This window comes from Miniopterus schreibersii, assembly GCF_964146895.1.
Source record: "Miniopterus schreibersii genome assembly, chromosome: 6".
Classification (NCBI taxonomy): Eukaryota; Metazoa; Chordata; class Mammalia; order Chiroptera; family Miniopteridae; genus Miniopterus; species Miniopterus schreibersii.
Genome location: NC_138107.1, coordinates 60,002,412 through 60,074,500, shown reverse-complemented (window position 1 = coordinate 60,074,500; position 72,089 = coordinate 60,002,412). Strand labels below are relative to the sequence as shown.

General features: G+C 37.7%; 1 protein-coding gene across 1 annotated transcript; it reads right to left on the bottom strand.

Moving 5' to 3' along the window:
- Positions 1-21,768: 21,768 nt before the first annotated feature.
- RFX6 (regulatory factor X6) lies at positions 21,769-69,619 on the bottom strand (the record flags this gene model as incomplete). Its single annotated transcript, XM_081140397.1, has 19 exons — positions 21,769-21,944; positions 24,346-24,558; positions 25,402-25,914; positions 26,998-27,204; positions 27,864-27,986; positions 29,399-29,516; positions 31,114-31,223; positions 32,915-33,059; positions 34,019-34,178; positions 36,379-36,428; positions 38,102-38,215; positions 38,324-38,401; positions 40,579-40,686; positions 51,522-51,549; positions 52,647-52,724; positions 64,196-64,257; positions 65,987-66,110; positions 68,976-69,132; positions 69,439-69,619. 19 exons carry the CDS (start codon positions 69,617-69,619, stop codon positions 21,769-21,771), a joined length of 2,745 nt encoding a protein of 914 aa, XP_080996523.1.
- Positions 69,620-72,089: the final 2,470 nt, after the last annotated feature.

The window sequence follows — 72,089 nt, the reverse complement described above, 5'->3', positions numbered from 1 at the left end:
GCCTCCAAGAAATGGGTCAGGAAACTGAGACCCAGGGAGAGGAAGTAATTTAGGTTTGGCAACAGCAGCACCAGGATTCAAAGCCACATCTGAGACCAAATCCTGGGAGGTGTCCAAGTTATTTAACTTCAACAAAGTGAGACCCTGTTGCAAGGAGCATCTGGAACAATTCAGAGTAGACTTCAACTCCTTAAAGTGATGATGATTCTTCTTAAAGCAACTACACTCCCAAGATGCCAACAGACAAGGAAGCCAGGTTCCCTTGCAGGGTGAAAAAGAATGTTTTTATAGCTTGCAGACCATATTTTATACAGCTCCTCAAAGGCCACAACAAAGGCTCCCAAACTATCCTGCCTGCTTACCTTTCTCTGTCACAGAGCCTTTTCTGACCTGAAGCTCATTCCCCTGGGCCCCTGTCCTCTGTATCTAGCAACCTGGAGGCTGAATAATCATATACATGAACCAGAGATGAGTGGTCTTAAATCAGGAAACCCAACTGTCCTTTTCCTAGAGAACTTTCTATACCTTTATTTGGACTCTGTAAATCTGATGAGACTTCAGAATAAACACTTGTTCACATGCTTTTTCCAGTAAAGAACAGTCAGTTTAGGCTTAACATTCAGGGAATATGGAACCTTTTTTTTTTTTTAGATCGTACTTTATTTAGCTCCCTGTCCATGATAAATCTGGTGTTGTACTTGATAATAACCTTACAGAAGCGATAGAGGAAGGAGCTAAAATTCTCTCACCTGGATAACATGATTATACAAACTGTGGCTGCCTTCACCTTCATTTGCTGTTTTAAGGACTTCCTCTCACACAGACAGTAACACAGCCAGTTTCAGATGCTAAGTGATGTTTAACCCTTGGCATTTTCTTATTGGCATTTGATTTTTGCCGTAAGTAGGTCTTTTTTCTCTTAATGAGAACTGATTGATGCTTATGTTCTACCTAATGCAGTAGTAAAAGATTTAATAGAAGTGGAACATGATTGCTACAGTATATTTTCAGGTACTAAAGTTCGAGCAAAATGGAATAAGGGCCAGCTGGCGGTATCTACAAATCGTACTAATAGCTCCATCGACAGATGTTTAATGTACTTAGAGTTATTCTCCACATCCTACTGTTGCTAATACATTTCCTCCCATACCTCCTCTCAACACAAAAATTTTGAGAGGAATGGAAACATTAATAACCCCAAAGTGTTTAATTTTAAAGGATATTTAAATCTTAATATTGGTCATAGGTGACCTATTTGACCACTGGATGGCTTATTGCAGGCTCCAATAATTTTGTTGCCATCATTAGCAAAAGTTGTTAATCAAGAGAAGCCCTAAAAATATATTAAGTTTTCTTCTTTATTTTTCCTTGGGTTGCACACTACCTTAAAGTTATTTTTCAATGGATCAAAAATATAGGAGTGCTATACAGGGATGTGTAGCTTTGGGTGTAGGTAAGGCTTCCAGCTGCCTCACCGTGTGTGAGAAGGGCGCTGGTCGGCCAGGGGGAGCCCCTGCTTTCTGTCCAGTTTTCAGTTCTAGTTGGTCCAGCAAGTCAGACTACCAAGGTGAATTAGACAATTCTAGAGAGTCACAAGTCAACCCCAGGGCATGTCTTTTACTACAGTGGCAAAAATAATGAAAAGGTGATTCCCACCTGGTACAGTACCTTCAGCTGGGAGATTTGTTTATATAATTATCCAGCTTCCATGTCACTAGGTACACACAACAGGGGCCTGGGGAGACGAGGAGAGGGCAGAAAAGTCTCTTGACAGAGAGGGGTAAACAGGCAGGATAGCTGGGAGCATGGTGGTTGTGGCCTTCTAGAGGCTCCCTAGAGTGATTCCAAGAGGGTGTGGCAAGGGACAGGATGAATACAGGTGGGCCAGCCCAGGAGAGGAGCCTTCTGCCTTTCCAGCTACATGGAAAGATCACTCTTGTCATATCCCTTGCCCTGGTTTTCCCATTTCTTCTCCTTTATCAAGGGCTGCCCCCTGGAGACAGAGGGCTGTGCTGACTTCCAGTTGGCCTTCCTAATGAAGAAAAGTGCAGAATAGGGGAAATTACTCGAGAGGAAAGACAAAAATATTAAAAGAAGGTAGTATTCGAGGTGATGACGATAATGATTTGCACAAACTGCAAATTACAATGATGAAAACAATGATGTGAAAACAACTAATCAAGATGTAAAAATGTAAGCATGTTTTCTAACACTTCATGCAAAGGCAGTACTCATAGGTTGTATATTTTCTTTTTTTACTTACCTTTTTCTGGTTGTAATATCCTTGGAAAATACAGAAAAATACAAAGAAACAAAAAAGTACCATAAATCTTTTGCCATAGTAAAGGTTATATCTGGTATACTTCCTTTCAGATATACACATTTAAAAAATAAAGTTTGGATCATACTTTATAAAATTGTATATCCTTCTTTTCCCAAAATATCAATTTTATGACTATTTCCCACAGAATCAAGTAGGCTTTATAGACTTGGTTTCAAGTGGGCCTATGGTCCTTGCTGTCTGGATGAAACTTCCCCCACGTTGTCATAAAGATGTCGCCATCCATCATGCAGCAATGTGCGGTCAGACGTAACAAGCTCCGTGTCCACGTAGAGGCATGATTGCACCTGAAATCCATAATCCTGAGTGGGAAGAAAGTAGAAAATAGAATGGGATGGATAACATAAAACCATTTATAATGAATCACAAAACGTGCATGCAAAACCGCAATTTACATTGTACAAGAACATAGAAGCAAAGTATAGACACTCCCTTTGTGATACAGCTTTGACCATATTGACTAAGAGTGAACGTCCTATATACTCCGTCACTTACAGCTCCATGCTTAGGTGTAGGCCTGCAAGAACTATGGACGTGTGCTCACCAAAGGATGAACCAGAAGGTTCTTAGCAACCCTATGAGCAAGAACAAAACTGGGACCTGCCCAAATGACCATCAACAAGAGAGTGAAAATGAACAGTGGTAGAGTCACAGCAGTAAGAATGAACAGTCTTCAACTGTACACAAAAACACTGACGATTCTTAAAAACAATGTTGAACTAAAGAAGCCAGACACATACAAGTGCAAATGGTATGGTTCTGTTTATTTAACGTACAAAATCAGCAAAATTAATCTCCTCTGCTGAAAGCCAGGATAGCGGTGCCCCTGAGCTGACAGTGACTAGAAAAGGGCACAAGAAGGCTTGTGGGGGGCTAGCAGTGTCTGCTTCTTGATCCTGGGACTGGTTGCACCAAGTTGTACACTTATGATAAGTGGAATTGTCTATATTTCTGATATCGCAGTACAAAGGGTTTTCTTAAAGCTATATGTTAAATATATTAGAATGGTTGCCTGTCAAAGGGGAAATGAAAGAGAGTGAATGAATGAATTTCAAATGTATGATTTTTCAAAAATTTACCACTAAAGGACACCAAAGGATTTCTTAATTTTATTATGAGTTTTGGAAGAGTAAAATGCTTCCTTTTGCTTCAGGGCTCTTTACAAAACCCGTGGCAGAGAATGAAATTAGGTAAGCACCTAGATATGTCTTGTTATTATGAATTTGGGTAATTAATTTTAATAACCTCTCCAAACATGAAATTGATGTGTGGTAGTTATGGTTCAGAGGTTACTTACTTTGCCTTAAAATGTAATGTGTTGAAAATTGCACCTTTTTAGTCATTTTTATTTTTAGAACATAGCATTTATTTCGCTTTACTTTTTCTTTTTCTACATTTTAACCTTGACACCAACCTTTCCAAATGTTGTTAAATGTAATCCCAGGCACTTCCTGCTAGAATGAGGCATTTTTTCTTCCAGAGAAACCTAAACAGACTAGAAATGCTTCTGATTTTAATTCTCTACAGAGAGCTGCTAGAAGAGTCATTTTAGGTTCTCCCGGCGACATTTATTAAGATCAGAAGGTGCAGAGATAAGACCATCAGAAATGTTTATTTTACTTAACTATTTAGACCCTCCCACACCTGCTTAGCTCAGTGATCCTGTCTTGTAATTGCCTATATTAAATGTTTAGGGGATATGAGGCAAAAACACACCAGCATAAGGAAAATGCATGTGGTTTTCTCTTACATCAGTTTTCATGGATGGTTTTAATTCCATTTAATGGATAAAATGGAAAGAATTTCACTGAGTCATTTGTTGATGAGTGTATTGCTAGGCATATAGGAAAGCTTTCAAGCTTTCATCGGGCACCCTAATTTTATATTTTAGTATTATAACTTTAATTAGAATCAGGATTTAATCCATGAATAATTTTTTTGTATCTTCCAATTCTTTCTGTTTTGGAAAGAACATGATAAGTTTTTCAAAGGAAGTCAACTTGCCTTCTTATGTGATTAAAAAACAACTTTACAAATATCTAGGAATTGAATCATTTCTTAGTATGTCATTGCTTTTCCTTTCAGTTTTAAGCCAAAACTGACCATTTAATGTTTGGAAACAAGATTTACTAACATATAATTTCAGAATGTTCCCTTGTTTAATGAACAGCAAACTCATTCCTGTAACAAACGCCCCCTGTGTATCCTTAACTTTCCCTCATTGCTCATTTTTGCTGAAACTGAACCCCATCTCACAGTATTGGGTTCCAGCAGACCTCATCAGGCTTCTTTGTGTGCATGTATAAATATTGCACAGTGAAATGGATACGCATGCATATAGCTCATCGTGCTCCGAGAACATTCAGTGAATAGGATCCCAGAGTCAGGTGCTCTGCCGTTTACCAAAGCCCCATGGAAAACCCTATGGCAGTAGCTATGCAAAGTTCTGGTTAAACATTGTCCTAGCGTTTGCACTACTCCGTCTGTTGTTTTTACGCTCAAGACTCAGCCCAGGTTGGAGGCAGTATTGACTTTGTAATTAAACCATTTTACCCTCAGAATTTTGTAATCACTGCATTTAAAACCATCTGTTGTGCTGAGAGGGTAAACTCTTTTTCCTTTCAAGGTAAAGAAAAAATCTACAGTGGCTTTTTTTTTTTTTTACTTTCACAGTCCTGATTTTTGGGCCTTGATTTGCTAACAAATGAGTAGAAGAAAATTCTCTCTGAGTGATGGGAAAGGAAGCCTGTCACAGAATTTAAAATCAATGCAGATGAAAGTATTGCTCTTTTTCAAAGGTATATTGTTTCCTCTCGTACCTGCAGAGTTATTACTAATTTATTAGAGGATGAGCAGGGTGACACTAAAGATTTTAGTGTCCTACTAAAGGTTTTAGTAGGTTTCATAGTATTGGGAACTTTCTTGTTAGCTCACCGTGATATTTTTAGGACTCTAATGTGTGCACTTGTTATGGGTAGCTTGGTGCTTATGGTGAATCAAGAGGGGCCATGAACACAAACAGAATGTTCAGGGAAGGGGAAAATAATTTTTAAATAAGTAGCTTATGAAACGCATTAGCTTTGTAGTGAGGTGGAATCTGTAGCCCTGCCTTCATGTTCCCAGAAAGAAAAAGCAGAGAATGGCCTGATTTCCACATGGTAGGCATGAGTAATGTCTGAACTGCCATAGGTCACACCTTTTGGAACAAAATAAATTGACAAACAAGATAAAACCGCAGGCATGGAAGCATGAAAAAAACTGACAGATCTCAGAGGGAAGGCGGGAAGGAGGGCAGGAAGAGATGAACCAAAGAACTTAGAAACATATATGCATAGCCCTTGGGCAAGGGCAATAGACAGGTGAAGGCCTGGGGCGGGTGGGAGATGGGTGGAGGGGGGTAAAGGGGGGAAATGGGGAATGTCTGTAATACCCTTAACAATAAAATAAACTTTAAAAAATAAAAACTAAAATAAACCACACCTTTTGCACTTGGGAGATGTAGCAAAAAGAGTTTGAAAATACAAAGTCATGGCCCTGTCACTTTTAAGCTCATGGGCTTGGAGAAGTTGCTTGACCTCCCTAAGTGGAGGTACCCTCACCTATGAAATAGTGAAAATAAAAGCACTTTGGTCACAGGCTTGCTGTGGGCTTTTATGAGATAATGTGGTGCAGTACCTGGTCCAGTGCCCAGCGTGTAGGAAGCGTAAAGAAACTTATCTCTATCTCAATCGCTTGATCTAATTGAAACCAAGTCCTTGAGGCATTTCACTTTTAAGTTTTAGTATAACTCATCCATAAAAATAACTGGGTATAAGGTTTAATGGTGTACTTCTAAAGCAATTTCATAGATCTCTTTGGCTGCATCTATTTTATATGGTCATTTGGGGAGAGAAACAAAACAAGAAAATTGTTGCCAACTACCATAAAGTTTATTATTAATTGAAAGCTTTTTGTAAATAATTTGGAGACTTGGGACCCAATTCAAAGATTCTTCCTAAACAGCTCATGTCAGGCCAGTAACAGCTGCCTAGAACATGGGACAGGGGTGCAGTGGGGGCGAGGAGAAGGGAGGGTGGGTAGGGCAGGGCCCAGAGCCACTCCTGGACAGAATTGTAATATCTCAAAATGCAAGCTTTAACTTTATGGCGTCTAGCTTTCACTCTTAATTCTGAGGCTTACTCGATGTGTAACTTTGGGGAACCCATCTAACGTCTTCAGTACACAGTGTATTCGTCTGAAAAATAAAGTTAGTAATAGTACCTGTCCCATAGGGCTGACTTACTAAGGTAATGCACGTAACCCACATAGCACAGTCCTGGCACATAAAGGATACTCAGTAGATTTTTTTTTAATACCAGAGCACCATAATTATGTGATGACTGCCTATTGAACATTGCAATTCAAAATAAGAGAGTTGCCACTAACATCATGAAGGTTCAGAAATAGCTAAGAGCATCCAGTTTCTCTTATAAATTTAACTTATCCTCTGCCAAACTCAAGGGTTATTTTTCTGTCATGATGTTATTGTGACCATATGCACAGGAGCTGTTATAAAAACCATGCTTATGCCAGATAACTAATAGGTCTATGATCCTTTTTGCCCTGAAGTAGAACATAAAGAGTAATTTACTGTTAGCAGCACTCTGTGCTAGGCACAGAAAAATCACTTAAGGAGTGTGCATTCAGCTGAGTCGTATGAGTGATCGATTGATCCTTGAAACCATGGATGTTAGAGAATGTTTCCATGGTGGTTCTTATTTTAAAATGATATGAAAAGACAAACAACACTTTCATAAAATGTTGTCCTATTTATGTTTAGAGAAACAAGATATATATAATTTTATTTTTAATTTGTTATGATGTGCTCTTGGTAAGTGTTTATGATAATAATTTCAAAAAAAGTCTGGTACCTTTAAAAAGTATTGTGTAAACTCAATCCAGAGCATTTTAGCATATGTGACTGTTCTAGAAAATTAATAGAAAATATATGAAAAAAAATGTAAAACCATATAGCTAGAAAAGGAACTGAAGCTAACATGAGGAAAAGAATTTCAAAGAAATGGAATTATTCTGACAACTACAGGAATTTTTAACTGTTTGGATAATTCTCTAGAATGAAAAAAAAAATCCCATTTCACACTCAATAATCAGTTCAGAAAGCAATACTCTCTAGAGCCCTGAATATTTTAGGGCAATTTCTATCTTCCTTAAAACTTAACCTGGCTTACAATCCCCATGAGGTAGGAAATCCCTCTCGGTTGAGAGCTCGGCGCTTTATGAGCCAGCGTCCAGCGCCCTCCATGGCTCAGCAACACATCAGTGCCTCCTGGAGCTACGGGCAAACTCCTCCTTGAGCATGGGAGGTGGGACAGGGAGGATGGAAAGCTTTAAAATCCCCGTACAGGGAAAACTGTGACCAGTACAAATTACAGCTAAAAGATCAACCTGACACTGCTTGGGAGTTTTAAGTATCCCTTTGGATTGTTATGTGAATATATTAATAATGTTATCATTAGGCTCTGTCCAGCTCACGTACTTTTCTTGTTCTTATCAGTGTAGATAAAATGAGGTGCACCAGATATGAGAGAAAGCACGGGACCCATCAGCTGCCCATCAGCCGCCCAATTGTTTTTCCAAGGCCCTGCTCGTCTGTCTTGCCAGTCGACCAGTCACTAAGGCCTCAGCTTTGATCTCAGTCTGACTCTGTTTGACAAAGCCCGTTACAGATGCTCCTCATGGAGACAGCAGATTGTAGACAATGCCATGCTAAAGAAATGCTATCTTGCCGTGGAGACGCTGAAAGCTCTCTCTTTATCCTGGGGTATGCTTGTTCCAAGGAGTCCCAGAAAGAGTCAACCGTGGAATGGAAGGCATCTATTTATCAGAGTTACAGCATCTCCCTGACAAAGACCAAATTTAGCAGCAACAACTAAGCAACAATTGTATATGCCATAAAATCATATAGATTCAGTAGCTACAAAGACTGGTGATACACTCAGGCAGCGAAATATGCACTACTTTTTCCCAAACCATGTCCATCTGCACCTGTTGAAAGTGAGCAACAAAAATAGAATCAGATGATGGAGAGTTAACCCCCAGGCATGTGATGCAAATCTTAAAAACCCATTTTGACCTTTGCTATCTCCAGGACTTAAGAGATCCTGATTCCATTTTGGCCAATAACTATGGAAGGCAAAATGCCATTTTAACAATTAATTCAAAGCAATCTTTACTCCAAGATCTATGTGGCTTCAAGTTGCCAAAAAGTGAAAAGCCCTACCCTTTGTATTTTGAAATTATACCATCAGAATTGAGCAAATGCCTTTGTTGATGCCGGAAGAATGGACTGGGAGTCTTATCCTCGTGTTTAGCTCTGTGCGTTGGACAGTGGTCAAGTCTTCCCTGTCTTGGCAGCCCTAGAAATGTGAAATAAAATGGCATTGCATTCCAACCACATTTCTTTTGTGTTAGACTTTAAAATCATGATCTTTAATCTTTTAAAGTTAATGAATAAAACTGAAGCCCTTTCTCAGCTTCACTTCCCCATTAAAATTGAAAGAAGATATACTTGTCTTCAAGACACACAGTCTCATGTTTGGAGTGATGTCATTCTAGGGCTGGCTCGATGCATCTCACCCCTTCTCATCAATCCACTCAGTCCTCTTGCCATTCAGTTTGAGAGCTTCTCACAGTCTAAGTTCATTTATTTACCTCCACCAGACACTTTCTCCAAAACACTTTTTCTTGTCTAAATTAAACAGCTGTTGTTTTAATTGCAGAGGTACAAATGGCCTGCTAGATTTGGGTTTTCATCTTGCTTTGGGCAATTGCAACAATATATCTGCCAATAGAATACCTGTCATTTCCCCTTGATTTGGGACCAATAAAATGGGATAATGCAAAGACATCCCTTTAAAATAAGGCAATAAAATAAGGCAAGTATTCAGGGTTTTTCTGTCAATGAATCTGGTTCGTCAGGTTCAAACAGGGTCTGCTCCGTAGCAGAACTCTCAAGAAAACATACATTAGCCCTTGGTGGGTACAAAATATTCAACACTTTAATTACCAACTCCTAAACCTTAATACAAAATGTTTTATATTTTTTCTAATTGCAACAGTAACAAAAAAAATAATTATTATAGGAAATCGTTAAACAGAAACTCCTCTGTTATTTTCCCCACCCTGGAAAATCACTATCAACAATTCAAGACCGAATCCCTTCCCCAAGAATTGTTTTGTTTATATTTATACCAAAATATACATGTATGTTTTCAAGGAAAACATGCCATGTATAACAATTTGTAATCTGCTTTCCCACACTCTACCATACTGAGATGTTTCTATGTGTTTCAAAGAGCACTAGGGGGGAAAATTCATTTTGTAGTGTTTGCTTTCAGAAATACCTGACATAAATCCAAATAGCTACCCAATGTCATGAGCTCAAATGGAAAGCTCAAAGAAGATGGAGAAATCCATGAACCTGATCGCTGTGCAAATGGGCAGAGGGCAGAGGTGGGTGCACGGATCCCCGCATGTCTGTATTCTCCTGATGTAGAGTCGGGAGGAGTCATTGCTCTCTGGCTCTCTTTCCATATCCCTTCTTTTCACTCCTTACCCCTCTTGTCTTCACTTCTACGCATTCAGATTTGTTTGTTCGTTTTACATAACATTTCTAATTTTAAAAGTTTGAATTTATTGGGAGAAATTATTGTTTCCATTACAGCAAGAGTAAATTATTTATTGTGAGCCATTTTCATCGCATTTAAATGTTCTTTTTTTAAAGAAAAATGAAGTATTTGAGTGCTTGAAACATGCCTGTATCCAGATGATATGCAAATTTACATAAACTATCTATCTTGTCTTAAGTCTTCCTTCTATCTCTCTTCTTTCTCTCCTTTCTTTCTCTCACTGTGGTAACCGGGGCATCAGGGCAGCTGGAACATGTGGCCCTTTATTTGATCAAGGGTAATGATTAACCAAGCCCAGGGGAAGGTAAGTCAGCTTTCCCAGTTCACCTGCAAAAGATAATCTTTTTGACGTGCCCTCCAATTGTCAGTCCATCTGTGCCACCATTAAGAAGGAAAATCTACAGAAATAAAGGGGCTGAATCCAACAAGAACTGAATAGTTAAAGTTGATTTGAATATGCATAGGTAGGGTCTGCCACTCTCTGAATGGAAATGTGTCTCAATTATTCATTTCTGTGAATCCAAAAGAGCCATAGATTGGTTACTATTATTGTTTGCTTGCTTATGTTAATTGTTTCTCTTGCCTCATCATTTTTGTCTTTGCATTTCTTTTTTTCTTTAAATGTTAAGCAGAGGGCAGAACTCTCAGGATTATACCAAGAAATGCCAAAATAACAAAACGTACATATGTACTCTGCAATATATGTATGTTTGCTATTTTATAGTTTCCAGACAAATGGACTTCATTTGTTAAGAACAACAAGGGGGTAAGGAGGTGATTCATTCCAGGTCTCCCTAGGTATTTGCTAAACTAATACATTTCTTCCAGCACTTGAGGAAAATTTATACAGTATCTTGGAGTTTCTATGAATTCTGACTATTTTTTATGTAAGTCATTCAAACGGTGACAATGCATCCGATTTCCCAAGTTTCTGATGTAACAACTTATTAAAAACACCATTGGCCTCCAGGGTCATTCTGATGCTACATGTACCGTTCTTGCCTGTATCTGATTCTTTACACTGTTCTTGCGGCTTAGGACTCAGATTTTAATGATTAATAGTGCTCTCTACAGACAAGCACCAAAAAATAAAATGCAGTATACCTGCCAATGACTGTTGGCTCTGGACACCCTATATTCCCACCTCTCAGGCTAATAGTCCTGGTGCTTAACAATTCTTATTGATTGATATATTGACTGATTGCTTCAGAAAAGGCTCCTAGAACTGCTGTTGGAAGGTAGTAGTTGTTGGCTGTGGGGTGAGGGCAATGGATAAAGAATTGTCATGTCAGCTATGAACTTCTGAAGGGAAAGGTGGGAAAAGGGAAGCAGGAGATGGTCACTGATAGAACATGAGATTATTGGAATGAAGAGACGATAGAACAAAGGAACCTAAGGAAATCACAGGTCATTCCGACGGAGCTGTTTTGATGTTATTATTTTTACATTATGGCTTTTACATTTTATATACATTCATGAAATTAGAAAAATAAAGCATTACATTCTTAGCTTGTAAGAACTACCACATAATAAGCAGAGCAGGACACCTTCACCACATTTCTAACCCTTACGCTGTCCTGCGGGTCACACATGGGGGTAGAGGTGTGAGTCTGAGGGGTGGCCCAGGGTCAGGAATAGAGTAAGGGCTTTTCACTAGGTAATTAAAAAGCTGAAATTTGATACCTGCCTTGAGACTAGCTTAAATGTGTCTGGTTTGCTCTTGATACCAGAACTTCCTGTTTCACTCAAGGGCCCAGGGAATAATAAAGCTTTGTGTGTTCTCTGTATATGTGTGTATAATGCAGTAGTTTAAAACCAACCCCAATTCAATTCAGGCAATCAAGGAACTCTGCAAGATGTGCCCATTAACTTGGATTTTACAGAAATTTTTACCTTACCACAATGATTTTGTGGCTGTTTTGCTTTGAAATTGAGCTTGTCTTTTGGGCGAAGGAAAATGAGTCATGAGGTCATTTCATTGCTAATGTAGCAGTTAAGAAAGAATTCCACAACCAAAGAGAGAAATCTTTCACTCACCAAACACCAGGTCCATCCTATTTTTCTTTGCCAGAATTTTGCAGGATAACTTGAAAGAACACGGCTCATAATTGGATGGGTTGTTGCAGATCCTGCCAAAGTATGTGAATAGATCATGTGATCAGAGAAAGTCATGGCGGGGTAGTGAGAAGAAAAACAATAGCAGTCAGTGCATCCCACTGATGCAGCCTCGCCGGATAAAGATACCTCTTCCGGCAGGTTACCATCATCTCTCTCTCCCAGACCTTCAGTGCCTCCCTCTCTGCCAGTTGTTCCTCTGTAGTCCATAAGCATCCTTAAAATTTTCCCAGTCAAAAAGAAGAAAAGCAAACAGCTCTCTTTTAACCAGGTAGCCTCATGTTCTCAAATGCAGGGAGTCTAGAAAAGGTTTTTAATAAAATGTTCTCCGCTCATTTTCTTCCTTTTCTCATTTCCCATTTACAATTCAGTCCAAACACCCACAACCTGCCTTTTGGTCAGAACACTCCACTCAAATTGCTTTCCCAAAGCTCACCAATCTCCATGCTGCAAACCCAGTAGATAGTTTCCAAACCGTTTCCTATGGGGAATCTACGCTATGTTTGCCATTATTGCCCATCATATATTCTCAAAATCTCCCCTTCCTTATGTCAAGTCACAACTTTCTCTATTTTCTGTTCCTACTCTGACCACTGGTCTCCTTCATGTATACCTTCTCCATATCTTCTCTTTAAACACAGGATTTTCTTAGGGATTTTCCTTTGGTCTTCTGTTCAGTCTATGAACTCTCCTTGGGCAATAACTTTGACACTTATAGTTTTAATTAACACCTTACCTTAATGACCATCAAGTGCATATTTCTAGCATTTATGGTTCCCCTGAGTTTTGGGCCAAAAATCAGCCAATCCAGGCATATTCTAAAATTAATTTTTATAAATTGGTTATGTTTCTTGTCATTATTTACTCAAATATCTCTGACAGAAACATTACACTTCCTCCTACATTACTTTATCAGTTATTGCCATTATCACATATCAAGTCTCTAGATCACCTCTTTTCTCACCCATAACCCTCATTCCCCACATCCAATTAATCAAGTCTTGTCTTTTCTCATTTTTAAACTAGAATTCATCATAAGTTGAGGGCATAACCACCTTTTACCTAGAACATTGTAGTATCTTCCTCACTGTTTATACAGATTATAGTAACTCAAGGAATCCCAGGCACAGCTTTTATATCCCAGACACTTGAGGCTTCCTTCCATGAGTTACCTGTAGTCCAGCAGAAGCACGAACATACACAACTGCCTCAGAAAAACCAGTCCAAGTAGGAGTTGGCCTCCTTAACATAACAAAGTTCTTGATTGTTGGCTATTATTGTTTGCACTGACCTTGGATGGAAAATTGGATTTTATTCCTTCACAGGGATATGTGGAAGATGAGTCTGAATCATTCCTTTTATCTAAGGGAATGCAGGGTGCATCTAGCCTTGAAAGCAGAAGGCAGATGAGTTGCTAGGCTATTGAGAGGTATGTTTGCATGGAGAAATAATTTCAAGGGAGGAAGCCGTGTGTTTATAACCTCATCAATATTAACTGAACTTGAAAGAATGAGCTGTGACATTGACATTGAGAGGGGATTCGATCCTCATTGTGTTATTTGCTACACAGCATCTTGAGCAATGGGCCCAAAGGTGTTTATTCATTCTGAGTTCAGTGGTGTTCCTTACATGCAATTTCAGCAGACATGTATTTATCATGGAAATATGTCAACCTAACAACTTCCTCAGCCATCCCAGAGCTTGTAGTCTAGTTCAAGAGACAGAAAAATAACATAATAAGTGTCAAATTGGGAAAGTATAAGACCTAAAGAAAGCATATAGGAGGGACACTAACCTAGACTTTGAAGTTTTGAGAGAGACTTCACAGGGAATGCAGCATCTGTGCTGGAGGCTGCGTAAGAACCAGCCAAGCACAGGACAGACAGAATGAAGAGGAAGAGAGTTTACCGCATGTATTGAATTTCTGTGTACTAACTTTTTAAAAATCTCAACCTTAGCCTCAGCAAAGCCTCTATCCGCCTATGTCATTGATGTCTGTCAAAGTCTATTTCCTCAGTCTTTCAATATCACTTCGTCACACAGAAAGCCTGAGAATTGAGCCCAAAATTTAATTAAAGTTTCCTTCAGTGTTGTTTATGACAAATGCTAATGTCCTGAAATATTTTATAGTTATTAAAACTATTGGTCTTTATAAGCATTGCATCTCTATTGACCATTTATCATTCGTAGGCCTACACTGCCAACTCTGACCATAAAACATAAAGGAAACCCCAGTGCCTGCAAAAATATTACTTTTGACACCTAAAAATCCTATGAACCTTCCAACTGCATACAAATTTCCAAAGAGCGTATAGATTATGTTGATTAATATTAGGTCCAAGCAGGAAAATGAAAAAGCCTTAGACCCATGCCAACGAGTTTGGACCTTGTTCTGAGGTCACAGAGAAGAATCCTGAGCAGAGATGTAGGTTGTGTTTAAGGAGGATCCTCCTGCGAGTGATGGAGGAGCTGACAGTTGGGCTCATCCATAGTCCTGGCAAGAGATGAGCAGGATGAGAAAGGAGCTCGCAAAGATTATTATAGAAGGATGGCTTTAGAGTGGCTGGGAGATGGGGCAGGACGGGAGAGTTTGGGACAACCTCCAGGTTTTCACTCCCCTGGGACTATCATGATAAAAGGAAAAGCATGGAGAGGACACAGTCTGAGAAGAGAGCTCATGGCCCCAGGTCTGCAGGTGCTGAGCTTCAGGTGCCTGCAGTACATCTGGGAGGAGATGTTCAATAATTAATCATCAATAGTCAGATCTTCAGCTTAGTAGCTTGAGAGTGCTTTAGGCTTGGGTAAAGGTTTTCTTTACAATAATAATAAAGGGAACAGAAAGTACCTTGTCCTTAACCTTGCAGTTATAAAAGCATTTGAAATGTCCAACACAATAATTTCTGGTTATAAATTTAACCATTTATATTTTTAAATACTAATTTAACTGACTTTAAAGGGGAAATATAATTAATTAATAAAAATATTTTTTCTAAGTTAATATTTTCATAGAAAAAATCTCCCTTTTTTATGGCTTCTTATTATAGGTCTGTGAAAACAAAGACAATGAGACTAAAATAGGCATTGACAGTTTCCTCCCAGAATTATTGATTAATAGAGAAATAATTTATATCATTGTATGAAGCCAGTGAAATATGTATAAACAAAATTATTTTAATATATTATTTGTAATCATGTTTTTATATCTAACGATCAGACCATATTGGATCTTGTGTCACTTCCATGAAACCATATTGGAGTAGTTAATGATTGACTACCTTTTGCTTTTTTCCTTTACTTTTACATTATAAATTTTTATTTAATTATACCAGCCTAGTTATCTTGCTAGAAAACTCTAGCAATAGAGCTGCCTACTTACACACAAGAACAGCCTGCATTGCTTTCAGTAATACTACTGATTCTATGGGATTTGAATAAAAATGAAAATTAATTGCAGCTACCATTTCTTGAGCCTGTGCAATGTGTCAGAAACTATGATGCTAAATATTTTATGAGCATTACCTCAATTAACCCTCACAAAAACCTTTTGTGGTATTATTAAGTCCATTTTACAGATGAGAAAAATGAGTCTCAAAGAAGTTAACTTGTCAGACAGTTAATGTGGCTTCAAACCAGATTTGTCTGACTCTGTAGTAAGCATTTTTAATTGCTACATATTTTGTTTCTACTTTGAAATCATATTTTGTGTTGATCCTGTTTTTATATTTTAACAAAAACTTGAACAACCACTTCAATGCTGTTATACAAAGGAGAGCCTGTTGTTCTTGGGGCCATGGCTTTCCCAGAACTCCAGATGAGCTCCTGTCATCCTGGTACTTCTTCGCCCCTGCTGTAGCCCATCTGAACCTTTGATGGTCTCATGTTCTCAAATGCAGGGAGCCCAGGAAAAACTACACAGGAGTTTCTGCAGGGCAAGCCACCCAGCACTGAAGCATGTGCCAAAGACAAGCTGCTCTCTTTGGCTGCCGGGATCCACTAGTCAGTTCTTGGCCCTCCCCCCGGCCCCCCGGGGGCATCAGGATGTAGAACTGTCCGTGTGCCTCGGGGTCACCTCCCGCTGAAGGACACTGGCTCCTAGAGGGCTTTCTCTGCTCGGCTGATGTCCAAATGTCTCTATCGCCCTGGACAATGAATGCTCAGCTTTCTGTGAAAACACATCTGATACCATCTTCAGGCACATTTTCTAAGTGAAGTTTCTTTGGGGAGCAGAGAATTCAAATGAATATTATGAATTGTCGAGGAATCTGGACAGTGAGTTATGACTTAAAACCAGTATATGTGTGAGGAGAGAAGGCGACAAATAATAGAAATCGATTACCCCCCAAATTCAAGCAATCTCACCACTTTGTAATGTAAAATATGGAAACTGCTTTATTTTCCATGGAGGTCATGTGTAAAGTATTAATAAGCTAAAGTACACAGAGTTAAATGACAAATCTAGATAAACAAGCTGCCCACGGAGCTTGTATTTGCCTCGGTGTGTTTAAAGATGCTTGAAGGCTGTAAATCTGACCCTCATTCTGACTATTGATTGGTAAGAACACCACCCTTGTTTTTAACTAATAAAAACAATGGTTTCTCTTTGCTTTAGAGCAGGTATCATATTGAGTAGTTAATTTTTCACTTTTGTAAATGTGCTTCTCACCCAATTCTTACTTGGAGACTCTAAGACATCTATTTTGAGAACAGAGGTGAAGTCACCACATCACAGTGAGAAATCTTGGTTTTGACCTTCTGATCACCTTTCGTTCCCTTTAACTTTAGGGTTAAAATTAATCACACCAGCAATGTGTGATTGACACCTCTTAAAAATGCCTCTTAAAAGCATTAATGTATTTTACCTTTCCCTGTTATTTAAATGTATTTTTCAAGGGAGGAGGTCTGGGATTGAATTTCTGGAAAAATAATTGAGAATTCTATAAACTTAAGTTTATAGATACAAATTAGAGATACAAAATATAGATACAAAAAAGAGATACAAATTAAGACCCTTATTAAGAAAATGAACACCTAAAACTAATACAATGTTATATGTCAATTATATATATCTCAAAAAAAAATAATGAAAGTAATTTTCTTAATCATGTGTTGTCATTGAACTCATTAAAGGAGATTAAAGGTTGTTTTTAATAGAGAATTCTAGAAAAGCAATGCTGATGTCATTATGAAAATATTTCAGCAAAGTCAGGCTTTATAAAAATCTCAGTTTGACATTCTTACCAACCTCTTCTAATACTTTATAGATCTTCACAATCATGACTTTCTCATGTTTTACCAACAAACCATTGCACTCATCATTATAATTTAAAGCCTCAGGAGTGTTTTTCTAGGCTCATCCTGGCCACTCTTTCAAGCCCTCCAAGCTCAGCCACATCTTTTCATCTTTAACTTTGAGTCGTAGGTCCCTTACCTGCTGAATTCCTGTCCTGAACACTCATCCTGCTTGCTCCCCCCTCTCCCGCAACCCCCCTCCCCAGCATCCCCTACTTCCCACTTCCACTTTCCCTCTCAGGAGGTCATTTCTTGTGAGAAGTTACAGACCAGTTCTCCTGATCCCTCTTGTATGCATCCCCATGAGCTCAGCTCATCTTACATTATTTCTCTGAGCACCCTCCGCTTCTTTTCACTACTTCAATTAATCATTTCTTTATTGTTACCAGTTGTGTAAATGTTTAGCTTAATGTCTGCCCTACCTCATAAACTGTAAGCTCCAGGAGAGGAGGGACCTTATCTGTTCGTGTTATCACCAGTATGAGCTGACAAATTTGTTAAAATATGGGCTAAAACAGAATTATCTCTTGGAACCTTCAACACATTAACTCCTTAAGAAAACCTAACAAAACCTAAAACCACTACCAAGACATTTCATTAAGAATACTCAATAAATAAATATTAAGTCTTGAGATAAATAGGAAAAGGAACCTAGTACATTTATATATATGTCCAAAGCTTCCCATGCTATTGAATGGACAAAGAGGCTTTTACTAGAATCTTCTAATATGACAAGTAAAAGGGTCAAACTAATGAGTGGTGAATCTTATCCCCATAAACGTATACAAAAATACCATTAAAATTATAGATATTATTAGAGAAATATGGGGGAAATCAGAGGTCTTTTCAATAGAGTCTACAAAAAAAATAAATAAAATGTTTGTTCATTATGGAAATAGACTATTTTTATAATGGAAAACATTTTTACCATAGTACTATGTAGCCAAGATCAATAGAAATTAAGCATAACTTATAAGATTTTAATATTAGAAAACTAATTGAAAAACTCTTTACCAATCAGAACAGAGATAAGACCTTATTAGGTAATCAAATATATCAAAATTAGTAAATAGATTATTCACTGGAGTCTACTTACAACTACCAGTCTTTTCTACCTATTGCTAATGCTTATAATCAAGGAGTAACTGAAATTTATTTTCTTTTCATTTAATCAGTGTGCTTTTGGAGCAGACAGCTTGTGTTCTCTGCCATGTACAAACGTGGGGATTTAATTTAGATTTTAATAATTGAATGAGATAGTGTAACAACCTTTTATATAAATTCATCATTTCTTATCTTTCCCAAAGCACAAAATGTCCTGTATGCCATAACCATTATTGTTTACCTTTCAGGAAGGTTTTTGTTTAAATTTCTATAACTGACCTAGGATTGCAAATCTGTCTTCAGAATACAGCATGAGCAGCTTACTATTCCAGACCCGGTGGGCCAGGAGCTCACAGCCGTCACTGCGAGACTGTGACACAGCTACGTTCGCTCCTTGCTGTACAGAGTCTCAGGGACTGAAATATCTCTTTCCGAAGAGTTCAGATGTATCACTCTCATTGCCTCCTGCCTTTTTGAAAAGTTGGAAATCTGGGTTTGGGTTTGAGAATTTCTTTATGTCTAAAGGTTTCCTTTCTTTCCTTTCTCCCTCTCTCCCCCCCCCCTTTCTCTTTCTCTCTCGGGGGTGGGTGGGAAGGGGGGCAATGCACTACCTGGGCTGACTTTCAAGAGCGAGCATATTCTTTGTTCTATTTTTTGCTAAGTGTATTTGTGTGAGCATAGATTCAGTGGTTCAAAAGCATAATCAGTGAGTCTCTAGTTTATCGTTTCCAGTTTTTCTGAAGAAGAGGGAATACATGCTGCCGGGTTCTTGGTGACACAGTCGAAGCAGCTGTGCTGAGTGGCTAAGTGGAAACCACATCCATGGAGCCTCCCAGGGAAAGGCCAAGTGGGCAGGGAACTGGGCACTGTTCCTCACCGGTCAGGGTGGCACAGCCACAGCTGCTCTAGGGACCTCCTGTCCGCGTCCCATTAGGGGGCCTGCCCTTTGCTGCCTGCTGGAGCCCTCACAGCTCAGCTTCTTTCTAGCTCCTCTCTCTCTCTCTCTCTCTCTCTCTCTCTCTCTCTCTCTCTCTCACACACACACACACACTCACTCTGTAGCCCCCTCCTCCTGGTTTGCTGTTCTAGGTTGTGCGTGAGTGTCGCACAGTCACAGCCCCTGGAGAGACCCTCCGGCTGGGTTAGATAGCGTTGGACACAGAGCGCCGCGACTGGGCAAAGTTTGGGGTAATCACCTCTCATCTACAAGGGGGATATCAATACAGGGTCAACCATTTACACTGAAATGCTTTGCAAACAAGGTTAAGGGACACTTTAGAGCCACCGTTGGTGCATTCCTCTCTTTAGGCCTCACAGCTAGTCAGGCACCAAGCCTTCAATATGTTCTTTGAAATGAGGCCCGTGCCCCTTTCTCTCGCCCCTTCTTCCTTCGCTCTGCTCCCACGTAGCTCTGCACTTGCCTGCTGGGCTTCTGGGGGAGGTGAACAGCCTCCCAGACGGCCCAGCCTCAGGCTAATTCTCCCCTCTCCTGTCCCCCCTCTCCATCCCTCTCCCCGCATTGCTTTCCTACTCAAACGTCTTCAGCGAGCTTCTACTTCCATCACATCACCCCTTCGTCATCACATCAAAACTTATTAAAGGTCTGAGCAATGCCCTTTTCATCTTCGTACTTTCATTTCCATCTTTTTCATCTTTGTATTTTCCAATGTGTCTGACACAAAATAGATGCTGAATATATAATGACTATATGGTGGAAAGTCAGTTCTTAATTTTCAAAACTTACATCCAAACATTTCTTAAAGCTGTTGTTTTCTACCTCAATCCAAGCCCTTATTAATTTCACTCTCCCTTGAACTCCTACAATATTATTACAGCAAAGAATAGAACTTTTAGCTTGCTATTTGTCATGGTTTGCTACTGTTGCGAAGTCTTTCAGTTCAGTTAGTTTATAAACTACATACTTCTGAGCATACTACTGAGCAGATGGTAGCAGCTCTCCAAGTCCACATATAATTGTTTATTGCTTGCTGAGAACAATCCTACAGTTTGTTTTTACCAAATTACATCATAATGAATAATGGGTATGTGGGGCTTCCAGACCTTTTCATAATATATTTGGTTATAACCAAATCCTTAATACAAATAATATGAGGCCTGTCGTAAGACTGTAGGAGAAGCCTGTAAAGTTAACAGAAGTTTCACACTGTAGGCCATGAGTCTTACAACAGACCTTTCAGCTAAAATATATGAAAAAGAAACAGAGCTAGGTAGGTGGTATATCAAATTGTATTAATTTATATTACAATTTGTATTATAATTTCTATTACATTTGTACTATAATGAATCCTTCACTTCTGAATTTGTCTTTGCTTCCAAATGATCCCTACACACTCATTCAATCTCAGTTGATAAGCAAAGTATACTCGATTAAAGACTGCTTCCAAATGTGAAAAGTCAGTCTAGGAGTCACAATTTCTCTGTGTTTATAGGCATGGATTTGATATGTAAATGTTCTGAATTATGGTATTTTGACCAACCAGCTTTACTCCTAAATCTGATATCCAAAGGAGCTTTGCCCAACATTCTTCAGAAACAGTCCCAGCCCTGAGATCAAACACACCTTTAAAAATATTTCCATATTTTATTTCTCATTTTTTTTAAATAAAGAGGGAAAGCATTTAAAATCTCCATTCAGTTACATAGAATTGGAATACTGCTATGTAACAGGAATCATCACACTAATGCACAGGAATTAAAAGTCAAGCAACTTTGGTCTAGGCTGATTGAATTGAGTCTTGACTTTGTAAACATTTCCATAGGAGGTAGAACATACACATTTGACTTTCTGTCAAATAAGAGATAGTAAACAATGAATCTGAGATCTAATATATTAAAGGTATTTCAAAGGCATTAAATAAACTTTTCTCTTTTTTAGAAACCAAAGATGAAACAGCACACAGGTTTTCAATAAATTAGGAAGTGAAATATTAAATCTTCGTAGTTTAAATGCTTGCATCTTTGAAGCTCCACTGGTTCCATTTGATAATATTTTGAAACTATGATTAATAATGAGATCACATTTTAGATAATTTGTGCGCAAAGCAAACTGCAAGTATCTCCATTCACTATGGAGTTGTCCATTGTTTTGTCCCAGTGACTTGAAAAACGATGTCCTGACACCACATAATTCATTGTCTTCACTCTGATGAGGGTCTGAGTAAATAATATTTAGCAGGAGGGATTTTTAGAGTCGACCCCCCCATCATCTGTCTAAGTGCCTCCGGCTGCTGCCCCCAGGAACACAGTGTTGATGGGGGGTAGGGAGGACACCATTTCTCCCCCGTTGGCGCCGTGCGAGTCCAGGGTTTCTTGAGCCGGGTACTGACCGGAGGTTCCGTACATGCACTGAGAGGAGGAGGGAGGAACTGGGGTTTGCAGGCTGGGTGCTGTAAGGGAAAATACAGTCAGCAATTGAAAATTGACATTTCTTTTCTTGGCAAGTGCCACTCACTGTAAGCCTGTGTTTATTTTTGCATTTAGCACGCGTTCGGTACTAAATTTGAGTGTGGATGGCTTCTCAGAGCCATCCCTTTGACCTTTCTTCCATTTCCCCCTTGCTGTTCTTTCAGAATTGATTTCTACACAGTTCACAACAAAAAGTCAATGTCAAACTTAAATTCACATAACTCTACCTCCAAAAGATATACTCAATACTCCCCCTCTTTCCACCTGCACCTCCACAGCTGTAGTTCAAACCACCGCCTCTTACCTGGGCCCACACAGCAACCTCCCAGTTAGTCCTGGGCCCTCACCTCTGCCCGCCCTTGCACCCTGCGAGAGCCAGGGTCATCTTGCCCAACACTACATCGGATTGTCAGTCTTCTCAACCGTTACAACGACTTCCCCTTACACTGAGAATAAGATCCAGGCTCCTCGCCCTGTTCATAAGAACCTGTGTGAATTTATCTGCCTTCTTATTTATTCTACTCCAATCTCTTCTTCATTCACCATGCTCAAAACACGCTGGCCTCCTTTCTGCACATTGAATTTCCCAGTCTCGTTCCCATTTCAGTCGGTGCGCTTGCTGTTTCTTCTGCCTAGAACTCCACCAGATCTTCATGTCATTGCCTCCCCATCACTCAGCTTTCAACTCCAATGTTTCCACCTCAGGTTCCCTTTTCCAACTACCTTACCTAGAAGCACCTCCTCCATTCATCTGTCATTTTACCCTATTCAGTTGACTTCAGGGTGCCTGAAATTATTTTTTTCAGTGTATTTGTTATATATTCATTGCTTTATCTCTCCTTACTAAGACATAAACTTCTTATAGGCATCAACTCTGGCCTGATCACTACCATAGCCTCACACCTATAATGAAGTTTGGCACATAGTAGGTTTTCAAAAATTGGACTAACTGGCTCACTAACACTAAATGTCTTGCATTTATGGTTGCTGCCTTGTCATTATTTTTCTTTTCTTATTGTTTTAACTACCATCTTCTCCGTCACCAAAAACCAAGATAGTATAACTCAGCAGATATAAGGTGGGTGCTCACTCCCCTTACATGACTGGCTCATTCTATTCCCTCTCCTCACCCTGAAGCCCTGTGTGCAATTTACTTGTAAGCCAGCCCTGACAACTAAAGCCTAGAATGCATCTGACACCTAAGCTATGTTCCGTCCAAGCTTCCGCTATCTCTACAAGTAAACAGAACTAATAGTAACAATAGCAACACGGTACATTTTAGCCTCACAGTGAGGAAACTTCCTGAAGTGGAATTTTCTGCTTCATTAGAGTAACCTAGAAGCAATGGCCATCTGCAGACAGCATGAGATGAGCTACTAGACTCTGCTCAGGGAGCATCTGTGATGGTCACAGGAAGGGAAGAAGTGCTTCCTATTGAATTATTAGAAAAGCACACTGCGTGGGGAGAGAGAGAATTTATCTCATTTCCCTTATGCCCTGGCTGGGCGTTAATGCCCTTTACTTATGCTAGTCTGAAATCAACTCCACTGGAAGGTTTCAACGATCTCACAGAAACATGAACACTCTGCCTTGGTACTCACATGGATATATACTTGTTCTGTGATACCTTATTAGTAATTTTGGAAACTAAATCTTTATGTATATTTTTCTCCTTTTTTCAGCTCTGATTTCTTGAGTTCCTACTATGTGGCAGACACTTTGCTGGGTGCTGGTGATGCATCTAGTTCAAGTTTCAGGATTTTCTTAGACACAGCAACCTGGGTGGAAGAAGATGCTATGGGATGTCGTGGCAAACACACTGTTTTGCTCATTTTTACTTAAACTGTATGTTATAGAACAACAAATATAGAAACATTTTCTACAGAGGTATCTAATCACATTTTACATGTACCTGAGAAAATGATAGTAACCTCCACAAGTCACCAATTTTTTAAACGGAATGAGTTTAGGGTACTGATGGAGATTATGGGGATCCAAAGATACCTGTTGGCACTGCCCCTGGGTCCAGCCAGGAACAAAAGAGTGAGAAAAAGATACCATTGCTGCTCTCATAAAACCTACAGTCCTTTAGACTACCCTTGACAGGTTATATTCATTTTTGCATACATAATAGATGCCAGCCATTCTTTTTGGAAAGAACAACAGATCTAGCAGTAGGTTTCAACAGCAGTGATGTACGTACTGAGAAACGGTAAACTGTTATTTGCAGATACAAAAATATAGCATCAGATCCAAAGTGACAAATCGACTGTAGGAACATGAGTGCCCAGTTCACCTCAACAGTCACCTTCCAAAGTAACACTCCATACCTGAGGTTAACAACTTTTTAAAATGTTTTCAAGAACTACTCAAATAATTTACCTACTACTGGAGTTCGACACGCAACTGAAGGTGATGTGTCTGCAAAAAATGAGCTGGTCTGCTTTCTACTACTGTCATCTAAAATGTTAAGTGGGTCGTGGATGTCACTGTAGGGAGGCAGTGAGCGAACACTGCTGATGACAGAAACGTGTTGATTCACCATCGGTCCAAGTCTATGAGAATCTGGGTAGTTTACATTGTTTCCATAGTATCCTATAACAGAAAATGTGGAGAATGAACTGTTAACTTATTACAAAGAATATTTCAGGAAGGCAAAAAGGTTCAAGATGATAGGGTAGAGCCTAAAAATATCATGCTATAAATGTTACATTCACATCGACATTTACTATAGAGTTGGATTTCTACTTAAATGTGGAATAGTTCACAATGCTGTTTTTTGTGGGTTTTTTTTTTAAAAAATACATGAGTTATCTTACTATTAATTTTGAGATCTAACACTACATCGCTCTAGTAGCTCCCATATCTAAATTATCAAGATCTTCCTTTGAATGAAAAAAACACACACTATTAGCTTCTCACAAAGATTACACTACTTATCATATACTAATTTTATTTATAGATTCCTGTATCTGAAAGAACTTAGGAGAAGAGTCAGAGTCATCTATACACAGAGCTTAATTTGGTGACTCAAGAAGTCCACAGGTCTTTCTCACTCCTAACTTCAAGTGTTTTATCAGCCTAAGAGGGGCACAGTTTTGGTCCTAATCTTTAAGATCTGCTGCTAGTTCTTTGGGAAAAAATTCTTCACTAAAAATGTTTTCAAAAGACAAAACATTCTTCTTTGGGGCTATTAAAATTGGTCTCAAACATAATATTTTTTCATCACAGGTGGCATGTAAAAGGGTAACTTTAATAAAATCACAAGAATTAGGGATGTTTGTATGCAGCAGAAATTAGCTCCGAATGTCTAAGATTCCGTGATCTTCAGAAGGTTTACATGGGATGTCATGCTACTCAGCAGACTTGGAACTCAGTGCCTGATATGTCTTATTACCATCTCAAAAGCCAGGAAAACTCTTTTAAAAATTGTAATACCATTCGGTGAGTTAGGAGGCAGTGTTGCTCCTTGACAGCTGGCAGCCCCCGCGTTGCTCAGGAAATTGAAGCTTCCTGTATTTAAAAACTGCATACTGTGTGACTCCTGGCTGTGCGGGGATGGTCCATAGCTGGAAGGTGGCCGAGAATTATACGGGGACCCAGCACAGCTGCCACTGAAGAAGTCCCGAGAGAGCTGCTGGTCATTCCAGGCCATGCCCCGGCCGTGCTCCGCGCGATGAGGGTAGAGTCCCGGCGGGGGCTGAGGCTGCGCCCTAAACACAGCCTGGTAGTTGGAGGTGGTCCCATAAAAGCCATGGGTGGCTTGAGGAAGAGGAGGGTAAATGGGCTCTGGGTATGTGGAGCAGTGTGGCGGGCCTGACAGTACTGGGCCCACACTTGGGGGTCTCCCTGCCATTGGACCCTGGTTGATGACACTCCCTCGACTGGCCATGGCTGGAGAAATGGGTGGTGTCATCAGGTGACCAGCACTCTGGGAAAGTTCCATTTGACCTGGAAAGAAATTACCAGAGCGTTCACTAGTGGCATATGGAAACAGATGGGCCACTTCTTTTAAAATTATCCAAAAGATTTATTATTATACCTTTTCGTAACTTGGTTCATTAGTACTCTCCCAAAACCACAAAACTGGGGAGCACCAAAAATTTAGGTTTAAAAAACACCACCACAATACATGTATATGTCAAGCAGTGGAGGCTTTTGGAGTTAGTGACTATGGAAGAAAGTCTGAGATGGCTTCATGCGTCCACAGGTATAAAGATGGTTAGAGCTCAAGCTAAGGGAGGAACAAAAGAGTCTGCTGTTCTCACTTCTCTGTAATTAAAACACAAGCTGAATGTTAACTGGTTTGATTTTTAGGGTAAAAGAAAAGGGCAATAAAGTCAGAATGACCATGGTTTTAAAGCAGCCAATTCAAAACATCATGCTGATGAGCAATGAGTTGTGCATGCCACCAGCTCCCTGGCCTCCAATGTCCCACGGGTGGAAGTAAGCCCTGGGACAATAAGGCTCTTCTGGGTTTAGAAGTCTGTGTGTTTAATGAAGTAATGTATGTACAAGGATTTCAAAAAAAGACATAAAGCAATAAGCAGACTTAAGGAATTATCTAGTAGCTGGTACAAGCCACTAAACGTTAAAACGGCTGAATCCACTTTTTAATGGAGGAGAAATAAAGTCTCCTCAAAAAATAAAAATAAATAGCAACCTTATTTTTAGGTTAGGTAAAATAGCACCTTTCCAATTTTATTTAAATTCTCAAAAATACTCTCAAAGCATTTTATGCACATCTAACCTAATTTTCTTCCACCAAATGAAGATAACTAATTATGTGTAATTCTGGCATAACTAGGAGAGCGTGTTAAAGTGAGATACCTATGTTAACAATGGTATTGCTAAAAATGTGAGTAACAAATGCTAAAAATCATAAAAAAATTATAAACCCTTATTATAAGTCAGTTAAGGTGAGCCTTTTGTATTTTGGAGTGCCTGGAGTTTACCAATTTTAAGAAAGCAAAGGCAGAGCCCCCTGTGATGTGTACTGAGCCTGTTGATTTTCTTGGTTGTTTCCCAGCACACCTGTGAGTGTCACGTTGTCTGTATTGCCAGCAGGGAATGGGTGCAGAGCAGAGGTTAGGCCTCCAGGTTGACCGGATGACAGAGGAAGATAGGTTGTTTCCACGTGGCTTTCATTCTTCACAGTGTCACTGGCAACGGTGCTCACCTTATTACGGTTTGCCAGAAAGCATGAACTCGGAGAAGCAGTGAAGGCAGCTTTACTTGCATCTGGAATGATTTTTTAAGATGGGAAAGTTAACATCATTCCCATATTCCTAGCAGAGAAGCCCAAGTAAAAGAAAACGAAAATATTTAGGGTTGTATCAGAAATCTGGAAACTCATGAGAAATGATTTCCATGGGAAACAAGGCTGTCAGCTCCTTGCTCTTGGCTGTGGTGCTGGTTTAGTTACTGTATACTTGTGGATATAGGTGCATTCTGGGCAGCACTAAAAATAATCCACTCTGGCATGAACAGTCTTCAAAATGCAAGTCACCACATCCCAAATAGTTGTGTTCCTTTCCTTCTCTAAATGACTAGAGAACTTATTTCTACACCATTTATAAGATGGTATAATACATGCATTGTCTTGAATTACAGTTATTTTTTGGATTATAGCACCTCTCCAATTTTATCTAAATTCTCAAAACAACATTGATTTGTTTCCTTCAGAGTTTCCAGGAAAGTACTTTGAATACTCTATGGAAAAGAGTAGTCCCTAGAAAATTAAAAATAGGGCTCCATTAGTGTTAGTATACTGTGCTAGCAGTGACATGTTTGGGGTAAACTCTGAGACTGCTATAAACTCACTTAACACGTGCTTACAAATTCTTGAACTTAGGTTTAAACAAAGAAATATGCAAAACGACATATACATTTTAAATTACCTGAATTTTTCATGTACTTGTCCAATAAATTCTGTAACTCCTGCTCCTTGTCGTTATTAAACTGCGTCTCCATGGCCAGGAGAATGTACTCATCAAGAAGCATTCGGATCAAATGGAAGGAGCCTAGTTTATGGATGGGGCACGGGCAGAGGGCATTGTGAGACGAAATGAGAGGGAAGAGAAAGAGGGAGAGTCAAGTTATCTTGGTGACCATCTCGCAATACTTTACAAGGAGCAACTGAAATCAACAAATACTTGGTGGACTTTAAATGACCTGCAAAGACCAACATGCTTCACCCGGCTCTCTAATCTTTCTGTGCGCCGCCTGCCCAGCTCACTGTGTGCTGGCCTGCCAGCTCTCCGGCCACTAATTACATCAAAGGAAAATACGGATGAAAGTGAGACAGGCTTTATGCTTTAAGAGGGCACACACTGGAGTGTGATAAGCTTTAACCCGGGAGAATAAGCTCTATTCTGCTCTATTTCTGTTTACTTTGTACTAAACAATTAGACAATGGCCAGCATGGTCTGGATAAAGTATCAAGTAAGAAGATGTCTCGACAGCCTGAAACAAAATACTCTTTGATTTGGGGGGGGAAAAGAGAGTAATTTTCATGTAGAAGTTATTCTGGAAAACCTTAAACTTTTTTTTAACTGTTCAACAGATTTTCCAACAAAAGTCTTTTTTTTTTTCATAAAACACGTCGGGCTTCAATGTTGTATATTTTGAGAAACCTTAAATGTAAGCAGAGTAGTTCAAATATTAGACTCTACATTTTGTTCATTCCTCGATACAAGCTTGCTGATTTTATTTAATTCCATTGAAAATTAAATGAAAACAGCTTTTAGGTCATTGTAAACTACTTTATAACATAAAGATTTCTCAAACGCAACTACTAAGTGCAGAAGTTCTGTCCACTACATATCTTTATAATAATAAACTAAGAATCCCAGAAAACCTTTTTAGGAAAAAGAAGGTATTTCATTTTTGCAAAAGCTAACAACTCAATTTGCTTCATAAGTCACATAGCAGGAGAGATGGTTCAGAAACATGAGAGCGTGTCTTCTACGCTGCTCTTTAATTCCTGAAATGCAGCCACGTGGGTTCCCGAAACAGATGCAAACATTTGCCGTATCGTCGTGAGTAGTGCCTTTGGAAAATAATGTATCAGCTATTGTTTGTTTGTTTAAGAAAAAGCATTTATCCAAGCACTGATGGAAAGTAATGATAACAGTTGATATTTATTACATGTTTACCGTTTACCTGGTGCTGGGCTATATTTATATTACTCAAGTGCCTACACAACTCAATGAAAGGAATGTTCTCCCCAAGCCCAAGCCAGAGAGAAGTGTTAGGATCGGACTCTGCATATGACCTGACTCTAAAACCCAGGTTCATAACTACCAGTCTCTACTGGCTCAATATTCAGGTTTGAGAAGTGACAATGCCGCATGTTTAAAAATGGATGGAAATGTGACTGGGGAACAAGTGATGTAATTCACTTAAGAAGAGTTGTATAAAGCACGTAGGATACCAAAACTGGATGCATTGTTCAAGGTGAGATTGTGCATTACTCGAGCACCAAAAAAGCTCCACTTCAGCAGAAAGTCTTGAGCCCTCTTCTTTAAGGATCTTCCATTTTGTTTGCTAGTCTAAAAGTAAAAGAATAAAACGGGACTATAAAATCTGTCATCTCATGACTACATGCATCCTACATAAGACCAAGAGGTAGATAACCTGTCTGACAGATGGACAGATGGCATGGCACGCCATTTGTTTCATCAAATAAAATGATCTGTCCAGGGATTTTCATTTTAGTCTGTCTTTGCTATCATTTTTAAGGTCGATAGATCTTTATTCTGTAGGGTTTTGTTACCTAATAGAATTGGACAAGAAAATGAAAAAATTTACAAAATATTTTATCTCTTAATTTTATATTGACAGACCAGAAGGTGAAGTACGAAGGAAAGGCTATATATTTCTGTGAATGATTAACTCTGACTTCTCTGGTCCTGAATGATAATCTGTTTTCCTCCCAGGAAAAAAAAAATCCCTACGCTATAACTAGTTTTCTTGATATGGAATGGCTAACATCGACCAGTGATGGATATATTTGTTCTCACTGTCTTGTTTCATGATGGATGACCTGAAGGTTAACTGAAGGAGTTGAAGGAACCACATAGAAAACACAAAATACTGAGCTCTTTGAATAAAAAAAAAAGTTAATATTTAAAACCATATTTTCTGCTAGCATTTATGGAAACTTGCATTTTAGAAAAGGGCCAGAATCTTTCCAGTTTCTAAATTTATCTTTTACTACTGATGTTATTCAGCTGTAACTTTATTGACTCAGAGGGAAGTCATACAGCGGTCCCCATTTTTCCAAGGAGGATACATTCCAAGACCCACAGTGGTTGCTTGAAACTTTGGATAGCACCAAACCCTATATATGCTAAGTTTTTTCCTGTATATACATTCCTATGAGAAAGTTTAATTTATAAATTAAGCACAGCAAGAGATTAACAATAATAAAATAGAATGCATAATAAGCTGTAATAAGTTGTGTAAATGTAGGCTCTCTCTTCCCTTCTCCCCTCCTCTCTTTTCTTCCCTCCCCCTCTTCCTCTCTCTCAAAATACCTTACTGTACTCTACTCATCTTTTCACTTAAAGGAAGCACTTTACACTTCTCTTCGGCATATCTGAATTGCCAGCATCACTACTCGTGCATTTGGGGGCCATTATTAAGTAAAATAAGGGCTACTTGAACACAAGCACTGCCATAGGGACAGCCGATCTGCTAACCCAGTCAGCACGGTGACCGGCAGCCGGAGTGCGGCGCAGGAGGGAAGAGTCCTGTCCTGACAGGACAGAGCGGGGCAGTGCAAGACTTCACCGTGCTACTCAGGGAAGAATTTAAAACTTGTGAATTGTTTATCTGTGGAATTTTTCACTTAATATTTTCAGACAGCTGTTGACCTGAGGTGACTGAAACCACGAAAAGCAAAACTGCAGGTAAGGAAAGACTACTGTAGTGTCTGTCTTACAGCCCTTCATCAAGAAAGGGTCAATAGAATTGAATCTGTGCCCAATGCTCTCAAGTCTGGCATAGTCTTAATTTTTATATTAGGCTGCTCTTCAAGGCATTTTTACACACACACTGTCACCCCGCCCCCAGCAGTAAGAAATCACAGCCAGTTTAGCATTTATTATTAACAAAAAATGTAATGACTCTGTCATTGAAAAGTACCTTAATTACTCTCTGCTCCACCACAGTATCCAACCATTCAATGAAAGCCTCCACAGTGGCATTCTTCTTAAGGAGATCTTTCAGTTCTTGGAACACCGTAATGGAGTCATCTACCATGCATAAAAGAAAAAAAGCAGAATATTGCACTCTACTTTGAACACATGAGGAAACCTAAAACTCGGAATCATTAAAAATATTACATAATAAGCAGGAAAGACAGGTAGACTAAGTTAGATGTGTTAAAGGAATTCATTTCATACCCTGAGAACAGTAACAAAAAAATGCTTGGTACTTTAGTCTTCAAAATTGTAGTCATAAGTGTGTCTTGGTATATATTGACATAAAAGTTTAGAGATTAGATAAGTATGTTTATCCTCAGGAAGAGTAACTTGTCAATATAGTTGATAACTCATTTTGAATCCAATGCTTTCATTAAATGCAATGGCTTAGTTGAAAGCTAAGGATGAACTAAGCTTATTGATTTCCTGATCTGTGCAATATTATCTTCAGAAAAATTTAAATTCTGCACTGAAGAACTGAGCCACTTACATGAATAATCTCTTAGCATGTACAATTTAGAGTGTCAGTTTAAGATTATCATTTTATTAAAGAGTTCGAGGCTTCCTGAGTCTCAAAGGGTAATATAATTTTATGTTAAAAAATGGAAAGCAGGGCTAAGGTTGAACCATATCCAGAGAGCAATCCATTGCTGGTGCTATAGCCTATACAAGGCTGCATTTTTTGTCTTTTCAGAGAGATGGGAAGGGAGAAATGGTTGTTATCATTAGAAACCAAGCCTGGTTGTCTAGTCACGTATATTGGCTTGGTAAGCTCTGGCAGGTGGTACAAACCTGACCAGGGATTCTCTGCTTTGAAAAACAGTATTGTGCAGAGATACCATTTTGACATGCATCATACACCATAGATGCCAACAATGTTAAACACATGGAAATGTGTGTGCTTTAAACACTGGAAGAAAATTCACAAAACTCAATCAGGAACACATTTTGATTATTTCCGGATTATTTTATTTTGGTAATATCTAGGCAATAAGATTATGGATAACTTATTTTTCACTTAATATTTTCTAAATTAGCGAGTAAGTACAACTGTTTTAAAATATGGAATACTTTTCTAAATAAAAATGTTTCTAGCCCAGCTGGCATGGCTCAGCGGTTGAGTATCGATCTATGATCCAGGAGATCGTGGTTCAATTCCCGGTCAGGATGGATGGATGGATAGATGGATAGATGATAGATAGATAGATAGATGATAGATAGATAGATAGATAGATAGATAGATAGATAGATAGATAGATAGATAGATAGATTTACTGATTTCAGAAAGAGGAAGGGAGAAGGAGAGAGAGAGGTAGAAACATCAATGTAGAGTCATCATTGATCAGCTGCCTCCTGCACATCCCCAACTGGGGATCGAGTCCGCAACCTTGGCCTGTGCCCTGACCAGGAATTGAACTGTGATCTCCTGGATCCTAGGTCGATGCTCGACCGCTGAGCCACACCCAGCTTGGCAATAAAGTTTTTTTTTAATGTTTCTATAAACCAGATTTCTCAAACAGGTAGGATTTTGTAGTACAAGGAGAGAACATTTGGCCATGTTTGGAGACATCTGTGGGTTGTCACAAATTGGGGAAGCTGCTGTTGGCATCTAGTGGGTAGAGACCAGGGATGCTGCTCAACATTCCACAAGGCACAGGACAGCCCCCAACAAAGAGTTATCCAGTCCAAGATGCCAACAGTGCCCAAGCTGGGAAACCCTGCTCAACAAAGAGAGGACTTACGTTCAGTGTAGATATCAGATTCAGTGTCTGTGCTCCCCGAAATGGTGAGCAGGGCCTGTGATCCAATACTATTCAAGTCCACCTTTTCAATATCCGATACCATAGAATTCACAACATGCTGGTCAAAGAGAGCTGGTCTGGCAATCTGTATAGAACGAGTTTTGAAAAATCACTGAACTATATTATTGGTATTCTACCTAAAGGGAAGTTTTAGCTTCTAGAGAAATATTTCCTTCAGGGAAAAGTATCATAAATGTTTTCTTGTTTAAAACTAAAAAGTAGTAACTAAGACTCATGATCATCCCTGTTAAAGGTTTGAAAACTATTTTTTACTTAGAAAATGAACTTTTTAATTCATAGTTATAAAATAAGGATTTTATGACATATTTCTTATCTGGAATTATTCCAAGCTAGTCTTTTAAAATTTAGGGAGCTAGAAACCTTCTTAAAGCAAGTGAGCACTTGAGGAGAGGGAAAGTATACTTCAACAATATGCAAACATGTTGTCTAATTTAAAAATTACTGTTTCCTTCTCTATTTAAGAAAAACTACTAAGAAGGTAGTTTTTAAATGTGTTGGTTTTGTGGGTTTCACTACATTAAATATTAAATATCACATGGGCTTATTTCTTTCAAACTTAATTTTTACTACTTAAATTCACTTGGCAAATAAGAGTTTTACATTTTACATTGCATTCAGAATTATGTTTTTAACCTTAAAGTAATTATAAATTTATAACAGTTGCAAAGTTAGTACAGAGTACAGCTGTCCTCGGTACCCACTGTTGTTGAACCCACAGATACGCAGGGCCAACTGTATTTCCATATATTCTCTATCCAGCTTCTCCTAATAGTATCATCTTCATAACCATTTTATATTACCCAAATCAGGAAATTAACCTTGGTAAGACACTATCAACTAAACTACAGAAATAATTCTAATTTCATCAGTTTTTCCACTAATGTCTTTTCCCTGTTCTAGAATCTCACAGCGCATTTAACTGTTGTCTACTTAGTCTCCAATCTCTGAAAGTTCCTTGGTCTTTGCTATAAGAAGGTTCATGTTTGAACTGGTGACTCGAATACCCTGGGCTTGCTAACATACCTGAGCAAGATGTAAGAAAGATGTTTGTCGTTTCAGAGAAGATACAAATCTTCGCACAATAGGTATTTTCTTGTCAGTCAGAGCTTCTGGCAAGTTTTCCAAGGATGAAACAACCCACTGTTCCCAATTTTTAGCAAAATTTCTTATGTCTGCTAATAAGCTACCAAAGGAAAAAAAGCCAATGTGTTAAATGCTAAGTTGTTCAAAATACATTAAATAAATGTAGTTTAATGGAGATATACAATTATTGCATGATTCTAAGAACATGACTTTTGAAGTCAGCCTATGGGTTGCCATTTGTCATCTTGCTCAATATATTCAAACTCCTCGAGCTCTAGTTTCCTCATCTGTCAAGTGGGAATAAAAATAGTATCTGTGTCACAAGATTTTTATGAGGATTATTTGAAATAATTTATGGCAAGTGCTTAGGTTAAAACCTGTCATGCACAGTATTCAATAAATAATTATTATCAATATTCATGATTCAATCACTTTCTATAAAATATTTCTGGGAAATGTAAGTGTGCACTTGATTTTGCATATCTTAGCTTCTTGAGAGCTCAGAAGCTCACATTGGAACCACAACATCATTTCAGGTATTTAATATTCATTTCTAGTAACATATTCTTATAATCCCAATATAACTGTGCAATAAATTACCAAAAATGTGCTAATTAGAGGACCCTATTTCAAAATTGCAAATGTTGGTTGTGTTTATACTACAAGAACATGTAAATTTTTAAAAATCAGTTAACAATCTCCTATTATATCTCAGTAAAACAGATTTAAATATATTTGGGGTGGTACTTAAGTTGAGGACAGAGACGTAGTACAAGAAAAAGAGTAGGCAGTTTGCAGTTAAATAAACTTTGATTAAAATATAGGCTGCCTCTAAATAACTAACTAAGCAAATAAATTTTATAAATATAAAATAATAAACAAATAAACTAACTTCTTTCTGCTCTGGGCTTCCTCATTTGTGAATTTAGGATCATAATCGTTACTTGGAATTGGGTTGATAAAGCTCCAATTGATAAGGAATTGGTTCAATAAAGTATAGTGTTTTTCAGTTGCTAGAAACTTATGCAACCATTTGAAAAGATAATGTTGATCTATATTGCTGATATGAAAAGATTTCACAGTATATTGCCACAGTGTGTATACTATGGTTTCACTTTTTAAAATGTACATATTTACAGTTATTCCTAGAAAACAGTCTGTGAGATAATAACTAAGACATTAAGAATATGATGAGATTATGAGTGATTTTTTTAACTTTAATTTAATTTTTGCCATCACTATGTATCCCCTTTATGTGCACTTACGTATGCTTTTCATTCTCCACAATGAACATGAATTGTTTGCAAACTTAAGAGATAAATCTACAGATAGTTCCTTTCAGGCTTATTGTGGGAGCTAAGTGAAATAATTTATGCAAAGTCTCAAGTCCCCTGTTGTGTTTAATAAACATCAACAGTTATTACTATTAGTCACATGGCTGGATGCCTGCCACTGAGTTAGCAGAGCCATTCAGCTGTGACATGAAAATGTTAAGTGTATCTAATTCAGAGCACAAATTAGATGTTTAAAGACTGAAAATTGATATTTAAAAGAAACTACTGACCAGGCCAACATCAACTATTATATAGATAAATAAAAGAATCTACAGGAAAAGGTAAACTAAAAAGAAAATGTGTTTATCAACCAGCATGCATTTATTGAGCACCAACTTTGTCCAGCTCTACATGTATTTGTCCCCCAAAATACTAAAATAAATTTCATTATTTAATTAGACTTTGTTTTCAAAGAAAAATTTGGCTTTTTTTTCCCAATTTTTTATTGGTTCTCACATTAGAAAAGGCCTTGTGAAAAATCTCCAGGTGTCATCTCAATAAACTACTCAAGACCTTGTTCCTTTATTGAAAGAAGGCAGTAATTCCCTTATGCCGTTCCTGATTTTGCAATTAAGAACAAGGTTAATAATAAAGATTAAAATGTTTTCTTATAATTTTTATTATAGTTGTTATTTTCCATCAATTATCCTCATCTATTTTCACCTAGCCAGTTTCCATTAAAAAACCTGCTCAGTGTCTTGAAGGTCAACCACCCTTAAATACTTATTTTTCACTTGGGCTGCTCTCAAATTAAAGGGACTTCAGGATTGTTCCATCAATTTTGTTTATTAAAGTTTGGCTATATATAAAGACTGAGGCACACCCCTTCTAGCTAAACCAAAGAGAAAGGAACAGGAAACTAATCTTGATAAATGAATGAATTTCTAATTACTGTTTTCCTTTAATATAATGTATAATGTTAAACCCTTTACCAAGAAACTATCATATTTTATTGACTGAACCTACCTTTCAGGCATTTCTTGCATTGTTGCAGGAATGAGTACATCTGTAAGAACCTTAATCACAGCAAAAGAGAGTTAACAAAAATACTTACTATTTCTATAGAAAGACACATTATTTGTCAATTACTTTTATTTCTAGCTTTCAAAAGAATAACATGTTAACTCATTTCTGAAAGGTATACTTTGATCTCTAAAATGAATATATGTATGAGTTGTGTGTGTGTGTGTGTGTGTGTGTGTGTATAAAAGGCAGGGGAAGGGGGAGATCTAAAATCATTGCAATTACTAGGTTAAGCAGTTGACACTGATATACTAATTATAAGAACAGAAAGAGCTAATTATAAGAACGGAAAGAGTACTGAAAAGAAAGGGCTAGACTGAGCCCTAAACATGGATGAGATGAAAAGTAGTAGAAAGGAGAAATTAGATAGTGCTGACTGATTCCAGCTCAGGAAAAACTCTGATGAATAAAGGAAGTTGGAAACCGGACAGAATAGGAGCAGTGCAGACCCACTAGGCTGGCTAGACACTTAGTGGGCCAGCCTGCAGAAGAAGAACAAGGGGTCTACAGAGATGCTTCAAAATGTGGGTAGACACCAGTCTACAAAAGCCTGTGTGGCAAAACACACACAGTCCCTGTGTATGGGACAGTGAAACAAAGGACAGCATGGTCTATGCTCGGTACGCTAGTCACTGATGGGCTGGCCTTGTAATCGTGCGCTGTTTCAGGGACTCAGCGGGGGGACCACTCTCTACTGCTCCATTTACAGGGCTCACGCTGCTCCCCGAGTCTCTGTGAAGAAGAGACACTTAGTTCACTTAAAGGTACTTAAGCCCGGATCTTTGCGCTGGACTCAAAGAAACAGTCCATTTGAGGAGGGGAAAAGACGCAAAGTTGCTTCTGGACTGAGTCTATTTTGCTTCTGCTTCATTTCTCTGCAACTAGCTTAGAACGACTTCATTTCCTTGATGCGTAACAGGGTGTTGGCTTGGGTTTTCTTGCTAACTCAGATTGTTTTTTAAAAGGAAAGCTTTTCTTTAATCTTACGACAGTTGAACAGGTAAATGTAGGCAAACTCACTTTGAAGTACCCAGACTGCAATATAGTTTTCCCCTCGGCTTGGACCCTGCTGCTCCTCTAATTAGAGAACAGACTGTGGGGAACTAGCCTCTCTCTCTCCCTTCCTGCTGAATGTTTGGCTAGAAGGCCAACCAGCTTATCATGTCTTTGTCCAGGATGTCTTCATGATCCTTCTGGAGACACTTGGGGACTCTTATTTGGTTTGAAAACAGAAATAACATTACACATTAAAGCTAGGGAGTTTCAAGATTTTCAAGTTATTAGTCCTGTGGGAGTGCTTAATTCTGCTTTTTTCCCAAAACACTGATATTGTGAGGGGGGAGAGGGGGACATTGTGCTATTTAGTCTAAAAATACCTTAGTTAATAAAAATTAACTAAGTTCCCATGTATTAGTATGTAACATTTAGAATTGTTCTTAGCTGTAAACAAAAATTGATTTTGTTTTACTTAATGTAAAATACATTAAAATACATATGCTATTAAACATACACTATTAAACTGCTTGATTTCTCTTCAGAAAAAATAACTAATTGTGTTTCTCCAGACAGAAATAACAAATTTATTGAAAACATATTGCAAAAATGTAGATGGAATGCTCCTAAAAGAAATCTATAATTTGTGTTTAAGAGAGCCCAAAGAGCTTACCTTATAAAGAATTGAGTCACAGACACAGAAAATGTCAATGATAACAGGGTTTTCAAGCAGGGGGAGAAGGTGATCAGGCATCCCTTGCCAAAAGTGTAATAAGAAATGCTGGATCTAGTTGCAGAGCAAAGATTACATACATTAAGATTTTTGCTTCAACTCATAAAAGAATGGAACAAGAAAGTATAATATGGTCAGCAAAGCATTTTTGGCCACTCTTACCTCCTCAAAGTTTCCATTAATTGCATTGTCCAGGATGCACTGGCAGTGAGTTTTGTACATCATTATGAGGGTATCAACCTATTTCAAGGAAGAAAAAGCTTAACCACAGCACTGCCTCCATTTGTTCATGCATTCAACACACATTTATAAAGCTCCTCTCATATAACAGGCATTGTGCTCAATGCTGAGGAGTCAAAAATAAAGGAAAATTTCTTATTTTGAGGAGCTTACTGCCTTGTGAAGGGAGAAGGGCAAGCACTGTGTGATTATAGAACAGGGCCATGGAACAGTGATAAAGGCGATTGTGAGGGACATATGGGCCAAAGCAACATTGTGATTTTCTGTTCAATAAGAAAATTACCTTTGATTGTAGAAATTAGTGTAAAATGGTAAAATACACCAACCCTTCAACTTTAAGTTTTATTAAGTGGGTGCTTGGGCAGTGTGGTGTAGTGGTTTCCAGTTTCAGTTCTAGAGTCAGTTAAACTTGAGTGCCCAGTTCCACTCCACTTCTTACCAGGTGTGACTTTCCACATGTTTCTCAGTCTCTGAACCTCAGGCTTTCTATCTTTACGTAGAGCAGTAATAACATAGTGCTAATATGGTGTTAAGAAGATTAAATAAGAAGAGATACACATGGAACAGTGCTTACACTGAGATACACAGTAACACCTTACTAGATATTACCTGAAATTAGTAATAATATCAAATCACTCCTTTGCCCAAAAAGAGTTTGGACACTGAATGTCTATTATGAAAAGCCTCTGTTTTTGTGTTAGCATAGATATTTATATTGCATAAAGTTTTAAAATATATTTTAAAATTTGGAATGGATTAAAATTAGATAATATTCTGGCAATTTATTAATATTCAAATTCAAAACTATTTGATAAGCTAGAAATGTCCCTACCTGCTACCGGTTGTATGGTTTATGTGAACAGGACCATGGCTTAGAGGTCCCCTCTCTCTCACCAGGTATATTTACACAAGCAAACATCTTTATAATGTTTTCATGTCAGCAATCCTCTCCACAAAGATATTCAACCACACCCTCCCCCAAAGAACCGTGTTCCGGGGGGTGCCACTGATTTCTACAGGTGTCCCCACAAACTGCCACATGTTAACATTTACTGGAGCTATCTCAAATCTGAAGTCAGAATACCACACATTATAACTATAATGTAAAAAAAAATGATGCAGTAATCTTGATAAATATGATGGGAGAGGAGAATAGGAGAAAGTGGACACACTTCAGGAAACTTGCCTGGAATTGGCATTTGAGAATAACTTTCAGTACTTAGCCTGTTCTTAACCGGGAAAGTGTCTGTCATCAGAATGAACCCTGGAAGTTACTGTGCATGTCCACTTAGCTATCAGTAGATTTCTTATCAACGTGTTATTTTCATTTCTGTTTTCTACAGAAAGCCCGTTACTAAAGTAATACAACTGGACATTAGTTCATCATAGTCCTCTATCTTTGCACCTCAAAATATGACCTGATAAGATACTATCAAAGGTGTTTTCTTCAAATGCTAATGAAAAATGAACTTTAGTTAAAAAAGAATGTAGAAATTATGTCCTGGTTTAAAAATAGATTCTATTAGTCAGCTAGTAGGACTAAAAAAAATGACTTTAGAAATTCAGAAATAGAGAATTTAGCCACACACTTTATTACATAAGCACTGAAAAACAATCATGTTGAGGATTATTTACAAACTGAATCCTATTAAAAATTTTTCTTCCTTAAATTTCAAAATACTTGCAAATGTCACAGAACCAAGAATTTTAGAATTGAAAAGAAGCTTTGTGATCAAGCGTATGTCGATGCATTCATCTGGGTACCTCCCCTCAGTACTAGAAACAGATTCTGTCCTAGAGAAGTGCGTGGTGACTATTTACAGAAATTAAATGGAGTTAATAAAAAAACATAAAGCATATAATTTAAAAAATTGCATGCAATAGATACATTCTAGTATTTTCTTCCTTAACACTGAGTTTTAAATAAAAATAATCTTTAGTCTTGTAAGGTTTATTTTACCAACTCCTGATTATGTACTATCATGGAGATGGTAAATAATTAATTGGACAGTGTTTAATCGATGTTAGTAAACACTTGTCCCTCCTATAAATCAGTCCATTATGTTTGATTATGCAGATTTCTGACTGCTTCCTGCAAGTGCCAGAAGATTCCTAGCAAAGCAAGATATGGAACCAACATATCAGAAAATCAATAGAGAAGTAGCTTTAATTGGTACCTTTTCTTTAGAAATGCATCCTTGGTACACAAGGTGTTGAGCACTGGGGAATTCCGGAAGAAGTGTTCCAGTTTTTGAGCTAAGTGAATATTTACGAGTGAAGCCACCCTATAATTTAGAAAAATGAAAATAAAGTCATTTATAAAAAATACAGTTTTAATAAAAAAGAAGCCCATAAAATTTCATTCTTCTTTATCCTGAAAGCCATGAGAAAGTGAAGATTCAGGTAAATTGTTTAAATTGTGTAACTGAATAAATGTGTCAGTAGAATTATTGTTTCCAAATTGTAAATAGTTTCATAGTCGGGATAAATTTTCCATTATTTTGGATTTTAGTTTTGAACATTCTTCAATTTTCACAACTCTTAGAAATTTTAGTTCACATTTGTTAAGAGCAAAAATTTTGAAAGGTCTACTTTTAGAACTATTGAAATTATTTTAACTATGAGAGAATAAAAAATTAACAGATCTGCCTGGCCGGTGTTGCTCAGTGGCTGAGCATTGACCTAGGATCCCGGAGATCGGGGTTCAATTCCCCGTCAGGGCACAGGCCCAGGTTGCGGGCTCGATCCCCAGTGGGGGACCTGCAGGGGGCAGCCGATCAATGACTCTCATCATTGAGGTTTCTATCTCTCCCTCTCCCTCTCCCTTCCTCTCTCTGAAATCAATATATATATATTTTTTAAAAAGGCCAGATCCAGCTTCCTCACTTACGAATTAAGTAAATGAGCAAAGTTATTTATTTACTCAGTGTCAGAGATAATTAGCAATAGAATTTTGATTAGAGCCTATCTTCTAATCCCCAAACTGGTATTCTGGACTTTCCCACCGCAATCTTCCCCCACCCGAAGTGCAGATATTTGTTCTTTTGAGTCTCTTGGGGAAAACACATCCCTATCAGGTTTTAGATTTTAGCTTTGTTAACCTCTAATTTCAAATTTAGATAAGAAAAGGATTAATCTACTTAAATAATTTTTAATAAATGAATAAAGATCTAATATATAAATAACTATCATAAACTGATATAATAACACAGTTTATCCTAATTCACTGTATTTAATCAGCCTTAATAATTTTAGATATACTTCAAAGGGTTTCAGCGCTTTGGATTTGTCATTTATGAGCACCAATTATCACTGCATTAGCAAACAATATTACTGTTAATAAAAAGGGAAAATAATAAGATGTGAGAAAATAAAGATTTTAATTTTACAGGAAAGAAAAGGCTTGGCAAGATATAAAAGTATTATTTGATAAACATAACAAAAATATGCCTAAGTTCTAATTTTAGGAGAGTTTATACTTTTTTATACTTTTTCTCTTGGGTAGAAAATCATATTTATTCATCCAAAGATGTAATTTGTGAGATGGAAAAGTGAGACAGGAATATAAACCAAAAAAATGGCAATGCATAATGTTGTATTAAATTAAAATTAAGGATTGAGAATAGTCTCACTTCTATAAACAAAATTAGTTATCAAAAATTTTTTCACAAAGAAAATAAAAATAGGCCTAGAAGATTTAATAGGTGAGTTTTATAAAGCATTCAGGAAACAAATAATTTCAAATTTAAAACAATTTTTCAAACAATAGGAAAAAAGGACCATTTCCCAATTCATTTGAGACATTTATGCCAAAACTAGACAAGGACAGAAAAAGAAGGAACATTTTTGGACCAGCATTGCCTTTAAGCATAAACTGCAGTGAATTTAGGTCAGTCTCCGCTCTGAGCTCAGCAGCAGCTACCGTCCTCCACACCCAGCCCTGCAGCAGGCAGTGCACAAGATGCCCACATAAAATCCTGGACAAACCTTTACTAGCGCCACACACAAAAGTAACCAAATTGATCAAAGACCTGATTATAAGACCTAATACCATAAGGCTCTTAGAAGAAAATGGCAAAAGTTTCGCAACATTGGATCTGACAATAATTTCTTGGATATGACACCAAAGGAACAGGCAACTAAAGGTAAATAGACAAATTGGACTTCACAAAACATTTAAAACTTTTCTGCATCAAAGAACACTATCAACAGAGTGAAAAGGCCATCCATGGAATGGGAGAAGGCATTTACAAGTCATATTTGATAAGGGATTAATCTCCAGAATACATAGAAAATTCCTAAAACTCAACAACAAAAACACAACTCTATTCAAAAGTGGGCAAAGGACATGAATAGATATTTCTCCAAAAAAGGTATCAATAGTCAACAAGCACATGAAAAGATATTCAGCATTACTAATAATTAGGGAAATGCAAATCAAAGCCACAACAAGATATCACTTTGCACCCGTTAAAACAGCTAGAATAAAAAGAAGGAACAGAAAAAAGTGTTAGTGAGGATGTGGAGAAACTGGAAATCTTGAGCACTGTTGATGGGAATGTAAAATGGTAGAGCTGGTGTGTTAAACAGTTTGGAGGCTTCTCAAAAAATTAAAAGTAGAATTAGTATTTGACACAATTACTATATGCAATTATTCTTCTGGGTATATATATACCCACAAGAATTAACAGCAGGGTCTGGAAGATATATTTGTACACCCACGTTCATAGCAGCATTATTCATTATAGCTAAACCAGGAAAGCAACCGATGTCCACTGACAGATGAATGAATAAGTAAAATGTATATACGTACAATGGAATATTATTCAGCCTTAAGAAGGAAAAAAGTCTGGCAAACGCTACAACATGGATGAACCTTAAGGACATTATGCTAAATAAAATAAGCCAGTCACAGAAATACAAAAGCTGTATGATTCCACTTATATGAGGTATCTAGAGTTGTCACAATCACAGAGACAGAAAACAGAATGGTGTTTTTCAGGGGCTGGGAAAAGGGGAGATGGGGATTTAATGTTTAATGACTCCAGAGTTTCAGTTTTGCTCGGTTAAATGAGTTTTAGAGACAGATAATGGTGATGGTTGTACAACAATATGAATACACTTAATGCCACTAAGTATATACTTTAAAATGATTAAGATAGTAAATTTTATGTTATGTGTATTTTAGAACAATAAGAAAAACAGAAAAAAATCATGATGCAATAAGAACTTAAATGTTAAGAGCAACTTTATGCTTTTAGAAGAATATGTAGAAAAATGTATTTATGTTTTGGAATATACACAAACTTTAACACACAAGATACAAAAAAACACTAACCATAAAAATTTTTAACCTTCATCAAAAGACACTATAGAAAGCCGTCATGCCACCAACAGGGGGAAGTTTTTTACAACACATAACCTACAGGATATTAGTAACCAGAATATATTTTAAAACAATCAAGAATCAAATTCTTAAAACAGAAAAATGTGATCAGAACAAATATATCATAGAAGAGAACTGGCAATAAAAACCCAAAAAGATATTCAAGCTCACTTTTTGTGTAGTTATCAGAAACCGTTTTCAAATGAAACCATAAACAACATTTTGCACTCACTGGATTGACAAAAACTAAAATGTCATTCGATACCAAATGTCTCTGAGAATATAAAGCACAGGAATGCTCACACTCACCTGGAGAGACATAAGTTGATATAACCATTTTTGGAAAACAATTTGACATTAACTAATAAAGTTAAACATAAGCATATCCTAGGACTCAGAATTCCACTCCAGCACATGTGCACTTGAAAAATGTTCATAGCAATATTGTTTATCAAGCAAAAAAAAATTCTACCAACAATGGAAAAACTAAATGCATTGTGATATGATATTTTATACAATGTAATATTATACAGCAGTACAAATAAAAGTCCCAGAACTACATGTATTAACATTGATGAATCATAAAACCTAATATTGAATGAAACCAGAAAGTCACAGAAGAAAATGAATCCATTTCTATGTAGCACAAATAATAAACAATACATTGGTGATAATAAACTGGGCAATAATAAATAATACATAAAATTTACTACCTTAATCATTTTTAATGAAACACTTCAATAGTATTAAGTACATTCATATCGTTATGTAATCATCACCACGTGATTAGTTCATAAGTGATAAATTTTAAGGAAAAACAAAGGAGGGATTAAGACCAAATTCTGGAGAGCAGCACATTTTGGTAGGTAGGGTGAGGGAAGAGATTGGGGTGCAAGCACATGGAGAACTTCTCTCTTTTAAGCTATGAGGTAGGTCTTCGGTTTTCATCTTATGATTATTTTTAAAATTGTGTATGTGTTTCAAAAATACATTTCCCAATAAAAATTTTAGAGTGTTAAGGAAACACATATTAAGGAACAAAATATATGTTTTATTTGAATACTTACTTAATACTCCGTGTAGATAAATATTATTTTGGGTAATAAGCTAACAATTATGTATAAAGTTGGTATAAATCAAATAATAATATCTGTCAAGAAAATGAAACAGAAAAAAGGAGGGATAGATAAATTGGAATAAAAAATAAAATATAATCATTTTGTTTCCAGTAATATGTTTGCTATTTTAACTGTACTACAAGGTGTCAGATTGAAGGCCAGCTACAGAGGTCGAGATCTCTTTTTCTTTTCTTTTCTTTCTTCCTTTTTTTTTTTTTTTTTTTTTGTCAACTGGTGACTTCAGTACTCTTGAGTAAACTATTTTAAAAAATCTTATTTCCCAAGAAAATAAGAAGGAACCTACAGAAAAGAAACCATATGATTAGAAGGCAAGAGGGCTGATTTATGAGAAAAGATTAAAGGAGTTCAGCTGCTCAGTTTGGCTAAGTGATGACTCAAAGAGAGCATGATAACACTCTACAAATATTTGAAAAGCATATACCAAGAAGGGAGGATTTGTTATTTATCTTGGTACAAAGCTGTTGACCTGGCCATGAATGGCTGATGTTAAGGAGAAGGAAACTCAAGCTATCAGGGAAACTTCCTGGTTGAAATATATGAAATCAGGGGACTTTTTCCTTAAGAAATAATGGAAAATCAGTACTTTAGCTAGTTTAAAAAAATTGAACCACTACATTTATGAATAAAAATCTTAAAACTATCAAAATTCATACCGACTGATAATTATTCTTACCACCCTCTTTCCTTTTTGTTTTGCTTTTGTTGTTGACTTTGTTTGCTTTTATATTATGAACCATTTAAAACTTTTTGAAACACATAAAAAGTAATATATACTCAAGTACTCATCATCTTAAGACATTAGACATTTGAAATATTAAAGCAGCTCTATAGCTCTCCCTAATCTCTTTCCCTTCCATCCACACAAGAAATCATTAATATTATGGATCTGGTTATTATCATTCCTATTCAAACTTCTAAAATTTTACTTCATGTGTAAACATTCTTGAGCAATAAGTACTATTACTTTAAAAAATGGTACCATAAAGTATGTATCCTAAATTCAATGAGATTTTTCACTCAACTTTAGGTTTTTGAGATGAATCTAACTTGGTTCCTACAGCTATAGTTCACTCATTTCCAAAGAAGAATAGAATTCCCTTGTATAAATATATATATAAATATATTTCCCCTTATATCATAATGGATGTTTAATTTTTAATATTCTGAGATTATAAACAATACTTTTATGAATGTCCTAAGGCATGCCTCCTTGTGAAGGTTTCTCTAGGAATGAAGTTTTAAGTTGTGCGCACCTTCAGTTTTACTAGTTATTGTCCCTCCTACTCTTTATGAAAGTTCCTTTCCTCCACATTCTTAAAACTATATTTTTAGACTTTTTATTGCTGTTATTCCAATAATAGTTAAATAATTACTCATGGTTTTAATTTACATTTCTCTAATTAAAAGTTTAGATTGAGCACTTTCCATATGTTTATTGGCAGAAATGGTATCCAAAATATTTATTGGCCATACATTATGGAACCTGGCCAGTCAGAATGGGCACCATGATTGACAACACATTATGTATTAATCATTCTTTCTCATCTTGTGTGAACTGCCTTCACTATATACTTCATATACTTCGCTATATTTATATTGAGTTGTCTATTTTTCAGTTGAATGCTTTGCATATTCCAAAGCAGTACTGTTCTACAGAACTTTCTGTGATGGTGGGAATGTTCTTCTATATCTGCACTGTCCAATACAATAGTCACTAGCCACATATGGCTATTAAGCACCTGAAATGTAGCTAATGTGCCAAAGAAACTGAATATTTTATGTAATTAATAGCCACATGTGGATAGGGGCTATCCTACTCCATGGCACATTTATAGATAGTAACCCTCTGTCACTTATATATCTAAATATTCAGTTTTATTTTACATATTTGAAGCCATATATACATCGATTTGCTCTTGCGTCCTGTTTTCTTCCTAATTATTTATGTGTCATTAAAAGAGCCTGCTAATAAATGATACAATATTTAGCCCCATAAAAGTCTTATGAATTATGTCACTATTTCCTTATTATTAGACATTTAGGTTGCATACAGTTTTTCACTGTAGTCAATAACAATTTTGTGCATGATATTTTATCTGCATTTTTTATTATTTCTTTATGTGAGATTCACGAAAGTAAAATTAGTGGGAGAAAGTGTATGAACACTTTAAACACCTGATGCAGATCTTGCAACTATTTTCCAGAAACTTTGCTCTGTCTTCACCAGCAGGATATGGAAGATCTTATCTCACCATAGCTTCACCAGCTTCATAACTTCTTAATATTTGATAATTTTAAAATTTAAAATGTTATTTTACTTTTTACTTATTTGGTAACCCATTTTTTCATGCATTTATTGGCCTTTTCTTTCTTATGTGTATTGTCTATTCACATCTTTTACTATTTAGTGTGGTCTTCATATTTTTCTTATAAATTGACAGATTTTTTTCATGTAGTACAGATATTATCCCATTGTCATATTTGCAGAAAATATCTTCCCCTGTTTTTCTTTGACTTCAAATTTTGTATACAGTGCTTTTGATATAAAGAAGTTTTCAATTTGTTTTCTTTTTCCTTTGAAATTTCTTAAACTGGTTTCATGCTTAGAAAGTCATTCCTCATCCAGAAATGAAGTAGATACATGTCTCCTATTCACCATTCTTTCTATATAGAATAACTTATATGTAATTCATAAAGGCATGAAGTATAGAAAATTTTCCCCAAATTGTTCATTTTTATAACATTAGACCCTGAAGAATTTTATTTACTTATTTGGCACTCCATCTTCCTCCAGAAAGCTACTTAAGACAATTCAATGAAAAATATTTTCTTCCTTCATCATCTGGAATGTCTCCTTGGTCATACACTAAACTCTCATAAGTACTAGGGTCTTTTAGCAGGTATCTAATCTCTGCTGTAGATTTGTTCTATCTACAGTTGAATCAGTATTATAGTCTCATAATATATTAATATCTACCAGACAAATCTCCTTTTGACTATTCTTGTTTACATTTCTCTTAACTATTACTTCTATATATTTTTCTAGGTCAAGTTTATATCCATTTTCATTATTTCCAAAAAAGTAATTACCCACTCACATTTTTATTAGAGTATTAAATGTTTAAATTAATATAGGAAGGCCCTGGCTGGTTCGCTCAGTGGTTAGAGCGTCGGCCTGTGCACCAAAGGGTCGTGGTTTCAATTCCCAGTCAAGGGCATGTACCTCAGTTGCACTTTCACTCCCTGCCCCTAGTCTGGGAGCTTGTGGGGGGCAACCAGTGGATGTGTCTCTCTCACATGGATGTCTCTCTCTCTCCCTCCTTCTCTCAATTCCATTCTTCCTGAAAAGCAATGGAAAAAAATATCCTCAGGTAAGGATTAACAAAAAAAAATTAAAAATAAATAAAAAATCAATATAGGAAGAATTGTCACCGTTATAATAACTAGCATTCCTATCCAAACATGTCACATTTCTTTTCATTTAAAATATTCTTTTATGCCTGCCTTTTTTACACAGGTAGTATGCTTCTTTTATTACGATTGTTCCTAAATATTTTGCATTTCTTCTGGTTCCTGCAATTTAATTTTATAACATCCTACCTTTCTTGCTTTCCTCAAGAAAAGCAAGTCTCTCTCAACAGGGGATCTGTGAGAAAATTAAGTCCTAGGGGAAAGAGTCTGAGTGGCCATCTTCTCCCAAGGCTGAGCTTGGCTAGTACCATTCTGTAAGCACGACAGAGCTCACCCTTACACGCAATGGGTGCCTCAGGGACTCAGGCCACATGCCCTCTGGGCATCCTGACTCAGAAGAGCTGCGACTTCCTTTAAAATTTCAAACTTTTTTCCTATGTTTTTACTCACTGAGGATGGCCCAACTGACCACTAGTTCCTCAGAGGGAAGTCTACAACCACCAAACTACTGCAATTTTCTGCCACGAAACCTACAGACCTACTTGCACCTGACCTTGCCCTTCCTCCTTCCCGGTTCAGGGGAGAAGCGCCCCTTCTCTCCGGCCGCTGCCTCCAGGGAGCGCCCCCTGCCCGCAGCAACCCCCGCTCTCCCCTCCCGCCTCCCTTTCCCTCACATCTACAGCCTCGACTCTTACCAAATGCGTTTTACCAACATTAGAACCATTGTCTCATCGGTCTTCAAACTAAATTTCAAGTCCTTCTCCAATGACCACCCTCAGCTTGACTGTTACCCGTTGGATACCACTTCCCGCTCATTTTACAAACCCATCAAGCCCAGCTCTCCCCTGAAAACTCTCTCCCTGAAGCCATTAACTGTGTCCACTTCACTAATTTCGTTGATATTTTCAGTCTGTATCTTGATGACCTTTTGCGCCATTTCATGGTTGTAACCATCCACTTCTGTTGGAAGCATTTTTTTTTCTCCCAGGTCTTCTCTGCCACAATATTCTTCTCCTTTCTTACCTCTCTGAATTTTCTTAGGTTATTTTATTGACCCTTTTCTTCTATCCAACTTTTCATAGCTCTTTTCTTGTAAACTCTTCTCATTTATTTTTTCCCTAGACACTTTTACCCATTACCATCACTATCAAACTAAAAATCGAAGTCCTTTTGCTTGTCCTAACACTGTGGTGCTGCTGAACATCCTACAAAGCACAGGACATCCCCATAAATTAGAATCTTCTGGCCCCGAAAGTAAATAATACCAAGGCCGAGAAACCCTACCCTACGCTGTTCCATCCGTCTGGACCACCCTTCTGCTCTCTTCCCCTACTGCACTTCTCCTCCAAATCCCCACTTATTCTCTGTTCTTTCCTTAATGTCACATCCTGTGGGAAATGTCCTTAACCACGTCAACTAGATTAACCACTATGACACCCTTTATAATTACTAATATATTAAGATAATATATTTTCCTGTTACACTGTAAAGGGTCAAATCTCTCCACTCACTTTTGTTCCTTGGTACCTGTAACTCCATATATCTATTAATAAATATCTTGACCATGGGTTTTTAAAAATAGAGCTTTACTGAGAATTTTTTTAAAAGTAAAGACATCTCTTAGCCTCTATTCCTTAGCTGTAAACTAGTAATGTTTACAACTATTTTCCCTACCTCACCGTTATAAATGTTCACATGACCAGAAATATGTAGGCTTAAATGGAAAGTCTTGTGTCCTGAGCAAACTAGGATAGTTGGTCACCCTAAGTACAAAATATTATTTTATTTCAACTTTGTTAAACAAATATCTTAATGTCATTTTTTAAAAAGTATCTAGTGTAGTTCTGGGCCTTTAGAAAGTCCTTAATTGTGTTAATTTCTATAATCATCATCATAATTACACTCTATTATTGCTTCAGGTATCTTTAGAAAGATAGGGTATGCAGACTAACTGAAATCATTTATTTTAACTTTGTTGACACAATCTACACCTGAATTTGTGGTGCAGTCTTCCAAGAATGAAACTGTAGATTTGAGAAACATTTTTCTTCTATTCTCTGAGGCAAGGCTTGCTTTGCACATGTAACATCAGCGGAAGGTTTGCTGGTACCACCAGCTCCACCAAAGTGGTAGAAAAGACACCTGAGAGAAGTTACTTAAATTCCCTGTTGACATAAACTTCAGTCAACTGAAGTATATTTCTAAGTCAATATGTTTGCACTTTCACAATTGTTTATCTAATAAAGAGCTATTATTTCATTGATAAAAAGAGCTATCTAGAGAATTTTATTATATAATTAGCCATTAACTGCATTAAAAACACTGGTGGGAAGAAACTGGTCATTTCAGAGGGTTGGGGCTTTATAATTTTTCTTAAGATAATATGCTTGCATCATTTCACCAAACTAATGGAGTTACAATTTACCTCGGGTCCAGATTTACCACCCAACACATTGTCATGTGCCCTTAGTTCTGTGGCACCTCTTTTTAATGATCAGTTAACGAGGATAACGAAGGCCTTATCCCGTGCCTAATTAGCCATGCAGCCCCTAATGGCAGTCGAACTCATTTAGATAGTCCGTTTGCTGATCTGTGATTTGGTTGGGGGCTGGGAGGGGGAGGGAGTCTAGGGAGAAAGTGTGTCTGGGGGCGTAATGTACCCTTTCTCCCTAGCTTCCACCTCCACCACGCACAACCCCCCCATTGCAGAAGAGGTCAGCAAAGTGACTAATACACACACACAGTGGTTAAAACAAACAATAACATAACATTTGGGCTTCTTGATAACTATTAAAGGTTTTGTCTAAATGGGTATATTCCAAATAGCAATTATTTTCATTTCCTCAGCTTTAAGCTTTCTGTTTATATTTAAATGAAAATTTCTTGGATCAGTAATGGTCTTTTTTTTTTTTTTTGCAACAACTTAAATATCTGATATTAGGTATGGATAATTGAAAAATCAGCTCTCCTAGGCTAACTGGAAGTTGTTCTGCAGCTCTATGTGAAGTACCATTAGCCGCCCCAAATATAACTTAGCTTTTTCTGAAGTCCCCAGTCATTCAAGGGGCTCCTAATAAATAACATTTATTTCTGTATTTGCAACAAGAGTGATGAACACTTATTGTTCAGTTTGTAATACATATCAGAGCAGGTGTAAAATAGAAGAAATGAAAGCAATCCTTACCTCGTTCTTCAGCCGGCCTCCAGAAAACCTGAAAAATTAATACATTTTCCATTAGTTAAAAATACACAGATACAGTTGTAGCTATCGAGAAAATGCAGAAAAATCTACAAAATAGTAATTTCATACTATGATTAGTGAAATATATCTGGAGAAATATATTTGATGTTCAAAGAGGTCCAAGCATATTTCTTAACTTAGTAAAAAAAACACACAAGTCTATTAAGGAAAATTCAAATTAAGAATACTTAGGAAAGTCTAGTAAGACTTGAGGCAAGCAAAAAATACTTGATGTTAAATATTTGCGTGTGTTCTGGGCTGTGCTTGTACTTTAAAATGGGTAGTGGTTAGTAAGCCACCATTATGTTCTTTGTAATATCTGAGTTCCTCATACTAATTTTTTTCCACAGGATACTTTACTTTTAAAAATAGTCCATTCTTTGAGAGCTAAGAGCAATCTTGGTAAGTCATCAAGGCAATCTCAGATGTAGATTTAATTTTTCAGAGCACTAGAATTTTAAAAAATAATTATTGTATGTATCACGGGTTTCACTGAATGTCACTTCAGTTCTGAATGACCTCCTCCTGTTAGTTAATAGCAGATCAGAGTAACATGTTCTTTACATTCACTTGTACCTTTCCTTTCAGAGACACAAAAAGGTGAGTAGCTTTATCTTACTAAGGTAAGCTGGGATTCGGGGCATATGTGATTAGAGATGATTATAATAAACGTTTCATCTGTGTAAGGTACTGGTTAAGCCCATAGATATTTAAAGCAGGTTGTCTCTTAGCAAAAGAAAAACATATTTATAATTTCTGCCTTTGTTTTTACTGAAAATAGATTCCGCCTTATGAGTAAATACTAATTTAAAAGCAATTCTGCTTCTCTGATTTTTTCATCTCTCTGGAACACATGTTTCACCATTAATTTGTCATGAATGATTGCAAGTTATATAAATTGTATAGTAATCTAGACCACATCACAGTAAACATCCATACAAAGTTGAAATTAAGGTCCGATGCTTAAAGCATTTTAATAAGCTAAATTAGTACGTCATTCTATTTGATAGATATCATGCATATTTCAAGAAATGCAGAGAACTTGTCTTGAAGAGAGTAGAACTCTACCTTGTCAGGCCCTTTCCAGAATACACAGAGTGGTAATATGCGCTGCTTTCTTTGATGCCAATCCCATAATAATGATACCTAGAACAAGGAGAGGAACCAGCTCTGTGTTAGTGCAGGAGTTTCTGAAGGGGAGGAAGATACTAACATATAATTGAAATAAACCACAAGTAAGAACTGCAACCCACTGATCACCTTTTCCTTTCCTGATTTTTTTACAAGTAACATCTTAATGTGCTAATTCCCTCTTTGATGGTAACTAATCTTACTTATGTTTTAAATATATTAAAAATGTCCTTCTGGCTCTTGACCTGATAAAGATAGAAGAATCACTTACTGCCAATTCCCTTCAAACATTTAAAAAGTTAGATTTCAAAGCAAAGGAAAAAAAAGTAATTGTAGGTATTTAACTATAGGCACTTAGATTTGTAAATGTAGGCATTGGCTCTAGGTATATGAAATGCATCTATTTGCAATGGTTCTATTCAATTTGAATTTAATCAACTGAATTTTTAAAATGTTAAGTTTTCTCTGTAGTGTATCTATTAGGTGGAGAAACAGTATGATATTACGTGTGAGGAAGACATTGATATCATGCATGGGAACATGTAGGAAACAAGTGACCCTTTAAAAGTTTTTTTGTCATGTGGAATGAGAAGCCCAATTCACTGTCATTTTCACTTCAGACTTTTGTGCAACAATGGGGGTGGGGTGGGGGTGTCATGAATCAATGGAAACACGAATCATAGAAGGTAAGTGTTACAAAGAATTTGTTGTAAGTGTGTCAATGAATCCTGAGCCACAGGTAAGTATAGGATCTCGTCTAGTCTCAAATTGTAGCATATTCTCCTAAATTGTAGACTCCTGGCATATTACACACCCAAGTACAAAGACTACAAATGTTATACAGAAGCTAGTCCAATGGTGGGCATTTACCGAGGGTGGCCAAAGCCGGCTAACCTCTGCTTTCACTCTCCCTCCCTCCCCCATGCAGCACCACTACCTATTTGGTCACCTCCCATTTCAATCTGCATTCATCTAAGATCAGGGAAGGGATAAAATAAAAGAGAGTAAGGGGATTCCTATGTGACCACATTTAACTTAATTTCTTAGCATCACCATCTGAGTTGAAAGTGGACAGGACAGCAAAGGTTCTAAGTTCCAAGGCCCCTTATCTGACCTGAGCAATAAGGAAGATACCTGGCTGAACAATTCCACCCCTAAATGTTTTCAAAGCCCAGGATGAGACTACAATAGAGGTCTACATACTACATATCTAATTATTTAAAATATATGAGTCAAGCTAACAAATTGCTAAATAAAATGTCCTTGTCCTCTTATTCTGACAATTTGACTTCTTAATATTTTGGTAGGTGGGTTTGAACTTAGAATTCCTAGATTCCTGGAGTCCCATGTGGGAACACGGTGGTGTTCTTCTCAGACCCTGCTCCTTTATTCACTTGAGGGGCCTCTTGTGAACACCGCAGCCCCCATGTCCGAGATCCACCCGCACACACTCACTCCCCTGGCCATTCCTCAGCTCAGTGTACACCGGTGGAGCAGAACACCCTCCTGAGAATGGCCGAGAAAGAGCTCCCCGTCGACCCAGGAGGCAGGCCTGAAGCTGTTCGAACAGGGATTTCTCGGGCCCCGGAGCCTGGAAGGGGGTTAGAAGGGGGTATGGTGTTTGGGTGGCTTCTTATCTCCTGGGGAGGGGACCGGCTGGAGGAGGGCCATAGCAGAGCCCTAGCGTGTGAGGCCAGAGACGGGTTCTCTCCACCAGGTTCTGAGGGCAGTGCTGTGGTAGAGAAGTGGCCTCTAACGAGCCTGGGACATTTGAGATGGAGAGGAAAGAGTTTCTAAATATGAAAAAGTTACATATGTTATAATAAGAAATATTTTCAGAAAGAGCTATTATATTTGAGAAATCGTAACAGAGGATGATCAAGGTAAGTGAAGATCTTTTATGATTCTGGCAGATTAGAAACAAGTTTTCAAGTCCTCAGTTTGGGTAGAAGGACAATAATAGCCTGTTACCCTGCCAGCAGAGGCTCGTGGCTGCTCAGTTTTTACAGAACAGAAAATAATCCTCTGGCAGGTGAGAAAAAAAGAACCTCTAAGGTATATTGGAACAAAGGGAGAAATGGAGAAAATATGGAACTTATGGAAACTCCAATATATTGTACTGATTTGTCTCTAATCGGAAACTAAAAGAAGGAAACTTACTTACACCACTAAAGCCTTACCAAAAGCAGCTATGTTAATAGAGATAGACAAGGGAAATACCTCCAAATCATGAGCGAATGAGCAGATTTAGATTATATTCAGCCAAGTATATTAGAATCAGTTAATAAACCAAGAATCTGAAATAAGTAGTAATATTTTCTTCATTAGATTTTAGAACTAAGTTACCAAAGGAAATGTCTTTACATTAGAAGAAATAAAGCAAGAAATGCTTGAGAACAGGGACTCTATTACAATAAAAATACAGGATATTGTAATTCTGTGTTCTTTTGCAAAGCTTGCTGTTTGTTATATAGAAGCTATAGTTTAAATAACTACATTTTAGCCATGTGTCGAAGCAACATATATTAAGCATTGCTTTAAAAGTTGATAATTTTCATTATAACTTTATCTTCTTCTTTCTCATCTACCTTTTCCAACGTGTAAAAATATTACACCATGGAAAAGTGGTTTGCCATGCAGACTGAGCGAAACTACATTGCCTTGACAGGTGTAGACAAAAATCGTAAGACAAATCCAGGGATGACTGAGTTTTACAAATACTGAAGGGCATGCTGAGTCCTGACCACTGTGCTAGCTGTCAATACAATGATGGAAAAACCAACGTGAAAAATCAGGTCAGGAACATGAATGCCTCTGACATCCGCCCTGGGCCACGGCTTCCTGAACCTGCCTGCCTGCCAGTCACGGGACAGGGACCACACTGGCCAAGCCTCAGGCACATTTTTCTTCCATTTTTTAAAAACACCTGATGATCACTTTTTGTAAAAATTGCAACATCCTTTAGAACCCAGTAAATACGGACTAAAATGGACTTATAATTTTTTCTTCCTTATGACTTTTAAGAAAAGGATCTTTTCATTACACAATTCATTTGTTCTTTATTGTAATAAAATGACTGTATTATTTTATCTCTTCCCTTCCAATTATTAGGGAAAAACATCTTTAAAAATAGATGTGCTTGATGCCTCCACCTACGTTCAGAGTCAAGATTTTATATCTACCAAAATTTAAGAAGCCCTTTTTAAGTAATGTATGTTATTCGTAGGCCAAATGTAAAGGACACTGTAACCAGACACACACTGACACCCGAGGAAGGTAACTTGGTTGCCTACATTCCAGTTTACAAGTGAAAAACATGCCTTTTTCTCATTAGCAGTACCTCATCATATAGACATATTGGTGTAGTTGAGCATGTTCCATCAGTACAGTCTTACAAACATGCCACCTGCTAGGGAACCAGGGAGAGGGACCTCTCTCTTTTCTTTAGACATGTACTCAGTGCTCACTGTGTGCCGGGTCCTGAGAATTCAAAGAGAGGAAGAAGAGGGTCTCTGCCCTGGAAGACTTAACAGTCTTGTGGGGAAGAAAAATATTCAAAAATATTGCAATACCAAATGAATATGTGCTAAAATTGAAGCAGGTGTTAGCAGGTAATTAGAAATGGATACCATTTATTGAGCACCTGTTACATGCAAAGAATTTCATCTCCAATTTCCACAGCAGCTGGCAAAGAAATATTTTCTCCATTTCAAAGCAGAGGTTCAAAAGGGCTGTGATTTGTTTGAAAAGATTGTGTGAAAAAGTTATGGGTTTGAAGACAAAACTCAAACCCATAGCTCTGTAAGGTACTTTTTGTTTCAATAGACCATGCTATCTCCATACTCAAGATGCAAGAGATAGACAGATAGAAATAGATGGATAGAAAGATAGATGATAGATATTTGTATATTAATTTTATTTATAATTAGAAATTCATAAGTGAAATATAGTTTGAATATGTTGGCACTCCACATACATACCCCCTCTTCTAGTTCAGCACCAATCATATAAAGCACTGATAACTAACATAGATCATTAAGAACTACACCACTGATCTGGAAGATTCATATTTGAAATTCCATATATAAACAAGGACACTCTGTAATAGGAAACCAATAAACATTTGTCAAATAAATAAATTAACATCATAAAAAAAGTTTAAAATAATGTGTCATAAAGAAAACTTTGTAAATAGAAATTTGTCAATAAAAAGCATGCACACATATAGTATGATACACTTAAAATATCAGCACATTTTTAAATTTGCTAGAGACTGAAGAATTTCTTGTCTAAAATGATGTAAGTAAACCTACTAACTCCTTTAACCCTACAGCTAACTGTAGAAACTAATTACTATCAGAACTCCTCATTCTCCATAATTAATTAATTTGTGCTTTCCCGTCTCGGTGCCTTCACTTTGCTGAGCTCTCTCCATTGGCAACACTCTTCCTTCAAACCCATTTCTTACCCACGCCTCAGGGTGTAGCATTAATGCCCGAAGCCTGTCCTGGTCTCTCAGGCAAAACTGATTTCTCTGTCCCTTGAGCTCCTCTCGGTCGTTGTCCCCCGAGGCTTTGTACCTCGCACCACTGGAATGTGTATACGTGGCTTACCTGCCCTAAACTACAAGATCTGGAAGAATTCTCTTTCCCTGCATTGTGTTCCCCACTAGACATTACTGTAAAGGGAAATCTGCATTTATTGGATGAGTCAATGTATCCTGTTAAAAAATTTAGAAACTCATAAAACACAAATTCTCTCAGAGCCAATAGTTTGCAGCAACCCCCTCCTAGCGGCGTGTATTTCCAGGTTACCAGTAAACGCTGGGGTTGAACAAACGTTGTATATTTAACGACGTGTATGAAGGGCATGGAATCAGTGCATTTAGGTAGAAAGAATGTTGTTAGGAATATAAATCTCTAGTTTTGCAATGACCATTATAACACTTTAGCACGTTTCATATACAGTTTTTATCTGGAGCTGATAATATAATTTTCTCCTTTCATCTTCCTTTTAGTCTAACTAGGTACCTGCTATAATCCGAGTGATGATTCAGTGTCTTTGAGAACAGAGAAGAGATAACAAATGAGCAGCTCTCTGTCTTCCTAGCAGCTAAAAGCAAACCTCATAAAAGCGGGGAGAGTAATTTCATGCAACATATACATGGACTTTTCATCTCACTTGCAACATTTTATAGCACTACTTTGTTGTTAATACATTTCCCTAAGATACACTTGCTATAAAATATTTGCCAGAAACATTCTAACATAACAAAAACATATGCTGGTGCATGTTAAATAAAAAAGTGAAGTTTTCACTGTGGGCTACCTCGTTGTTCTCATTTATATACCACCCCTGCTGCCTGTCCTGCAGGCTACCCTAAATAAAGATTCCCACAGCAAGCCACAGTTCACTCCCCCTAAATGGTTTTTATCCATTTTTATTCAAGAAGATAGATAATAAATGCTTTAAAATCCCAGGTATAATGAGCTAATTTCTCGCAGAAAAATGTTTTCATAATGCAAGTAGCCTCTGTGAACTGACAAAATTGTACTTATTCATTAGCATCAACTGTCCGTAGCCTTATATTAAGTGACAGATAACATTTACATTTTAGGAATAAAGAAGAATTCTTCATTAATTTTGTGTCCACATTGTAAAGTTAACATATTATAAAATGTAAGAGATTTTTAATAGGACAAATGCAATCACTGCTGCTCTTTTTTTACTACTAAAATATTGGCATTGCGTCTAATACTTTTCTCAATTTGCTGATCTATTTATGCCTACACCTATATTTCTTATTTTCCATTTCAGTCATGATATAGAATTCCTGAAACATATGTTCCCACTGAGCCAGTAGCCCTGATGTTAGTTTACACTACACAAATGATAACTGATAAGGAAATGATGGGATTAAGCTGTTCAGGGACTTGCAATAACATACTATGATAAGAGCAGCTGCCATATCAGTTTTATTAACCCACTAAATCACCACTAATAAATAAGATAATAGCTTTGGTCCATCATGTCTGAAAACTAAGATTCAACTGATTAAAGTCTACAAGAAATTAAAATGTAACTTCAAATCAAACAGTCTACCATGAGCATGAAATCTACTCGGCTGGGTTCTCCCTTACTCCTCTGAGTTGTTTTGAGCAAGGTAGGATGTGAGCTCTTTTTGCTCAGATTGTATTCGCAAGGCCTAGTCAGCTTCAGGACACTCAGTAAAATGCCTATTAAATACATAAATAAATAATAACAGTGGAAGTTTTTGACAGCATATACTCTATCTTACTATTACTTGTATCACAAAAACTCTTTAACACCATGCTTTATACATCAATATAAACATGAATGGCTTCATCATCCTTGATATAATACATTTATAACATAAAATGAGCAATACTTTTCATTACTCTTTTCTACCTATGGCATGTTGTTTTGTTTTTATTTATTCAAAATCGAAATTTAAAAATATTGCACAGAAAAATAACCACGTATGTATTTTTGGCATTGGTGGTAAATCAAAGAGAAGAAAAAACACAAAAGCAAAGTCAGTTTTCATCTTGCTGTTGAGAATGGGAAGGATCTGCCATTGGGGACATTGGTTTTCTTGGCAGAGAGGAGGACGGTAAGAGTGAAGGGAGGGATGGGGAGCTGAGACGCTAATGTTGCCTGCAGCTGGAGTGGCTTTGTCCCAAAATCACACTTAGGTTAGATGCTCTAGCGTGAAGCTTTCTGACCCCACGTGCTAATCTGCAGAGACCCTTTTCCATAACCTTTGGCAGCAATGGCTTGTTATGAGGAATATCCAACTTGCCACTGGAAACAAATTATTCCATTTTTAATAGTTTCTAATTTTGACAGTGGGCTGTCCATAGTGAATCTGTCCCTTTGTGTTTTATTTTGTTTATTTTTAGTATATCTGCTTGTTTTTAATATTTTCTCTCTTCCTTTGGTTGAACAAGTTTTTGACTCATTTTATTTAAACTGTTTTCACTTTTTGGTGAGGGAAAGAGGTAGCACCTGCACAAAGGTGATTTGTGAGGGCTGACCATTTTAATACCCAGTTATGTCAGAACTTAAGAGAAACAGAACTTGAAAATAAACACAGAATTCACACCAATTTTCTTAGATTCTATTAACCATCTCTTTGTCACCATATATCAGTGTTTCCCAGACTTTTAGATTTCATACATGGACCAGTAAAATCTGGAAAGTGACATTGTTCCATGGACCCTAAAAGCATCTAAGGACAGTTTTAGAAACAGTGGTTCATCTTGTGCCCACATCACAGAAGAATCTTTTATGTTAATCATGATCTAAAATAATTTATGTCTGAAAGACCCAAATGAAACAATTGGATATACTCTAACATATTCCATAAGAATTTGGCAGAAATTGAGAACTTATATTTTTAAATGACCATCATTAATATATTCTAATATATAATCCATAAAAGTTAAAATAAATTAATACCCAACTTATTTATATTTTGAAATAATTTAAAAATCATTCAGTAATAGTATATTTATGGCATTATGCTAAATATTATGACAATAAAATACATTTTACAAAATTACTAGTAAAATTGGGAGAAAATATAAATTCCTGTTTTTCCAATATGTTTACTTCTTCATTTATATTTCTATCATTTGTTCATATTTCTACAGACATAAAAATATCTTTCATAAAATGTAAATGTTTAAAATATTAAACAGCATTAAAAATGATGATGAGAATATACAAACATATAGAAATGTTTCAGACAAAAATTAAAAGCAGAAAGCAAAATTGTATTTGTACTACAAATTTGCTTTCATATAAAATATAAATATATTGCAATAAATATAAAATAATTTTAAATGCCTTATGATTAAAGCTTGAGAAAATGTTGTTAGCTCTTTGAAAAAGAATTTAATATATTAATAAAGTTTTAAAACTTAGATCAGAAAAAAAAATAAAATTTATACTTTAAAAAATAAAAGTTCAACTAAACTATTGTTTTGTTGATATGACTCACATCAGAAAGAAGCAGGCTTTACTAGTTGACAAAGCACAAACGTTAGAGCCAATAAACCTTGACTTAAGTGCCAATATTGTTATTTTATAGTATCTGTGTGGGCTTGGGCAAGTCAATAATCTTAACTGCAGTTTCCTCATTTGTAAAACACAGGAATTCCAATCTTATATTGTCATTGTAAGGATTACAGTGTGTGTGTGTGTGTGTGTGTGTGTGTGTGTGTGTGTGTGTAGTGTTCAATATATAGTAACTTTAACTGCATATCTGATATTTGGATGCATTGAGTTATTAATTTCATATTAAGAAAAAAAAGGTTGAAAACATTCATTTCTTCATTCATTCTATACTTTATTTAATTTTCAGAAGAAACCTATGAGGTAGATATTTTATATTTACTTTATTAATGAAAAGCTGAACAATTCATCTAGAGTCATACAACTCTATACGAAAGTACGGAATTAAAGCTTAAATTTGTCCAACTTTAAACCTCATGCTCCTAACCACTAGGAAATGCTGCCTTTTGATATATACTATCTCCCAAGATAAAAATCTAAGGGTATTTCTTAAAAATATATAAAAAAATAAAACTACCTGGCTAAGAATAATTACACCAAAACCTTACCAATAACAAGGTACACAAACTACATTTTGCCATATCTTTCAACATCCTTAGTTTACATATGGAAATTTTCTTTTTTCCCCATGATATCAAAATGCCAAACATATAATAGCAAGCTATAATAAGCAGATGGCATATCAGGAAGGTAGAAGAAAATTCAGATTGCTAATGCTTTGCTCTTGGGCATGCCTGCTCTTAGATATCAAACAAATTGCCTGAAGTCACCATTTATTGTTACATAAACTTAAACAGTGGGGCCTCGCTGTGTCACAAAGGACAGGGTTAATGATTCATCCCTAATCCTAAAGGCTCCTTCTAGGATTAATTGACTTTCTCTGCAGCCTGCCTGCCTGCCCTCTTGCAGATCCTATGAAGAGGATTTCTCAGCATTGCTTTGCCTTTTTCTATTATCTATCTATTTCAAACACTAACTAATCTTTCCTCCACACACAATTCAGTAAAAATCAAATTCAGTAGAAATCAGCCAGATAAACTGAGTCAACTTTGAAAAAAAGCTGACTTGGTTAGAAGGAAAAAGCCAATATTATCTTTCAATCTGGCATTTTATTTCTCCTCAGGCCACAATACTGTTAACATTAATTGAAATCAATTAGATAAACACTAATTGATAATCTTACTGTGTATCAGACAACAGATAAAATATGAGTATAAATGAGACAAAGTCTCTATCCTCAAAATACTCACTCTATCCATTGAGGGGAAGAAATAGGTTAATTTCACATTAAATGTGATAGGTACCAAGAGATTCCTATGAGAGTAAAAAATAAATCCTACAATAAATCAAGAGACTAAAAAAAGACTCCGAAGAAGAGGAAGTTCACGGAACATTCTTTTGAATGGGTCATATTGCAGGATAACCATAGGGAGAGGTCCTTTTCAATGGAGGGTAACAGCATCAGCAAGGAGGGACAGCTGAGGGGGAGGCAGTGGGCAACAGGACAATAATTTGGGAAGAGCATGGACTGCATGCTGACAAGTGAGAATTAGACTACAAGATAGGAAAACGGGTTGGGACTTCATCATAACAAACCCTGAATGTCCAGGTGAGGAAAGTTTGTCTTTCATAGTAGAAATTATGAGCCAGGGAGAGTTCCTGAACATAAGAGAGGCATGATTGAATCTGAACTTTAGAAGGTCAATTTGGGAAAAGCTGCACTGAACAGACTGGAAAGACCAAGCCAAGGCCAGGTTATGAAAATGAGAATGAAGACACACAGATTCTCGAGGAGTCCAAAAATAGGGCCTCTTTTTTGGCAAGTGACTAAGACTGAGCTAGACGATAGGGTGCCACTAGTCACATGTGGGTATTGACCACTTGAAATGTGACTAGTCTGAGTTGAGACACACTGGATCTCAAAAACTTAGTAGGAAAAAAAAGAACGTACAATATCTCATTACTAATTGGTATTTTGATTACATGGTAATCAAATGTTCTGGATATGTTGGATTAAATGAAACATTGAAATCAATTTTATCTGTTCTTTTTTACTTTTCTAATGTGGCTCCTAGAATTTTTTTTAACTATGCGGTTGTATTATATGCCATTGGACAGTGCTGAACTAGATGTTAGAGCAGGAGATACCCACACACTAGAAAATGAGATGGGGAGGGAAGAGGCCTGGCAGGGCTGTGATGGAGAAGCCATAGAGGATGTTTTATGTATATATTTATTTTAAAAGGTCATTATCAACAGGTTCAAATGCTAGACAGGCAGGTGTCAAAAACAAAAATGAGTAATAGTAAAAATGAGCCATCGGGGTTTTGCCCAACGGCTAGTAAAGAAGTAGACTAGAACAGAGGCATGGGATTTGCACTAGGAGAAGTGAGCAGATAGCTACCCTTTCAAGAAACAGCAAAGAACTCTGGCCTTTTTGGTTCAGTTGGTTGGAGCGTAGTTCCATGCAACAAAGGGTCACAGGTTCGGTTCCCAGTCAGGACACATACCTAGGTTGTGGATTCCATCCACGGGTGGCAACTAATAGATGTTTTTCTCTCTCTCCCTCTCCCACTCTCTCTCTCCAAAAATATCAATAAAAACATATCCTTGTGTGAGGATTTAAAAAAAAAATTTTTTTGAAAGAACTAGCAAAGAGAAAAAGAATAACAGTAATTAGAAAGAGTAGTATAGTAGGTTTGAGGTTATTTTATTTTTATCAACATAAAAGAGATCTGGATATGTTTGTAGGCAGAAGGAAAGGAAAAACTAAAAGCTGAAAAGAGTAAATAACTGATAGACAAGAACCTGTAGCTGTGGGTCCTACAAAGATTGTCATAAGAGAAAAAATAGCTAGTTATCAAAAGAGGGAATATATGACACCTTATTTTATGTTTATATTTACACTAAGAGATGACCAAAGATGTCATTTGGGCATATTATTTGTCTTCAAGGGGAGAAAGGGGATTCTAAAAAATTATTATCGGAAAGAAAACCAGAGAAAGAACCTAAACCATGCTTCAACCCCTGGCTTTGGCCTTGCTCTTTAGAAGTGTGGGTTCCATCTGGTCACTTCTTTAGCTACATACATTTCCCTTTCATGACACTGGTGCCTTCAGGATTATGAAAATGATTCATTTAAACTATTTCATCATAAAAAATAATATTATGATTTCTCTGTGTGAATTTTCCTTTTTAAATAAACATTATCCTCAAATCCATTTCTTCTTCTTTTTAGTTCTTACAGTTGGTAAAAGTCTGCTTCGTCAAGAAAAAAATACCTGGTTCTATTACGATAAAGACAATACTTATTTTAGATTGTGTCAATTGTCATGTACAAGGTATCATATGTACAAGTCTGATAGGTGCTTATTGATGTATCTTACTTTGAATGGCCTCTTGTTCCAAGCCGCCGTGTCGTTAAGAGGGGAAATTTCTGGCGAATTGTCTAAAAAGAAAGTCAATTACTTTAGTTTTCAGAAAGTGTGTGGTTCTATTGCAAGTCACCCATAACTAAGTAATTCCAGAAAGTAAATGTTGAACTCCAGGTAAATATTTAGTCTGGGAAAAGTAATATCATACACATATTGATAAACAAATACATGAGCAGAGGCAGGAAGGTACTTTTTTGATGAGATTGCTCTACCTGGAAATTATCTCAAATTCCAAATTTTACTTGATGTTACTACCAAGGCAATTATTACTTTATCTACTTAGTGGGAAGATTTACGTTATAATTCTATCCAGAGGTTTACTTAAAATTTAAATACCCATCTACAATCCTGAAAGGACACATGAAACTTTTTCTGCTTTACTGGATCTCCACAGCAGTGTTATAGTATTTTTCTTTTTTCTGTTTCTTTCTCTAAATTTGCTAAAAATTAGCATCTGATTAAAGAACAAAAACCTTTTCTACATAAAGTAGGGTTTTAGTTTGGATTACAGAAGATACATACATGATCTTCTAAGGGCTCCATGGCAAACTTTCTGTATGTATGTGTTAATTTATTGGGAAGCAGTTTTGCAGTTTTTATCAGATTCTCAAGGTGTTTCATGACTCCCCAAACAATTAAGAACTACTGCCATAAGGTGAACTCATAAAATCGTAATCCTAAAAAGGACATTAAAAGTTGGCTTATCCAACCTCTTCATTTTATAGAATAAGTGAACTGAGTTTTGAAGAGGTTAATTGCCTTTCAGAAAGTCTCAAAACAAATTAGTCACAGCCTAGGCTAGAACCTAACTCCCTGGATTACTATGCACCATATCACACTACCTCTCGTGAAACAGATAGATTTTTTAAATAGGGTAATAAATCATTTTCTTTTTTAAAACGAAGAAGCCGGACCACAGTATTCATTATTTTCTGGACAATGAGTCCCTCTACAGGCTAGAATTTGGATTTCAGTTTATATAAGATGCAATGTTTGAGACTTAATTAAGCTTCCTACAGTTTTTCTGGGGTATCCTAGGTTCTTAGAAAATAGAGCATGAAAAGAATCTCAAAGAACAAGACTTCCCCAAGATATTGATAGTGTTTTCTGATTCTCAAAATCAGATCAACATATATGAATACAGTAATGTCAGTTCTATAGATTCCCATCCTAATCATACAGTTGGGATAGAAAGAAATGTTTATAAATGAGAGAAATTTAGCCAATCTCATCACATCTTAGAGTATGAGGTGTAAACATACTCAAAGTGAAATGGAGAATGAGGAGAACTATTTATGTAATAGAATAAAAATGTATTAAAAAACCATATACTTGGACTAGCTAAATAATAAATGTAATCACCAACTGCATTAACAAGATACTTGTCACCTCCACCTAATTTTGCTTCTCAACACAGGCCAGACTCACTCTTCTCTATATCCCTCCTTGAAGGGAAATGTCACTGCTCAAATGGAGTTTCCTGTAAGGTCACATTAAATCTTCTGATAGTCAGGGTTCTAATACTCAGAATATATAGTAGTTCAATGTAAAACATCTAGTAGGTAAAATCAAAGTAAAATATATAGTAGTTCCAGATACAACTCTTAAGAGATTTTGTTTCATGCTTGAAAAACAAATTTCTTACTATTCTGCATGAAAACTTGCTCAGATGAATTTGTTTCCATACTGCCTGCCTGACATGACTTTAATTGTAAGGCAGTCTAGCCAATATGTGTCACATACCTTTCCAAAGGTGGCTGCACAGGCTGGCTCCAATTTCTCTTTCCTGCAGAAATCTAAATAGTGCGCATACAGGATGCACCGCGGTAGGCAAACTCCTTCGCACACAATGTAATTCTCTTCAAGCCTAAGAAAAAAGGCTATAAGTTAGAGCAAACATTTTATTTCTCCTTTTCATTCCCCTTTCATACTGATTTAATGCCCATTTTGAATAGAGGTTTTATGCAAGTGAGTTCATGACTAGATGTAAGCAGACTATTATTAAACACAATAATATCCTTTATTCAGGATATTATTCAGAATCAGATCACAGGATTAATGTGAGAAGAGCAAGAGCCCCAATGAACACCTGCTAGTGCCTAAATAGCTAACATAAACCCACTCCTGCCTGATCCACACCTCAAAGAATAGGTCGTACTTCTATGTAAGTCCTCACTGTTCATCAGGGTTTGCTCTGTGATATACAAATATTAATGGTGACACTGAAGATGATGGTTTTTTAAAAGAAGATTCTCAACACTAAAGGGCTGCCAGCCTTCAGGATGACAAACATCTACAATCATTTACTTTCATTCACAAAGTAGTTCTGAACCCCGAAAAGTTAGGGAAGCATGGTGATGCATTTATTTGGAAAATATTTCAGAGTAAGCTCACTTCACTTAACTCTAAAATGACACTGATCTATTTCTATCCTACACTTGTTAGCTGTGAGCAGTACTGTACACTCAAAACATTATATAATTCTCTATAGATACCTGCAAACATGACATAAATTCATCTCTATATTATAAATATAATAATACAGACTTTGAAAAGTTAGAAATAATTCTATTTAATTTGGATATTTATCATTGTAATTGAACACAATTTATTTAAACGTAATATATTTAGGGTTACAAATATCTGAACAGCAATCAAGAAATCAGAACTTGTAGATTCTGTTTCCAGTTTATCGAACAATTCAACAGGTGATTTTGGCTAAAATTTACCCATTTTATGTAAAGTCATAATTATTACTATCTGAGAACAATGCAATATAGAGCGTATATTCAGATAAAATGGGGTGGAACTCTTTAAGGTCCTTGATTTAACATATTACTAAGGTACATGAGATAAAAGGTAAAGGGCATGTTCCTTAAGCAGGTAAAGCGTCAGACATCTGTTTTGCTATGAAGAAGGAAAAAGGGAACCAAAAACAAAGTAAGATTTGCATACATAAAACCAAACCCCTAGTAGACAGAGAATTGGAATTACTCAGCCAGATTTTTCACTTTAACTTTCAGTTCTAATTTTTACCATCCCCAATATAATCTATAAATTTAAGGGAAATTTCTCAAAATACAAATAACTCACTTAGGTTTTTTGTGTGTTTTTTTAATACATAACATGTTTTGGTGAAAGGGTGTGGAAAATTTAAATAAAAATGACAGCATTTTATAGTTTCAAAAAATATGAAAATCACTGAGATTTCAAAAATCGACTATATAAAAATTATACGTTAATGACATGCATATAATGTCTACTTTTCACCTGGCTGTTTTGATGATGTTGTAAGAATTCCTTTGTCTTTAAATTATGGAGTAATACTAGACATGAGTACAGTGTTAATTTAGAGTATAACTTTTTTCTTTAATCATAGTATATTCATATTTATAAAATAAAAACCCACGTTTGTTTCCATTCGCTCAATTTGAACTAAAAACACAAATGGGAGTGATCATTCAAAAGACCTCCATAATATATCTGAAATCAAAACACTTTTGCCCCCATTCTCCTAATGAAAATAGTTGTATCCTAATCACTCCAGATTATTAGCTCAATTATTTACTGCTCTGGTGTACTCTAAACCAGTAAGTGTGACATCAACTTCAATAGTTAAGCCAGAACTTTAGAAGATCGTTGGTTTATACTTCAAACATTTGAAAGGGTTCAAATATATAATTATAAAAATTTAGTATATAAAACTGTAATTCAATGTTATAATAAATAAAAATAAAAGTTTACTAGTTTTTTATGCTGGACTGTTTGGTTTTTTGTTTGCATTTTTCTAAGATTTAGATAACACTTTACATATAAACAAATTATGCAAATAATCAGTGAATAGATCTTTTTACTTACTTGCTTATTATTTGGAATTTGGGAGAAAATTTACACTCATTTCTTCACAATATGAGGGGAAGTTTAATATTATATTTTACTTTAGATCCCTCTTACCTTTAGATCAATGCTATTAAATGTCCTTTAGAGAGAGAGCCTACTGATAAATTGTTGGCTTTAAGAGATTTTCCACAACATCCAGTTTGTGATATTTCACTATAATAAATCATATATGACAAGTGCTATAAAAATAGTTGAACAATTATTTAAGTTAATAGCGGTATCTTAACTGATTTTGCCATGTCTTCTAGTTCAAACTCACTTCATCTTATGGCCAATACACAGTTTTTAATTCACCCCCTTTTTTATATTTGCCCTCTTAGGGATAAAGGCGATGTTAAGATCCTTCATTCTTCTAAAAAAAATTTTAAGAGTCATGTTTTATAATCACAAATCTACCAAATAACTAATATAGAAGGAGCAAAATGATTCCAGGTTAGGGAAACAAGTCATAAACACATTCGCTATCGCCGGCGTTGGAATGAAACGTAGTTTCAGCCCGTGATGAACAAAGGGACTCGGTGGTCACCCGCGCCGCAGACCGTTTCCCCAGGACCAGAGCGCGCCTGTGCCCAGCGCGCAGAGAGAAGAGCTTTGGGCACGTTTCTGGTTTATCTTTCCAACTTCCCACGATGCCCAGCGCTCACTGGAGAGTTTGGGGACGTTTCTGTCTGTCCTTCCAACTTCCCACGATGCCCAGCGCTCAGTGGAGAGTTTGGGGACGTTTCTGCCCGTCCTCCCCACTTCCCGCGATGCCCAGCGCTCAGTGGAGAGTCTGGGCACGTTTCTGCCCGTCCTCCCCACTTCCCACCAGGGCCGGGGCCGCGCCTCTTACCACTGCAGGGTGAGCTGCGCCTGCTGCTTCTTGTCTCTCAGGACCTGCGCGACGGTCCTCCGCGGGGACAGGCGCGCGCCGGCCGCCCCGGCCTTGCCGTCCTGACCGTCCGAATCCTCCTCTTCCGAGGAGAAGTGACCGTTGCTTAAATGCATTTCTGGTGGCGGGTTGAAAAGATGGTAAAGAAAGTCAGACTGTAAAATCAGTTCAGTAACGTCTCCCTGTACTTTGCGTCGAACCGGGTGGCCCTGGGGGCGGGGGGCAGGAGAGGACCGACGGCAAGTCCCTTAGTTTCTAGCTAACAGATACTTTCCCGGGGCCCACACGGAGACCGAGCAGCCCCTCCTGCGCATCCGCAGGTTTGCGGCGTGCCTGCTTCCACCCCCGGTGCCCTTCCTGGACCACGGACCCCGTCCCGGTCCCGTCCCGTCCCGGTTCCAGCGCGCGAGGGCGCGGCGCGCACCTGCTTTAACTCCCGAGCCGCCGTCTCGCGCCCCGCCGCCCGGCTGCGCGCCCGCCGCCAGGTGCCCCCGCGCCCCGGGGAACCCGAGCAGGCCCTCGCCCAGCAGCTGCGCCTCGGGGGGGAGCGGGGGCGCGGGCTGCGCCGGCGGGAAGGCGTCTTCCAGCTCCGGGACCTTGGCCATCCTCGCGGCCGCGGGAGACCAGGCACCGCGGCTCCGCAGGCTCCCGCCGCGCCCGGAGCGCGGGGCGGGGCTGGGCGGGGCGGGGACGCGCGCGGGGCGGGGCGCGGCGGGGGCTCGGGGTCCCCGCGGCGCCGCGGAGGGAGGCCCTGCAGGGGTGCAGCCCCGCCCGCCCCGCGAGCCGGGTCCCTAGGCGGGACTGCGCCCCCCACCTGGAAGCCCTGCGGGATGCTCAGCTCGGACCTGGCTGCGCGCGTCCCAGTCTCCGCCCCCCCCCCCCTTTCCCTCGGCTCCCGAGGACACTTCTCACCACCGACCCAGAAAGGCCAGAGAAAGCTCCACAGCCTTCTCTGGGCGAGCGCAGCCGCCCCATCCCTACTCTCGGGGGCGCGAGGGACGCGCCTGCCCGGCCGGGAGCGGAGGGCCCGAGCGCCCCCCAGGTAGCGCGGCCTGGGCGCGGCCGGTCTGCTCCAGGGCGCGGCGCGGGGCCGTGAGCTCCTCTCCGCGGCTTGGGGACGGACACGTCGCGTCGCGCGTCCAGACTGCGCTCCGGCCGGTGCGCGGGGCTCAGAGTCCGGCCTCGCTTTCCCCGAGGCTCCGGCCTGAGCGTGGAGGAAAAGACGCGCTCGCGCCCATTGGCGGCATTTAGAGATTTAAACTGCGGGTCCCTCCCCATCTCATACCCCTGGGTAGTGCAGTGGCCATTGGTAAAGTGAAAATGAAATCGCAACACATCGTTCACTTCCAGTCCCAACTCGGGAGGAAGTCACATGCGTTCAGAATGATAACGCGTGCCGTCTTCAGGACGGAGAAATCAGCAGAGATCTGGGGCGGCCGGGGCCTGGCTGCCACATGGCCTTTCACGCCGCCGTTTGTTCTCAGGACAGAGGCCCTGCACTTGCCGTCCGCCCTAGCACTAACGGAAAGGGCAAGGATCCCGTTTTGTTCCACATTTCCTCACCACAGCCCACAGCCTGTCATGCTCTCTTGGAGTATTAGAAGGAGAAGTCGCCCCTGAACTTGACCTTAATGCTACTACGTTACATCAACATTTAACATGGAAAAACACAATGGACCCCGAGGTGGTAGAGGGCTGAAGGGTGCGTTACGGGGAGAAGTAATACAGCCCAGAGCATCACCTGGCCTAAGCAGCCAAGATTACGGGTGTGTTTATTTGTTTTTAATATATTTTTATTGATTTAGAGAGAGGAAAGGAGAGGGAGAGAGACAGAAACATCAGCGATGAGAGTCATTGATCGCCTGCCTCCTGCCTGCTGCCTGCTGGGGATCAGATCCCGAAGCCCAGGCATGTGCCCTGACTGGGGATCTAAACTCAGTCTCCTGGGTCATAGGTCGATGCTCCTCCACTGAGCCATGCTGGCTGGGCTATGGGTGTATTTAAACCTTTCCCATTTTTGGCACCACTTGAGAAAGGCATTACCTCTCTGTCAATGGCTTTCTCCTTACCTGGCACTTCCAGCAGCCGGGCAACCCATCCATGCACCCAAAGCTCCGAGGCCATCCCTGCCCCAGGGACAACCCTGCAGAGCAGTCTCCTCTACCCAGTCCCCCAAGGGCCTCAGAGCTTTCTCAGTCCATGGGGCTTAGATCTACAATATCAAGTTTAGAATGTTCCCACTTTACAGAGACACTTCCAGCTCATTCTATAAAGGGAATTCCAGTGATTAACTGTGTGTATCACATAATCAGAAGAGAGACATTAGGAAAATACTGGGACTTATTTTTGAAATTTTTAAAATAACTGAATAACTGATCACTTGATATCCAGGTTGTGTGTGTGTGTGTGTGTGTGTGTGTGTGTGTGTGTGTGTGTGTTACTGACAGAAAGTGAGTATCTGGCAATTATCCAGTTGAATTGATCAATGGAAACAAACCAAGATAATTTAAGGCCCACACTGAACTCCTGCCTTAATTTTAAGTAAACCATTCGCCTAACAAAATAACATGTAAGTTCTATGTGCTTCTACTTAGAAATAGAAATTAAATAGACCTGTAGCAGGTGAAGCGGTTAAATCCATACTCAAAAAGAAGGTGAAGAGATTAGCCAGTAAATCAGCCCTAAACCAGAAGTGTTTCTATTGAGAGTGCTCCTGAGACCCACTCAAGTGTCTAGACATTTCATTAGATTTTCTTAGGGCTGTGATGAGATACTCTTCTTTCCTTAATCCTTTCCATACTAAAAACCCCAGTGAGTGGTTGATGCCAATATGTTTATTTGTTGTTTGATATGCTGTTTAGAAAAGTAAAACTGCCAGGAGAGAGAGTACATAGGTGCTTGTTACATTACTCTCTTTGTTTTTCTCTAGATTAAAATTGTTTCAAAATAAAATTTTGGATGCAGAGTAAGTTTTTTATCTTTAGTAAAATTTGATGTATAATTGTTTGTAAATAGAAGATATTTACATAATTCTAAGATTGCAAATGTACACATAAGATAGCTTAAAGCTAGGAA